Source organism: Myotis daubentonii, chromosome X (genome assembly GCF_963259705.1).
Source record: "Myotis daubentonii chromosome X, mMyoDau2.1, whole genome shotgun sequence".
Lineage (NCBI taxonomy): Eukaryota > Metazoa > Chordata > Mammalia > Chiroptera > Vespertilionidae > Myotis > Myotis daubentonii.
In genome coordinates, this window is record NC_081861.1 from 39,374,389 (window position 1) to 39,446,477 (window position 72,089).

General features: G+C 40.6%; 2 protein-coding genes across 5 annotated transcripts; one reads left to right on the top strand and one right to left on the bottom strand.

Annotated features, from left to right (window-relative positions):
* The first annotated feature begins 10,977 nt into the window (after window positions 1–10,977).
* On the top strand, window positions 10,978–15,868 carry C1GALT1C1 (C1GALT1 specific chaperone 1). 3 transcript variants are annotated; one of them, XM_059680043.1, is made up of 3 exons: window positions 10,978–11,181; window positions 11,421–11,460; window positions 13,217–15,868. In XM_059680043.1, the coding sequence occupies exons 2-3, from the start codon at window positions 11,439–11,441 to the stop codon at window positions 14,176–14,178; spliced, it is 984 nt and encodes a 327-aa protein (XP_059536026.1). In that variant the 5' UTR covers window positions 10,978–11,181; window positions 11,421–11,438; the 3' UTR covers window positions 14,179–15,868. The 3 variants fall into 3 exon arrangements, with proteins under 3 accessions (XP_059536026.1, XP_059536025.1, XP_059536027.1); XM_059680042.1 differs by having other exon boundaries at window positions 10,979–11,137; XM_059680044.1 differs by lacking the exon at window positions 11,421–11,460 and having other exon boundaries at window positions 10,979–11,137.
* A 20,511-nt stretch (window positions 15,869–36,379) lies between these two features.
* MCTS1 (MCTS1 re-initiation and release factor) lies at window positions 36,380–48,688 on the bottom strand. Of its 2 annotated transcripts, none has more exons than XM_059680046.1 (6): window positions 48,359–48,688; window positions 47,034–47,186; window positions 46,415–46,512; window positions 40,106–40,239; window positions 37,982–38,049; window positions 36,380–36,586 (listed from the first exon to the last, which is right to left on the bottom strand). In XM_059680046.1, exons 1-6 carry the CDS (start codon window positions 48,367–48,369, stop codon window positions 36,505–36,507), a joined length of 546 nt encoding a protein of 181 aa, XP_059536029.1. In that variant the 5' UTR covers window positions 48,370–48,688; the 3' UTR covers window positions 36,380–36,504. The 2 variants fall into 2 exon arrangements, with proteins under 2 accessions (XP_059536029.1, XP_059536028.1); XM_059680045.1 differs by lacking the exon at window positions 48,359–48,688 and adding an exon at window positions 47,753–47,948.
* Between the last annotated feature and the right edge of the window lie 23,401 nt (window positions 48,689–72,089).

Consider the following 72,089-nt stretch of genomic DNA (forward strand, 5'->3'; position numbering starts at 1 on the left):
AATCATCTGAGAGATGCAAATCAAAACAACAATGAGGTATCATCTCACACCTGTCAGAATGGCTATCATCAACAAATCAACAAAGGACAAGTGCTGGAGAGGATGTGGAGAAAAGGGAACACTCGTGCACTGCTGGTGGGAATGCAGACTGGTGTAGCCACTATGGAAGACAGTATGGAATTTCCTCAAAAAACTAAAAATGGAACTCTCATTTGACCCTGTGATCCCACTTCTAGGAATATATCCCAAGAAACCAGAAACGCCAATCAGAAAGGATATATGCACCCCTATGTTCATAGCAGCACAATTCACCATAGCTAAGATCTGGAAACAGCCTAAGTGCCCATCAGTAGATGAATGGATTAGAAAACTGTGGTACATCTACACGATGGAATACTATGCTGCTCTAAAAAGGAAGGAACTCTTACCATTTGCAACGTCATGGATGGAACTGGAGAGCATTATGCTAAGTGAAATAAGCCAGTCAATAAAGGAAAAATACCACATGATCTCACTCATTCATGGACAATAGACACCATTATAAACTTTTGAACAATAATAGATACAGAGGCAGAGCTGCCTCAAACAGATTGTCAAACTGCAGCGGGAAGGCCGGGGAGGGTTGGGGGGCAGGAGGTAGGCGGGTAAGAGATCAACTAAAGGACTTGTATGCATGCATATAAGCATAACCAATGGACATAAGACACTGGGGGATAGGGGAGGCTAGGGGACTGTCTAGGGCGGGGGGATAAAATGGACACATATGTAATACCCTTTGTAATACTTTAAGCAAAAAAATTAATTAATTAATTAATTAATTTAAAAAAATGAGCAAAGGATCTAAATAGACACCTTTCAAAGGAGGACATTCAGAAAGCCAAGAGACATATGAAAACATGCTCAAAGTCACTAATCATCTGAGAGATGCAAATCAAAACAACAATGAGGTATCATCTCACACCTGTCAGAATGGCTATCATCAACAAATCAACAAAGGACAAGTGCTGGAGAGGATGTGGAGAAAAAGGAACACTCGTGCACTGCTGGTGGGAATGCAGACTGGTGCAGCCACTATGGAAGACAGTATGGAGTTTCCTCAAAAAACTAAAAATGGAACTCCCATTTGACCCTGTGATCCCTCTTCTAGGAATATATCCCAAGAAACCAGAAACGCCAATCAGAAAGGATATATGCACCCCTATGTTCATAGCAGCACAATTCACCATAGCTAAGATTTGGAAACAGCCTAGGTGCCCATCAGCAGATGAGTGGATTAGAAAACTGTGGTACATATACACAATGGAATACTATGCTGCGGTAAAAAAAAAAAAAAAAAAAAAAGGAACTCTTGCCTTTTGCAACAGCATGGATGGAACTGGAGAGCATTATGCTAAGTGAAATAAGCCAGTCAGAGAAAGATAAATACCACATGATCCCACTCATTTGTGGATTATAGAGAACAACATAGACTGATGAAAAGGGACAGAACCAAAGACTGAGAAACAGCGATCAGGCTATCAATCCCCAGAAGGAAAGTAGGGGAGGGGGGGTGGTAAGGGGAAGAGATCAACCGAAGGACTTGTATACATGTATATAAGCCAAACCAATGGACATGGACAACAGGGGGATGGGAGCATGAGTTTGTGGGGGGGGGGGGGAGTTGGGAGTTAATGGGGGGGATGAGGACACATTTGTAATACCTTAACTAATAATAAAAAAATATAAAAAATTTTTTTAAAAGTATTTATTTTTTTAAAGAGTCTTAGGATAGGACCTAGTCCTTGATCTATTGTGTACTTCTTAATTTTTACACACAGCAAGAGCAAGTCACCACCCTAAACCCAAGATTCTCCAGATATAAAAAAAAAAAATGGATAGACCAGTCACTGGACAAATATGAGAGGCTATTCATTCAATAAATCGTTATTGTTATTTTTATTAATAATGTGAAAATATAACTTGACTGTTTAATGTAGGCTTTAAATTTTTTAATATTGGAAAATCATGAATTTGAAAGGTCACAATTCAAGAGTCTCATTAGATCTAATAGCTAGCTCCTAAGAATATCTACTGTGTATGGGCATTGTTCTAAATGCTCCACATACTCATTTGATCCTCAAAAAAATCTTATGAAATAGGTACTCTTAGTAGCCTTGTTTTACAGATGAGGAAGCTAAGGCTGGGAGAAGGAAACTAACTTGCCCCTGGTCACACAGCTAGTAAGCCTCTGAGCCAGAGCTCAAACTATATCCTTCCTATGCCAGAGCCTGACCTCTTAATCACTACATCAAACTTCCTCTTTAAAATATGCCTTGGTATTTGACAAAGGAGGCAAGAACATACAATGGAGCCAAGATAGTCTCTTCAATAAATGGTGTTGGGAAAATTAGACAGACATATGCAAGAAAATGAAACTAGACCACCAACTTACATCATACACAAAAATAAACTCAAAATGGATAAAGGACTTAAATGTACGACGGGAAACCATAAAAATTCTACAAGAATCCAAAGGCAGTAAAATCTCAGACATATGCCGGAGCAATTTCTTCACCGATACAGCTCCTAGGGCACTTGAAACTAAAGAGAAAATGAACAAATGGGACTACATCAAAATAAAAAGCTTCTGCACAGCAAAAGAAACCATCAACAAGAAAACCCACTGCATGGGAAAACATATTTGCCAATGACATATCTGATAAGGGCCTAATCTCCAAAATTTATAGGGAACTCATACAACTTAACAAAAGGAAGATAAACAATCCAATCAAAAAATGAGCAAAGGATCTAAATAGACACCTTTCAAAGGAGGACATTCAGAAAGCCAAGAGACATATGAAAACATGCTCAAAGTCACTAATCATCTGAGAGATGCAAATCAAAACAACAATGAGGTATCATCTCACACCTGTCAGAATGGCTATCATCAACAAATCAACAAAGGACAAGTGCTGGAGAGGATGTGGAGAAAAGGGAACACTCGTGCACTGCTGGTGGGAATGCAGACTGGTGTAGCCACTATGGAAGACAGTATGGAATTTCCTCAAAAAACTAAAAATGGAACTCTCATTTGACCCTGTGATCCCACTTCTAGGAATATATCCCAAGAAACCAGAAACGCCAATCAGAAAGGATATATGCACCCCTATGTTCATAGCAGCACAATTCACCATAGCTAAGATCTGGAAACAGCCTAAGTGCCCATCAGTAGATGAATGGATTAGAAAACTGTGGTACATCTACACGATGGAATACTATGCTGCTCTAAAAAGGAAGGAACTCTTACCATTTGCAACGTCATGGATGGAACTGGAGAGCATTATGCTAAGTGAAATAAGCCAGTCAATAAAGGAAAAATACCACATGATCTCACTCATTCATAGACAATAGACACCATTATAAACTTTTGAACAATAATAGATACAGAGGCAGAGCTGCCTCAAACAGATTGTCAAACTGCAGCGGGAAGGCCGGGGAGGGTTGGGGGGCAGGAGGTAGGCGGGTAAGAGATCAACTAAAGGACTTGTATGCATGCATATAAGCATAACCAATGGACATAAGACACTGGGGGATAGGGGAGGCTAGGGGACTGTCTAGGGCGGGGGGATAAAATGGACACATATGTAATACCCTTTGTAATACTTTAAGCAAAAAAATTAATTAATTAATTAATTAATTTAAAAAAATGAGCAAAGGATCTAAATAGACACCTTTCAAAGGAGGACATTCAGAAAGCCAAGAGACATATGAAAACATGCTCAAAGTCACTAATCATCTGAGAGATGCAAATCAAAACAACAATGAGGTATCATCTCACACCTGTCAGAATGGCTATCATCAACAAATCAACAAAGGACAAGTGCTGGAGAGGATGTGGAGAAAAGGGAACACTCGTGCACTGCTGGTGGGAATGCAGACTGGTGTAGCCACTATGGAAGACAGTATGGAGTTTCCTCAAAAAACTAAAAATGGAACTCCCATTTGACCCTGTGATCCCTCTTCTAGGAATATATCCCAAGAAACCAGAAACGCCAATCAGAAAGGATATATGCACCCCTATGTTCATAGCAGCACAATTCACCATAGCTAAGATCTGGAAACAGCCTAAGTGCCCATCAGTAGATGAATGGATTAGAAAACTGTGGTACATCTACACGATGGAATACTATGCCGCTATAAAAAAGAAGGAACTCTTACCATTTGCAACGGCATGGATGGAACTGGAGAGCATTATGCTAAGTGAAATAAGCCAGTCAATGAAGGAAAAATACCACATGATCTCACTCATTCATGGATAATAAAGACCATTATAAACTTATGAACAATAATAGATACAGAGACAGAGCTGCCTCAAACAGATTGTCAAACTGCAGCGGGAAGGCCGGGGAGGGTTGGGGGGGCAGGAAGGAGGGGGGTAAGAGATCAACCGAAGGACTTGTATGCATGCATATAAGCATAACCAATGGACATAAGACACTGGGGGATAGGGGAGGCCAGGGGATTTTCAAGGGCGGGGGGGAAAATAAGGACACATATGTAATACCCTTTGTAAAAAAAAAAGGGGCCTTAATGTTAAGTGGTGTCCTAACAAAAATAAAGCAAAAGCTAACCTCTCTCAACAGTTGCCAAATTCAAATGATCAAATCCCATGGATAACTGACAATAAAATTAATCATTTCCAATGTAAAAAAAAATAAAATAAAATATGCCTGGAAAATTAGATCACCATATTGCAACCCAAATAAATTATGAATCCAGGCATTAAGCATCAATGGCAGCTATCATCACAAAGAGAGATAGACACACCCTAGCCAGTTTGGCTCAGTGGATAGAGCGTCGGCCTGCGGATAGAAGGGTCCTGGGTTCACTGTTCTCAAAACTGCCTGGTACTGGCACAAGAATAGGCATATAGATCAATGGAATAGAATAGAGAGCCCAGAAATCGGCCCGAACCAATATGCTCAATTAATATTTGACAAAGGAGGCAAGAACATACAATGGAGCCAAGATAGTCTCTTCAATAAATGGTGTTGGGAAAATTGGACAGATATATGCAAGAAAATGAAACTAGACCACCAACTTACACCATACACAAAAATAAACTCAAAATGGATAAAGGACTTAAATGTATGACAGGATACCATAAAAATTCTATAAGAATCCAAAGGCAAGAAAATCTCAGACATATGCCGAAGCAATTTCTTCACTGATACAGCTCCTAGGGCACTTGAAACTAAAGAAAAAATGAACAAATGGGACTACATCAAAATAAAAAGCTTCTGCACAGCAAAAGAAACCATCAACAAAACAACGAGAAAACCCACTGTGTGGGAAAACATATTTGCCAATGACATATCTGATAAGGGCCTAATCTCCAAAATTTATAGGGAACTCATACAACTTAACAAAAGGAAGATAAACAATCCAATCAAAAAATGGGCAAAGGACCTAAATAGACACCTTTCAAAAGAGGACATTCAGAAAGCCAAGAGACATATGAAAACATGCTCAAAGTCACTAATCATCCGAGAGATGCAAATCAAAACAGCAATGAGGTACCATCTCACACCTGTCAGAATGGCTATCATCAACAAATCAACAAACGACAAGTGCTGGAGAGGATGTGGAGAAAAAGGAACAATCGTACACTGCTGGTGGGAATGCAGACTGGTGCAGCCACTATGGAAGACAGTATGGAGTTTCCTTAAAAAACTGAAAATGGAACTCCCATTTGACCCTGTGATCCCACTTCTAGGAATATATCCCAAGAAACTAGAAACACCAATCAGAAAGGATATATGCACCCCTATGTTCATAGCAGCACAATTCACCATAGCTAAGATCTGGAAACAGCCTAAGTGCCCATCAGTAGATGAATGGATTAGAAAACTGTGGTACATCTACACGATGGAATACTATGCTGCTGTAAAAAGGAAGGAACTCTTACCATTTGCAACAGCATGGATGGAACTGGAGAGCATTATGCTAAGTGAAATAAGCCAGTCAATGCAGGAAAAATACCACATGATCTCACTCATTCATGGACAATAGAGACCATTATAAACTTTTGAACAATAATAGATACAGAGGCAGAGCTGCCTCAAACAGATTGTCAAACTGCAGCGGGAAGGCCGGGGAGGGTTGGGGGGCAGGAGGTAGGGGGGTAAGAGGTCAACTAAAGGACTTGTATGCATGCATATAAGCATAACCAATGGACATAAGACACTGGGTGATAGGGGAGGCTAGGGGACTGTTTAGGGCGGGGGGATAAAATGGATACATATGTAATACCCTTTGTAATACTTTAAGCAATAAAAAAAAAAGAAGGGTCCTGGGTTCAATTCCGGTCAAGGGGTCAAGAGCACATACCTAGGTTTCAGGTTCCACCCCGGACCAGGCTCTGGTCAGGGCACATGCAGGAGGCAACCAATCGATGTGTTTCTCTCACATTGATATTTCTCCCTGTCTTTCCCCTCTCTTCCACTCTCTAAAAATCAATGGGAAAATACCCTCTGGTGAGGATTAAGAAAAAAGAGACAGATACTATTAGGGTTTACAATTGCCAGATAAAATTCACGATGCCCAGTTAAAATTGAATTTCAGATAAACAATAATTTTTTTAGTGTAAGCATGTCCCATGCAATATTTAGTGTGTCCTATGCATTATATTTGGGACATGCTTAGACTAAATGAGTATTTGTTGATTATCTGAAATTCAATTTTAACTGGGCAACCTGTATTTTTATTTGCTAAATCTGGCAACCCTACTTTTGATCCAACTACTTGCTTATACTAGTAAGGAACACAAAGAACAGCTAAACATATTAAAGAAACAGGATGAGGCTACCTGCACAGACTGTGGTTAACTGTACAAGACAAAAAATAGGTCTCTTCAACAAAAAAAATCAAGGCAGGGTGGAGAGAGTTTAGAGAGCGAGAGAACCTATAGACAAAAAAGAGACTTTTGAGACACAAAAACCAATCACAATGTGTAGACTATTTGGATTTTGATTAAAAATAAGAATGATATTTGTGATATTATTGGTAATTTGAATTGACTGGATGCTTGGTTATATTAAAGAACTATTCATTTTTAGTTGTCTAGTGGTATTGTGGGGGGGGGTTAAGAAGCCTTTATTTCTTATAGATACATTTTGAAATGTTTGTGGATGAAATTCTATGTCCTAAAGATGCTTCACAATAACCTGGGAGGGAAGTGGAAGTGATAGAGATGAACAATGAACAAGATTGGCTTTGAATTTATGTTAAAGCTTCCCAAAAAGAACATGTGGTTTCATTGTACTTTTCTCTCTATTTCTGTATATGTTTGAAATTTCCCATAATAAAGTTTTTGAAGGAAACAATACCTAGCACGGTGCCTGACCTACTGCAAACACATAATACATATTTGTTGGCAGGTAAACGGGTTTTTTTAAAAAAGGAAAGCTCTCAGACAGCCATCAAATGGAAAAACATTTTTTTAATATATTTTATTGATTTTCCACAGAGAGGAAGGGAGAGGGATAGGGAGTTAGAAACATCGATGAGAGAGAAACATCAATCAGCTGCCTTCTGCAAACCTCCTACTGGGGATGTGCCCGCAACCAAGGTACATGCCCTTGACCGGAATCGAACCTGAGACCCTTCAGTCCGCAGGCCGACGCTCTATCCATTGAGCCACACCAGCCAGGGCTGGAAAAACATTTTTGAAACAAGATTGTAAACATAACTATGTCTGAACACACAAATGAGATTCATTTAGGGACTAAACTATACTCAAATGGAAACAATAATGAATTTGCTCAGTCAAGGGAATTTGTTTATTGAAGATGAACAGTTGTGAAACTCTAGGCAGAATAGGTACATATACCACAGGTACTTAATGTTGGTAAATACAGAAGACATTTTTAACCCTCCAAAAAGATGTTATGTAGAAAACAACCTTAGATTTTCTTCAATATTTATTATTCTAATGAACTGTTTAGAAAACCATGTTCATTTCCCAAAGGCCTTCCCAGTGGTTTTGAAAATTTGAGGGCTCGTATGCAAGTGAATCGCCAATTACTAGATATTAATCACTTCTCATGCTGAATAATGCATGTACTTGGCAGGAGGGCTTTACCAAAAATGCAGTGTTGTCAGTTTTGAATGCAATTCTGCTTTACCTACTGGGTATATAAAGGCAACCAAACTCAAAAGTAACCCTCCCCCACAAAGTGCAGGTTAGTGTGTTTAGTGAAGTGTTTAATGCAGGTTACTGAAATAAGATGTTTATTTTATGCTTACTATTCCACTATATGGATGCACCATAATTAATTCAACCATTCTCTTATTGATGGATATTCCCTACTTTTGCTATTATAAATAACAATGCATTTGCCTTATACATTTAGCCTTACATTTTGGTGCTTTAATTTCTGGAGGAGAGATCACAAGAAGTGGGTTTGCTGGGCCAAAAAGTATAAACATTCTTAATTTTAACAGACATTAATTGCATGTTATTTTTCTGTCTTATATACAGTGCATAGACTGCTCATTAGGTTATTCCAAATTTTCTGTCCCCTGAATTACTTTTTTTCTAGTTAGTCTGTTGGTTTCTTCTTTTAATTTATTTTTTAAATTTTCCAATTAGTATACATTCAACATTATTCTGTATTAATTTCAGATGTAAAGTGGTTAGAAAATCATGTACTTTACAGAGTGGCTCTCCCACTACTTCAAGTACCCATTTGGCCCAATACATAGTTATCATGATATTACTGACTACAGTCCCTATGTTCTAATCTACATCTCTGTGGCTATTCTGTAACTACCAATTTGTACTGCTTAATTCCTTCACGTTTTTACCTAGGCCACCAACCCTCTCCCTCTGACAACTGTCAAGTCTGTTCCCTGTATCTATGAGTCTGTTCCTACTTTGTGTATTTTGTTCATTAGATTTCACATATAAGTGAAACCATATGGTATTGTTATTTTCTGTCTGACTTACTTCCCTTAGCATAATACCTTCCAGGTCCATCCATGCTGTCACAAAAGGTAAGATTTCATTCTTTAAAGGGTACTTTTACTGGTTTCTTTTCCTCTTAAACATTTTGTCCCTCTAATTTTAAAGATCCCTTTATTAGCTATTCTTCAAATTCAAAAATAGCAAATGCTTGTTATAACCAGTGGAACAACGCAATACGAGGATGTATAAAGACAAAAGTAATCACCCACACCTGGACTTCCTGATGTAATAAATAGTAACAGCCTGCTGAGGAGCCTTCCACAACTCTCCTTGCTCATACAAACAGATAAAAAATATGTGTACAGCCGAAACCGGTTTGGCTCAGTGGATAGAGCATCGGCCTGCGGACTGAAAGGTCCCAGGTTCGATTCCGGTCAAGGGCATGTACCTGGGTTGCGGGCACATCCCCAGTGGGGGATGTGCAGGAGGTGGCTGATCGATGTTTCTCTCTCATCAATGTTTCTGACTCTCTATCTCTCTCCCTTCCTCTCTGTAAAAAATCAATAAAATATATTTAAAAAAATATGTGTACATATATAAAATTTTGTTTGCTTTCACCAAAGTATATTCATACTATACGCATTATTCTGCAACTCATTTCACTTACCTATGTACATATGTACATATTTATATATATGATGTGAAAATAGACAATATATATTATTTAACAAAATATAGTGAAGATACTCTGCAAACTTTCCAGTACTAAAATTGGCTTTTGTATTCCTTTAAAGAACATAACACCATTATAATTGTTTGTAATAAATAATTTGTCTTTTTTTCCCTGCTACGCTGAGAGCTCCAAAGGGGGGGGGGTGCTAGTTTTGTTCACCACTATAACTCCAAAATTTAGGGTAGTGCTACCAGGATAGTAAATTCCTAAAATCTATTTGTCCATTGTTTCAGTGCTTCTTGAAACCTTCCATCTACACTGGATCATTGCCAATACTCAAGTATATTGTCTTTAGAAACTCAGACCTAAGTCACCATTCAATGTTATTTGGATAGAACCTACTAACAGTACATTTTAAATATTTGTAAGACTTTGTGCTTTTTAGAAGGAAAAAAAAAAACCTGTCTGCCACAAAAATTAATTCTAAAAGGCACATAACATGTTTAGCGGAGATTTCTGCACTTTTAATTAGGACCTGGGTTCTAGTCCCACCACTGCCTTTAATTTCTCTGTAACATTTAGGAAGTGCCTTATCCTGGTCCTGGTTCCTCTTCTGTAGCTCTAGAATTCATTAATTCCACAAATATGTACTGTCTACTGCTAGCACTAGGCTAACTACTAGTGATGCAGGGGTGAAAATAATAGCCAACATTTAACGAATGCTTACTTTATGCTTGGTCTTTTGCTGATGGTGTCATATGCACTATCTCATTTAATCTCCTATGAGATCGCACTACAGTGATATTTCCCGTACTTTACAAAGAAGGGGCGTGAGGCATAGCAAGGTGAAGTAACTTTCCCAGCATACCACAGGACGCAGTGAAGACAGGCTTGGATTCCAGACTGAGGCTTCGGATGCCATTCCAAAAACCATAGCGAATCCTTGCCCTCGTAATTTGATAACTATTTCTGTGCCTTGCATTTTCGTCCCAGCCCAGTAGTACCGGGTTGAGCACCTTCTGTTAATTAATGGGTGCAATGACGACGGCAAATGTTAGAGAAAACATTAACAAATCTGACACTAGAACGGCAAGAGCAACGCACTCGCTAGTTTTCCCGAGCTCTCGCAGCTTCCACGCAGGGAAAGTGAAGAGGTAGGCGTAAGCAGGTCAGACGCACGCAGTCTCTCGGGAGGTCCCATTGGATACAGACCAGCGTGCAGGTCACGCCAGCCGGACGCGCTTCTCTGACCTCGGCAGGGGGCGGGGAAAAGGGGCGTGCTGCGTGCGCGCCGCCCTTCCCACTTCTCCGCCGGCCTGCCGCTCCGCCGGGCCAAGGGTTCATTTGTCCCGCCCCGCTGCCCCGCCTTCCCGGCGTCCACTTCCTGGCCCTCCCCACTTTCAGCGAAACCAACGAGAAGACACCGCCTGCATCTAGAGCAGCCCAGCCAAGAGCGTAACCAAGGGGCACGCGAACGTGAGAGAAAAGCCTTGCGCGGCTGCGCTTTCTAGACGCGGGTGAGTGCCTGGGCATCATCCTGCACCCGGAGCGACCCTCAGAGGTGCCCGCCCCGTCCTTCTTTTCTGGGTGGCCTGGGTCCTAGCCTACTCCCAGCATGCTCTAGGCGGGGTTCCCCGGGCAGGTGCAGTGGGAGTAGTTGGGGATGGGGGGAGAGATACTTAGAGCCACCTTCTTGGAGGCCCTTCTTGGCCCTTCAGTAGGGCCTTAAGGTGACAATGACCTCCCTCTCACTTCTGGTCTCCATTTAATCCTCCTCCCTTTTCCGTATTCCACCCCCAGCTATCTTCACCTAAAAAGATGCATCTCAAAAACCACTCTGGTAAGATATGCTTCATTTGTGCCCTGCGCCGTTTTAAGTTTCCCTCTCCTCTGCACCAAATATCCCATCATGTTCATCTCCAGTGTAATTTTTTTCTGTCTCCCTTAATGGAAAAATATATATATCCCTTAGAATAATTGGTGCGGGTAATACATGAGTAGAATCCCCATTGGAAGAATTCTGAAGTACATATGCCCTTATCAAGCTGGGAGACGTGTGAATTATCACATACTGGCCAGAAGATGAAATGCCAAAATCTTATCTAAATTATAGAGTGCATCTAACAATTGTAATATTAGGTAGAACTTGTTTTCTGTCAATTCTATTTTCCTCCTTAGAGCTGTGTTTATTTAATAAGTGCCATGGGTGACACAAGAAACCGTCCTTCCTCTTTCCCCACCTCCCACCCCCACTAAGGAATTACATCTGCCAAGCTATCCCACACCTGTCCTTCTAGTAGAAGTCAAAGTCCATTTCCTCTGGAAGAAAATCAAGGGATGGTTTGCTTGTAGCAATATAGTAATGTGTGCGAAATGTCAACTGTGGCTAACAAATCCCACATTTTTTTCATTTGTAGGAAAACAAGGTTATTCTGTAACTTGTTTATTAAGTTATGGATAATATGGGTAGAAGCATTGCTGAGATCATTATTCTCTAATAGAAAAAAACATTAGACTGATGTCAAGAGATCTAATTTCAACTTCAGTCCTACCATTGACTAATTATGTGACTTTGGGTCAGTTACTTATACTCTTTTGATCCTCTGTTTCCCTATCTGTAAAATGAGAAATGACATTAAGCAGCTTCTAAGACCCCTTTCAACTTTAAGAGTCAAAGGGAAAAATCTCAGTAGCTAAATAGAACCATTTCTTGTGGAGATAGAGGGGAAATTGGGGAAAATCTCAATAGTTGTATTTAATGTTGGCTTTTCTTTTATTTCTAATTGAAATAAAAATGTAGAGCTCACCCCTTTTACTGCCCCCCAAAATAAGAAAATGCCTTGGGAGGAAATAAAAATGGTCATTAATGGTTCCTAGATATGCCTATATTGACTCAGTTCTTGTGCAAATAATTTATTTTCATTATGGGCTTTTATTGCATAAGCTAGTTGGGATACTTATTGGAAACCATTTAGTCTTAGGAACAAAAGGGTAAATATTAACATATATGGTGTCAATCTCAAGAAACTTGTTTTAAATATACTCAAAACATCTAAGGACAGCAACCATCAGTTAAATAAAGCACCAGGTTGAGAACAAAAAAATGCCAGCACAGATACCATTGGTGATTTGTCCGTTGTTGGTGGTATTATCTGTTCAATTGAAAGTTTTGATATAAAAGTCTATTTATTTATATCTGCAGAGGTATTTAAATAATATAATGCAAGCTTGTGAAACTAAATTCCTTTAAAGGGGATTATAAAAAGGTAAGCTATGAAACATTGGTTTCTCAGGTTAATGCTTTGATTTAGTACTTGGGTAATTAAATCCCCATAGATGAAGTACAAAAATAACCTCCCAGAAAAATTCTACTGAATAGAGGTGTTGCTGCAAAGTTCCAGTTTATACTGAACAGTATAAATTGGAAGCTCTTGATTTATAGACTCCTTGGTACTATATGCAACTAACTTATTTCAAACTTGGGAACCTTCTTTTAATGTTAAGAGCAAAAGGTATTTGTATAAGGAATACCAAATCAAATAAGTAGACTAATATTTTTCTGTTAAGTATCCTAAGAATTTTTTTCTTCTTTATAGGAAAAATGCTTTCTGAAAGCAGTTCATTTTTGAAGGGTATGATGCTGGGAAGCATTTTCTGTGCCTTAATCACTATGCTAGGACATATTAAGATTGGTTATGGAAATAAAATGTACCACCATGAGCATCATCACATACAAGCTCCTAAAAAAGAAGATATCTTGAAAATTTCAGAGAAGGAACGCATGGAGCTCAGTAAGAGCTTTCGGGTATACTGTATCATCCTTGTAAAACCTAAAGATGTGAGTCTTTGGGCTGCAGTGAAGGAGACCTGGACCAAACACTGTGACAAAGCAGAGTTCTTCAGTTCTGAAAAGGTTAAAGTGTTTGAGTCAATTAACATGGAAACAAATGACATGTGGTTAATGATGAGAAAAGCTTACAAATACGCCTTTGACAAATATAGAGACCATTACAACTGGTTCTTCCTTGCACGCCCCTCAACATTTGCTATTATTGAAAATTTAAAGTATTTTTTGTTAAAAAAGGATCCATCACACCCTTTCTATCTAGGCCACACTGTAAAATCTGGAGAACTTGATTATGTGACTATAGAAGGAGGAATTGTCTTAAGTATCGAATCAATGAAAAAACTTAACAGACTTTTCAAGTTCCCTGAAAAGTGTCCTGAACAGGGAGGGATGATTTGGAAGATATCTGAAGATAAGCAGCTAGCAGTCTGCCTGAAATATGCGGGGGTGTTTGCAGAAAATGCAGAAGATTCTGAAGGAAAAGATATATTTAATACCAAATCTGTTGGGCTTTTTATTAAAGAGGCAATGGCTAATCAACCTAACCAGGTAGTAGAAGGATGTTGTTCAGATATGGCTGTTACTTTCAATGGGCTGACTCCTAATCAAATGCATGTGATGATGTATGGAGTATACCGTCTTAGGGCATTTGGGCATATTTTCAATGATGCGTTGGTTTTCTTACCTCCAAATGTTTCTGACAATGACTGAAAAATAAAATAAGAGCATGTATATGATCACTGTATAGGACATGTGTTGTCATTATTTGTAGTAACAACTACATATCCAGTACAGCAGTATGTTTCTTTTTATTTCTCTTTTTCAGTTTGGTGACACTGGTTTAATCACACATTAAAATTTAAATAGGATGAGTTTTTTCCTTAAAACATATGAAAATGTCAAACATGTTGGAAAGAAGTGTTTTAAGAATAATTTTGCAAATCAAGCATATATTTATATATATATTTATGTAATAAATTCTAAATTATGAACATTAAAATCTGTGGCACATATTTTTGCTGACTGGTTAAAATTTTAACATGTCTTTTAAGCTTTCTAAGATATGTAAGTGAATCTCTAGTTCTTAATTTGTGATTAAAGTAAAACTTTTAGCTATGTTTTCATTACTTCTAATGTTGGTTTATGTTCTAAGTCTCTGCAAGTGCCAATGATTTTGCTTTCTCAAAATACACAAACAACAAAGGAAATGTTCCCAACCAATGTAACAGTGGAAGTTGACATCCATTCTTGAGAGAAAAATTGACAATTACAGAGTTTAATAATTTTCCTGGGAGCTAATCTAATGGCATTCCTTAGCATACACAATTTCAATGTAACTCTCTGTACTTCTCTATGCAAATACTGAAATTGGAGTGGTGACTACAGCACTGGTGACTTGTATCTCAGCTGTGTCTCAGATAAAACTATATCAATTAAAATTTATTTACTCTTGCTGGGCAAATGAGTTCTGTGGAAGTCTCCTTTGAAAAACTTTTGGCAATCGGGCAGTTTCATTTAACCTGAGTTGAGTCTTTCCTAGTTTTGTTTACCTGTTCAAATTTTGAAATTTTCCCCCATGTTCATGCTTGTACCATATTCCAACTGGTTTTGGTGTGGAAGCCTTAAACTCACCGTTCACCTTTGAGTACCATACCATTTGTCTAATTTAAGTGGCTACCCAGAAGTTTTATCCAGTGGTGAATACAGTAGCTCCTGTGCTTATAAATGTGTGAAATACTTGGAGCTGATTTGTCCTATAATTGGGCCTGCACATGCTCAATTAAATTAGATCCATAAAGGCCCCATAGTGTGTGAGACCATGATATTTTAGAGATCAGTATTTCCTGTAACTGAGCTCATGAAGTTAATGGTCTCCCACAGCATTTGCAAACCAGAAATTTCCCCAAGAGGGCCTTGGACTTAAAATTATTGATCATCAGAGTAGTGTGTAAAAAACCTTTTGTTTTAAATTATCTGATTTTCTGTATTGGAAATTTTTGTTAAAATGAAGGGTTATTTTGAAAAATAATAAAACCCCTTTATCAAGCAACTTAATATGTGGTCTCAGATGCAATTACTACAAATCAAATCATGTTCACTGTGAGTCCCATGATAAACGGTATCTCACTGATTATAACACCAGTTTATGAGGGCCACCTTGCCCCCAAAACCAATATATTAAGTGTCTATTATATTATGTTTGGTTACATTAGTGTATTGGCATATAGTTGTAATAAATATATCAGTGAATGCATTCCATTGTTCAATTTCCTAATGGGTGCTAAGGTAACAGTTGCTTTTACTAGTAAACCAAATTGATGCTCTTGATTATATTTTTATACATAGTATTTGTTTATAATGTAACTCTCTAATAACATTTATAAAATGTTGGTTGTCTTAACATGCTGTCTCTTCGAACTTATTTGTACCAGTTCTTATAGATAAAATCTGAATCTGTCACATAGAAAATAATACTGAGGTCATAGTTACCATGCATTCAGTAGCCAAAAACTGTAACTCTAACCCCACCATTATTTGGGGGGATAGTTGGGAAGAATGAAATGGAAGAGAAACTGATCATGATTGTGAATATCCTATATAATAAAAGCTAATATGCAAATCAACTGAACGGCAGAAGGACCGATCACTATGACATGCACTGACCACGAGGGAGCAGACGCTCAATGCAGGAGCTGCCTTCTGGTGGTCAGTGCACTCCACGGCAGCACTAAGGATGTCCGACTGCTGGCCATCAGTCAGACATCCCCCGAGGCCTCCCAGATTGCGAAAGGACACAGGCCAGGCTGAGGGACCACCTCCTTCCCCCTGAGTGCACCAATTTTGTGCACCAGGCCTCTAGTATTTTGCATATGGCTAGTGGCTACCATATTGGACAACATCTGTGTAACAAATTCCAGAATTGTGAGACCCATTGACTGAGATATGAATGAGAAAAACTTGAAACTTCTTCTAAAAGTTGTATTTATCTTTTCGGTTGTCTTGAATACAGTGAAAACTGCAACCTGACTTAGCAGGCCTCAGGCCATCTCCTTACACAAGTTCAATGACTAGATCTTCCTTCTCAAAATTGAAACATTGGATTTGGAGCAATTTACAGATTAGACCCCTTGACTTTTTTTAGCTAAAAGATTGCTTATGTGTCAAATCTGACTTATAATGCCCAGATTTTTCTGTAATACATTTATTTTTTAATAAAATTAAATACTTTTATTTTTAGAAGGTTTAAATTGTAGAATAGACACCAGATGGTCAAAGGCAGGGTACTCTGATAAAGAAGGACATGAGGATTGATACCTGAGATTCACCTGGCCTGGAATTGTCACAGGCTGTTTAAGTTAGAGCAGTGATTCAAACAGATTGCTGGGCCCCACTCAGGTCTCCAGTGTCCCATGTCTAACAATTTCCCGGGTGATGTTTATGCTTTTGGTCCAGAGACCACACTTTCAGAACCATTGCAGGTAGGGATAAAATTCCTTAAGAAAAATGTGCCACATTCTAAGATACTGTGAAGAATGGAGGTAGAGTAAACCCTTACCATGACTGTTATATATGGAATGTACACCTAACCCAAATCCATGGCCTTTGAGTAAATCACCAGGGGCACTTTGCACTAAGGTCAAAGTACAAGCTATAATAATAAAAGCATAATAAAAACTAATTAGACTGGACAGCTGAACAACCTTCCGGATGAAGCCACGGCAGCTGGGCCAAAGCAGAGGCGGTTAGGGGCGATCAGGCAGGCAGGTGAGTGGTTAGGGGTGATCAAGCAGGTAGGCGAGTGGTTAGGGGTGATCAGGCAGGCAGGCAAGTGGTTAAGGGTGATCAGGCAGGCAGGCAAGTGGTTAGAGCAGCAGTTCTCAACCTGTGGGTCACGACCCCTTTGGGGGTCGAACAACCCTTTCACAGGGGTCGCCTAAGATCATCAGAAAACACATATATAATTACATATTGTTTTTGTGATTAATCACTATGCTTTAATTATGTTCAATTTATAACAATGAAAATACATCCTGCATATCAGATATTTACATTACGATTCATAACAGTAGCAAAATTACAGTTATAAAGTAGCAACGAAAATAATTTTATGGTTGGGGGTCACCACAACATGAGGAACTGTATTAAAGGGTCATGGCATTAGGAAGGTTGAGAACCACTGGGTTAGAGGCAATCAGGCAGGCAGGCAGGCAGGCAAGTGGTTAGGGGTGATCAGGCAAGCAGGTGAGCAATTAGGAGCCAGCAGTCCGGGATTGCGAAAGGGATGTCCGACTGCCAGTTTACATCCCCCGAGGGTCCCAGATTGCGAGAGGGTGCAGGATGGGCTGAGGGAGACACACACGTGCGTGTGCACACACACACACACACACACACACACACTGTGCATGAATTTCATGCACCAGGCCTCTAGTACAAAAAAAAAAAAAGTATAATACAAACAGGGCCTGGGTCTATACCTAGTTACTAGATATGTATATGAAACTTTAGTAAACATCACCTCCTTACTGAGACAGGTTTGGACATGTAACTTTAAACCTCTCTGATGAACAGAAGTGAATCTATTTGTGATTATATAACTTTCTTATTTGAAATTATGACAGGTAGGCTTACAATAAAGTTAAAAACTATCCTATTCATCACAGCACTGGTGGCTTGCACAAAATGTTCACCTGAGCCTGTACCCAGAACAGTATACACCTACCACCTTGAGTGAGCTGTAAAATTCATCTAACACCAAGTTCATTGAACAAAGTCAGGTTACTGACGTATATAGTCTCTTGATTCAGGGCATCTCTGAAAGCCTCAAAATCGTGCATCCATTCCACTGCAGAGCTGTGATCAGTGATGTCAGTTTTATCCATGACCACAATGAAAGGTAGTTTGGCTTTGTACAAGATACTGTAGGCATAGAGCATATTGTACATGAATCTCTGGGATGGTACTTCTGTTTTGTTGTGGTTTTTTTTTGGGGGGGGGGAGATGGTACTTCTTGATGTGCCACCATTGTGCCCAAGTCCACATTATTTTGTGACTTCTTTATACTTCCAAGTGTCACAAATATCATTATTGGCAGGGAAGGGAACTTCATACACAGCTCTGCCTGGATTGATCACATACTAGTAAGACGGAGAGCGTCAGCTACACAGGTGTCCTGTGAGCCTCTCAAAGTAGTGCCATGAAAACAGGAATCTTGTCAACCTCATTTTCATTGTATCCCCAGTGCCTGTATTTGAGCCAAATTGATGACAATTACCAGTAAGCAAGATCTTAAATGCTCCTATAATGCATTTAAACAAACCCACCTATTTGGCCTTTTTAAAACAGGGCACATCTGTATTAGAAAAGTTACTGAAAACAGTCTGGTGATGATGTACCACTTATTTGTCCTACATTTGTTAAGAATATGATGTTCCTTTTAGGGCTAGGTGGATTGGATTAATGGTTAAATGCTTATCTGCGTTGTTACATGAAGAGCATGTTTGTAAAAGTTTAGCTTTCTTTTGGCATACAAAGAAATTCAGAAATGTTTGTCAACCTCCCAGCAAAGGAGTCCCCCAAGGTTTAATTCAAAAATAATCACTCAATATTTCCCATATCATCAAAGATAAGTATTTAAAGGGTAATGGGAACAATGAATTTTTTGGAAAGTATGAAATGATGAAATAATAGTATATATCTGGGGTCTCTATCAAAATAAAAGAAAGAGAAATCCACCTTTATTAGTATGGAGTCTATACACTATAATATTCCTTATATATATTGAGTATTGATGGGCTCAACGCTAGGCCTGGTATTCTGTGGAAAGCAAAAGAGCCCAAACTCATGATTCATACAGAGAGTCAAATAAATAATCACTTTGTGTAAGTTTTGCCTGAGTAGTAAAACAAGCCATAGTCTATTATTAGAATACCAGAGGCCTGGTGCATGAAATTTGTGCACTGGGGAGGGTGTCCCTCAGCCCAGCCTGCACCTTCTCCAATCTGGGACCACTCGGGGGATGTCCAACTGCCAGTTAAGGCCTGATCCTGGCAGTCGGACATCCCTCTCACAATCTGGGACTGCTGGCTCCCAACCACTCTCCTGCCTGCCTGCCTCCCTGATTGCCCCTAACTGCTTCTGCCTGCCAGCCTGATTGATGCCTAACTGCTCCCCTGCAGGCCCAATCGCCCCCAACTGCCCTCCCCTGCCAGCCCGGTTGCCCCCCAACTGCCCTCCCCTGCAGGGCCAGTCGCCCCCAACTGCCCTCCTCTGCTAGTCTAGATCGCCCCCAACTGCCCTTCCCTGCCACCTGATTGCCCCCAACTGCCCTCCCCTGCCGGCCTGGTTGCCCCCAACTGCCCTCCCCTGCTGGCCTGGTTGCCCCCAAGTGCCCTCCCCTGCTGGCCATCTTGTGGCAGCCATCTTGTGATGATATGGGGGTAGCTATCTTGTGACATGGGCATGGCCATCTTGTGACCACAGGGGGGCAGCCATCTTGTGCAAGGGCATGATGGTCAATTTGCATATTACCTCTTTATTATATAGTATGGTGGTCCTTTTGCCTTGAAAGTCTTCAATTTGGCCCTGACCTGTATGGCTTAGTTGGTTGGAGTGTCATCCTGTACACCAAAAGGTGGCCAGTTTGATTCCTGATCAGGGCACATACCCATGTTGTGAGTGCCATCCCTGGTGGGGGGGGGGGGGGGGAGGGCGTGTGAGAGGTAGCCATTTGATGTTTCTCTCTCCCTTCCTCTCTCTAAAATCAGTAAAGGTTGCCCTAGCCTGTTTGGTTCAGTGAATGGAGAGTCAGTCTGTGGACTGGGGGGTACCGGGTTTGATTCTGACCAAGGGCACATACCTCAGTTGCAGGCTCTATCCATAGCCTTGTTCAGGGCATGTGCAAGAGACAACCAATGGATTTTATTTATTTACTAGTGGCCCGGTGCACGAAATTTGTGCACGGGGGAGGGTGTGTTCCTCAGTCTGGCCTGCACCCTCTCCAATCTGGGACCCCTCGAAGGATGTCCTACTGCCAGTTTACAGGGATCGGGCCTAAACCAGCAGTCGGACATCCTTCTCGCAATCCAGGACTGCTGGCTCCTAACCGCTCACCTGCCTGCCTGCCTGCCTGCCTGATTGCCTCTAACCACTCTGCCTGCCGGCCTGCTTGCCCCCAAATGCCCCCCCGCCAGCCTGATCACCCCAAACTGCCCCCCCTGCTGGCCTGCTCACCCCTACCTTCCCTCCCCACTGGCCTGCTCATCCCCAACTGTCCCCCTGGTGGCCTGCTCACTCCAAACTGCCCCCCCCCGCTGTCCTGATCAGCTCCAACTGACCCCCACTGATGGCCTGCTTGTCCCCAACTGGCCCCCCTGCTGGTCTGCTTATCCCTAACGGCCCTGCCCCCCACCAGCCTGATCACCCACAACTGCCCTCCCCTCTTGGCCTCTAACCGCCTCTACCTTGGCCCCGCCACCATGGCTTTGTCCAGAAGAACATCTGGAAGGTCTCCCAGTCTAATTAGCATATTACCCTTTTATTAGTATAGATGAATTATTTTATAGAATGGGCATTTTATTACAGATGGTTTCCCATGGCACTTTTTCTAAAGAAGTAAAAATTACTTTAAAAAATGTTTCAGGAAGACTGAGAAATTTAAAGTATCTGCTTTTCTTCCAATAAAGTCACTTTTATGCCAGAGTGAGAATTATTTGTATGCTTTGTATGTCAGCATTGGGCCATTGTGACTGGGGGGCACTTAGCTTGACTTGAGGGTAATTATCTTGCTCACTGGCTGGGAGGGAGGGTGTGTGGCAGAGGAGATAAATACTCGGTTCTGGATTATCCATAGATTGCTGACTTTCTGGATTGATTGTGCAAGCCCCTCCTTTTATTGATGTCCACCTTCTGTTGACAGACATCTACCCTGGTAGAGAAATGAGATGAAACTCTCTTTCTTGTCATTGTAAAAAGCATTTGAATTCCTAAGGTGTGATAAGGCCTCCCAGCCATCCACAGTCAAGGTACACATTTTCATGGAGGATGTTCCCACTCTTGAATAAATAAAAACAATTTTTTCTTTTAATTTAAAGTTTCTTCTATAACTGTTTTCCTGTTACTTAAAAGCTAGTTTTTTTGAAACTACTTCCAAAGCTTTTCAAGCTGTATATGTCCTTGGAACGAATTTATAAATTAGAATTGAGCCCGGCGGGTGTGACTCAGTGGTTTAGCATTGGCCTATGAACCAGGAAGTCACAGTTTGATTCCAGGTCAGGCCACATGCCCGGGTTGTGGGCTTGATCCCCAGTACGGGGCGTGTAGGAGGCAGCTGATCAATGATTCTCTCTCATCATTGATGTTTCTTTCTTTTTTTTAAAAAAAAAATATATTATTTTTTTTACAGAGAGGAAGGGAGAGGGATAGAGAGTTAGAAACATCGATGAGAGAGAAACATCGATCAGCTGCCTCCTGCACGCCTCCTACTGGGGATGTGCCTGCAACCAAGGTACATGCCTTTGACCGGAATCGAACCTGGGACCCTTCAGTCCGCAGGCCGACGCTCCATCCACTGAGCCAAACTGGCCAGAGCTCATCCTTGATGCTTCTATCTCTCTCCCTCTCCCTTCCTCTCTGAATCAGTAAGAATATATTTGAGAGAGAGAGAGAGGAGTATATATGTTTGTAAATAACAAAACATGTATTTGATGCTCTTAGAAAGTCTTATTTTCTTTCATTAAAACTTGTGCAGTATAGGGAACTCCATAGAGTCTCTTAATTTGAAGAAAGTTAGAGGGAAAGGTACTAATTCAGAGTTCCTTGGGAAAATGTGTCACTTATATATTTTTTTATATTTATTTTTTTAAATAAAAAACTGAAATATTTTCTATTCAGAAAATATATTTGGATCTAAATATCTTCTATAATTTTAACCCTAAAATATCAATTTAAATATTTTTAAAATGGTTGGGATATTTGTTTTTTTTTAAATAAGTTAGGTTACTGAAGTTCTACATGTTGCTGGATCATCTGGGGTAATTTTCTGATTGAAAAACTAAGAATTATAGTCAGAGGGGAGAACATGAGAATTTTTAAAGAACATATTCAATTTACTTTAGAAGCCGAACCCATCTTATCATGTGACTTGTTTTGTGTGTTTGTTAAACTATATTCTCACATAAGCATTGCTGCTAATGGGACAAACAGTGACAGTTGATTCGGGTCATTTGAATGTCCACTGTCTGTTTTAATTTGTATGTTCGTTTTGACTCTGTAATATGCTCAAACTTCAGTGGAAGTCATGAGAACCTATTATTTTTGCCTGCTCCCTCCTTTACATTGGAAATACTCTTTTTTACTCAGAGGGACCTTAACTTTAATGTAAGGGATTGTTTCCATTGCCAACTGTTTTCTTCCTTGCCAAGTAAGACAGTTGTTGTGAAATCTTCAGAGATGCCTTCCCCAGGATATTTGCAGATGTGGTTGGGAAAGGTCATTTCATCCCCAACCTTTGCATGTCAGGTGCTGGGGTGCTGGGGGTGCCATGGCGATCACAGGAAAGCAGGCCAGCCGGCACCCCTGGCCCCAGGGGGTCCGGGATTGCCGGCTGGCCTGTGCACAGGCTCCCTCTCCCTCCGATCCACAATGCGATCACCTGCCACAAGCAGCCCTCATGCCCAGCCTGGGGTTGTTGCCTCGCCTGCTGCCAGGCTTTCCAATGGCAATCTTCTGCTAGAGGGCGGGCAAAGGTGGCCGGCAGGGCCGCCTTTGCCCGCCCCCCAGCTCTTGCCTGCCACCTGGGTTTCCGATCCCTTTCGCCTCCCATGATTGCACCTATGTATGCAAATTAACCGCCATCTTTGTTGGCAGTTAACTGCCATATTGGTTGGCAGTTAATTTGCATATCGCCCTGATTAGCCAATGGGAAGCGTGTCGGAGGTACGGTTAATTACCATGTTTGTCTATTATTAGATAGGACTAGAGGCCTGTTGCACGAAAAGATTCATGCAATAGACCTTCCCTTCCCCTAGCTGCCTGCAACGATTTTCTTTCAGCACTGGGGACCCAGGCCTTTGCTCCGGCCAGAGCCGCCTTCAAAGCCTTTGCTGCTCCAGCCGGACCTGCTTTGATCGCTGCTCCAGCTGGGGCCGGACCCGCTTTGATGGCTGCTCTGGCCGGAGCCGCCTTCAAAGCCTTCACTGCTCCAGCCAGATCTGCCTTCAGTCTTCGCTCTGCTGCTTCCCACTACATATGCAAATTAACCGCCATCTTTGTTCTCAGTTAACCGCCATCTTTGTTGGCAGTTAATTTGCATATCTCACTGATTAGCCAATGGGAAGCATAGCGGAGGTATGGTTAATTACCATGTTTATCTATTATTAGATTAGACTAGGGGCCCGGTGCACGAAATTCGTGCACTGGGTGTGTGTGTGGGGGGGGTGTCCCTCAGCCCAGCCTGCCCCCTCTCACATACTGGGAGCCCTCAGGCGTTGACCCCCATCACCCTCCAATCACAGGATTGGCCCCTTGCCCAGGCCTGACACCTCGGCCAGAGGCGTAGACCCCCATCACCCTCCGATCACCTGATTGGCCCCTTGCCCAGGCCTGACGCCTCCGCCAGAGGTGTCAGGCTTGGACAGGGGACCCTCATCTCCCCCCATCACTGGCTCTGACCCCTGCCCAGGCCTGAGGCCTCTGGCCCAGGAATCATGCCTGGGCAGGGGACCCCCATCTCCCTCTGATCGCTTGCTCCACCCCCCGCCCAAGCCTGACGCCTCTGACCCAGGCTTCAGGCCTGGGCAAGGGGACCATCATATCCCCCCAATCCCCGGCTCAGCCCCCCGCCCAGGCCTGATGCCTCTGGCCAGAGGAGTTGATCCTCATCACCCTCCGATCACCAATCACCGGATCGGCCCCTTGACCAGGCCTGAGGCCTCCGGCAGAGGTGTCAGGCCTGGGCAGGGGACCCCCAGCTCCCCGCGGTTGCAGGCTCCGCGCCTGCCCAGGCCTAACGCCTCTGGCCTAGGCGTCCGGCCCGGGCAGCAGGGACCCGCAGTGGCAGCAGGGGGCACCGCGATCGTGCAGGCTCCGCCCCTGCCCCTGCAGGACGCCTCTGGCTGAGGCATCCGGCTCGGGCAGCGGGGACCCGCAGCTGCAGTGGCCCCACAATCATGGGCTTTGCTTTAGGCCCAGGCAAGGGACCCCTAGCTCCCGGGACTGCCAGCTTCGACAGTGCCCAGCTCCCATCGCTGGCTCCACCCCTACTTCCTGCTATCACTGGCCAGGGCGGAAAAGGCACCTGATTCTCCGATCATGGCTGGGGGGCAGGGCAAAGGCGGCCCCAGGGCCGCCTTTGCCCTGCACCTCAGCTCTTAGCTCCCCCCTGGGTTTCCGATCACTGTCAGTGGCAGGGGGTTTCTTCCTGCTTTCCCTTTGGCCTCCCTGCATTGTGCCTACATATGCAAATTAACCGCCATCTTGTTGGCAGTTAACTGCCAATCTTAGTTGGCAGTTAATTTGCATATAGCCCTGATTAGCCAATGAAAAGGGTAGCGTCGTACGCCAATTACCATTTTTCTCTTTTATTAGTGTAGATTATTATTATTATTTTTAATCCTCACCCAAGGATATTTTTCATTGATTTTTAGACAGGTCCCAGGTTCAATTCCAGTAAAGGACACGTACTATAGTTGCAGGCTCCTCCCCAGCCTGGACCCTGGTTGGGGCTCATGCAGGAGGCAACCAATCGACGTGTTTCTCTCACATTAATATTTCTCTCAGTCTTTCCCTCTCTCTTCCACTCTCCCTAAAAATCAATGGAAAAATATCCTTGGGTGAGGATTAACAAAACAAAACAAAAAGTAAAAAGGCAGAGGTGAAATTATTTTCAGCATTATATTCTATTTAACGTAATATATCCAAAATATTGTCGTTTCAATGTGTAATCAAAAGAAAATATAGTTAACATTCTTTTTATTAAATTTTTGAAATCCATTATGTATCTTACAGTTACAGCACAGGTCTAAACAATTCCACAAATCCTGGCTGAGTAGCTCAGTTGGTTAGAGTGTCATCCTGATATGCCAAGGTTTCAGGTTACATCTCTAGTCAGAGCATATACAAGAAGCAACCAATAAATGCATAAATAAGTGGAACAACAAATAGATGTTTCTCTCTTTCCTCTCTCTAAAGAAATAAATTTTTAAAAAAGAACACAAACAATTCCACAAGTGCAAGGACCCTACCTCCACCTTTGAATGAGAGAAAACTTGGTTTCTTCTTCTTTTTTTTTTTTTTAATAGAATTTATTGGGAGACTTGATTTCTTCTAAAAGTCCTGTTTATTTTTCTGGTTGTCTTGAATGCTATGGAAATTGCAACCTCGCTTTTAGTAGGCTCCAGGCCATCTCCTTGCATGAGTTCAATCACTGGATCTTCTTTATCAAAATTAAATCATTAGATCAGAAGCAAAATAAAGATTAGGCTCCTCAGCTTTTTTTCTTAGGTTACAACTGAACCAAACTGCTCCTGTCATTAATTTTAATACTCACTAATCCTTCTCCCCATCTGTCTTTTAGATATATTGATAGTCACAAAGCAGCTGCTAGTACTGCCTTTGTATATTACACTCTACACTGTCACCTCCCCACTTCTTTATTTCTAATTACTAGTAAAAAAAAAAATCCATGTGACTAATAACAGAAAAGTTCAGACCTCAGGACTGAATCCAATTTCAAAAGTTATACCCTGCTGATTAAGAGGGAAACAGAAAAACAACCCCTCAAAAGCAAAGACAATATGTAAGCAACAACCCACTCTTATGCAATCACATCCCACCCATATTTCCCACTGTGGAACAGAGGTTTGGCAAATGATATTTCTCTCCAGTAACCCATAAACAAAGACGGTGATGGGACTGTGGGCTGAGGTTAACATTTAATAACAAATGAGGGGAGATTGTCTGCAAAACAGGCCCTGCAATCAGGGAGACCTAGGTTCAAATCCTAATTCTGCCATTTATTAGATGTGTATTTTCAGGAAAGTTATATAACCCCTCTCTGCCTTAGTATCTTCATTTGTAAAATGAGAATTAAAATCTACCTCATGGACTCATCATAAAAATTAAGCAAGAAAATTAAGTGCTCAGGGAATGTTATTTCCCTTTCCCTCTCACAAGTTTAACTAGCACTTTTACAGTTAAATGTGTACCAATCCTTTTTATTAAATATCTTTATGGTAAAATATTAAAATATTGATGTGAATAACAGCTGGTATTGAATATTCAAATTCACAAGAGAACTCCTTAATTAATAGTTTAAGATAACATCTGCACATTTAATCTGTGCCATGTAATAAAATAGCTCTTCCTCAAACATCTTTTTTATAAGGTAAATATTTTTAAGGTGAAATTCAGAAGTTACTTTTAAGAACATTAATTTAGAGCATGTTCCCCTTCCACAACAAATTAGACATCATTAGAGCAAAAATTGCCCAGATCAGTATGGTTTCTATCTCCTCACACTTTAATCAAGATGTTTCTCTTTATATTGGCAAAAACTATTGGTTAAGTGAGACTCCTGCATCCCTTACAAATGTATCTGGGCATTTAGTACTTAAGAGACCATTGGATTTGACAACACCCAGAAGCAAATGAGACCATGTGCCTTCTCTTGGACCTCTGCATTTGGAAGCAAGAAAGTGGACTCCGTTCTGGACTCCTTTTAAAACATTTTACAAAACATAAAATTTTTATCTTGTAAAACACAACATAAGTACAGTACTGTATAAGTATCCAAGTTTTTACTACATTTTAGCCCTACTATTGTTTTAAAATATATTTTTATTGACTTCAGAGAGGCAGAGAGAGGGTGACATAAAAACATCAATGATGAAAGAGAATCATTGGCTGCCTCCTGCACGCCCCACACTAGGAATCCAGCCCAAAGCCCTGCCATATGCTCTGACTGGGAATTCATAGGTCCACGCTCAACCACTGAGGGACATTGGCCCTGTGCCCCTACTATTTTTAAAACAGAACAAAGCATTGCAGTGAAAAATATTTCTCTAGTCACGTGCTTTTTGAAAGCTATTTAAGAGATAGATATTAATTTGATGGGTTAGAGATTGCTATTATTCCACTAAATGAAGCTGTTTCTATCTCTATATTCAAATACATTTCAGGTTGAACTTCTTAAATATAAAATGCTTACACAGCAAACATTAAAACAATCTTAGTCATGCAAAAGCATACTTTTTCCTAATCTTGGATAAATCAACTCTAAGAAAGCTGTCCAGAGCTACAGGGAAAAAGAACATCCCTCTCTTTCCCCCCAAGTCCTCCTCACCTTGCCCAATTTAGTCTAATGTTTAGGTAAACAGTAAATTTTGTCTTTAACACTGAATGGGGAAACATTAGAACTGATGAAAACAGTATCCAGACTAAGAAATACATATGAAATCTTTCAGAAAATTTGTTAAAATGTCAATATGCAGAAAAAATTTTTCAAGCCCTGTTGATAAGGAAGCAAAACTAGAAGAAAGTGTATGCTGCAACTTATAAAAGTTGTCTCAAATTTACGCTAATTCAAGGACTATTAATCATGTCAATCTAATGTGCAGTTTCATCACAAAATCATCTTATTGGTTTGCAAGTTCCCAAGCCTCACGGCTTCATCATGCATCAGCATAGAAGGACAACCCAGCATTAGGGACAAAGACAGAAAGTGTCCCCTTTTAAAACAGAAGTTGGTAAGAATAAAAATAGGTCACCTGACTGCAAAAGTCTCCCCAATATGGGAACTGAATTAGATTTGTTTTCAAGGCACATGTTTAGAGAAATGGCACTTTCTCCAAGTAAGTGCTTAGTTAAAACAACTGCTTAAAATACAGTCTTTTGCTCTTATGTTTATGAAAATCAGAAAAATTACTAATTTCACCATAGATTAAAGTTAATAGCTATAGTTGATAATCAAGTCTTATAAAAAATTAGAATAAAATAAGAAGGAAAGAAAAGTAAATCTTTGTACCTCTTAAATTTATGAATATGGTAAAGTTCTGATAACACAATGAACTTGAAAAGAATGGGGTAAAAGATTATGCCTTAAAAGTCCACTATATTCACATATTTTCTGAAATTAAAGTATTTTAGAATTGGCAAATGTAACAAGAAAAGCAACAAAATTATGATTTGGAAATTAAATTTGTTTTGCTTTTAAAATGCAATTTTTTTAAAATACATTTTATTGATTTTTTTACAGAGAGGAAGGGAGAGAGATAGAGAGTTAGAAACATCGATGAGAGAGAAATATCGATCAGCTGCCTCCTGCACATCTCCTACTGGGGATATGCCCGCAACCCAGGTACATGCCTTTGACCGGAATCGAACCTGGGACCTTTCAGTCCGCAGGCCGACGCTCTATCCACTGAGCCAAACCGGTTTCAGCTAAAATGCAATTTTTTAAGTGTATAAGACATCTAAATAACATTGCACAATAGTGAGATATGTAACAACTAGAGTTTTAAGTAGAAATTATTTCACAAACTGATTTTTTATTTCTCAAAGTGTTTAAGGATAAAATATGGTGTTTTTTAATTTTTCACTAATTTAAAGTGAACTAATTTAATAATATTAATTAGCTTATATTTTCTAATCAATGTTTCTTCCCTATGACCTGTTCTAATGAACATATTAAAAGAAATTCCAGTGAGTCATCTCCCATATTTCTTTCCATATGTAAATTATATTCTCCAAGAGGGCCAGCCTCTTCAACCAACCAACCAGCCTATCTAGTAGTCTCAGCAGATTTAAAAACTGGTTCTCAATTTTGTTCATTCATTCCTGTTCTAATGGAGTTAATAGTCCTTTACAAGTCATTAATTAGTTTAAATACAATAGCAAACAAATCATTGTTATGGTTCATTATATCTACTCACTCTTTTACCTGCCATAAAAAGTATAACAAAGTATACATACAAAGTGTAAAAACATATAATGCAAAGTATACATTTACATGTGTCAGTCTGCATGGTGACAGGTATTTCATTAGGAATTATTGTTGAGAGACTCAGATATTAAGAATACAATTTATTTAGTCTAATTTTTACTGCCTTAATACAATTACACACTAAACCAGTGATGGAGAACCTATGACACGCCTGTCAGAGGTGACACGCACACTCATTTTTTTGGTTGATTTTTGTTAAATGTCATTTAAATATATAAAATAAATATCAAAAATATACATCTTTATTTTACTATGGTTGCAAAGATCAAAAAATTTCTATATGTGACACGGCACCAGAGTTAAGTTAGGGTTTTTCAAAATGCTAACACGCCGAGCTCAAAAGGTTCGCCATCACTGCACTAAACATAAGTGTTCTGAAGGGTTTTCAAATATATTTTAACTAGAGGCCCAGTGCATAACATTCGTGCACTGGGGGGGGGGGGGGCGGTATCCCTCTGCCCGGCCTGCACCCTCTCACTGTCCGGGACCCCTCGGGGGATGTCCACCTTCTGGCTTAGGCCTGCTTCCCCTATGGGAGCACACTGACCACCAGGGGGCAGCTCCTGCATTAAGCATCTGTCCCCTAATAGTGCATGTCATAGCGACTGGTCATTCCACCGTTCAGTCTATTTTCATATTAGCCTTTTATTATATAGAATGACCTAATTCTTACAGGTTACTAAATAACTTAAATAAATTTCTGATTGCTGAGATCTCAGAAGTGATGGTTATATTGACATAGGATGCATACACATTTTCCCCTTTTGTTATAAATCAGTTTCAGTGGATACTCTTTTAGAAATTGGAACATTTAAATCCTCAACAAAATATTAGAAAACTGGATCCAACGAAACATTAAAAAGATCAAGTGGGATTTATTCCAGGGATGCATGGCTGGTACAATATCTGCAAATCAATAAACGTGATATACCACATAAACAAAATGAAGGATAAAAACACATGATCATATCAGTAGATGCAGAAATGGCATTTGATAAAATCCAGCACCCATTTATGATAAAACTCTCATCAGAGTGGGAATAGAGGGAACATTCCTCAATGTAATAAAGGCCATATATGACAAATCCTCAGCCAACATCATACCCCTTGGGCAAAAACTACAAGTGTTTCCCTTTAAATCAGGAACAAGACAGGGATGTTGCTTTCACCACTCGTATTCTACATAGTATTGGAAGTCCTAGCCACAGCAATCAGACAAGAAGAAATAAAATTCCTCCAAATTGGAAAGAAAGAAGTAAAACTCATTATTTGCAGATGACATGATACTGTGTACAGAGAACCCTAAAGTTTCCACCAAAGATTATTAAACTGAAAAATGAATTCAGTAAAGTAGCAGGATACAAATAAATACCCAGAAATCAGTTTCATTTTATACACCAATAATGACCAATCAGAAATGAAAACTAAGAAATCAATCCCATTAACAATTACTTCAAAAAGAATAAAATACCTAGGAATAAATTTAACCAAAGATGTAAAAGACCTGTAGTCAAAAAAATATGACACTGAAGAAAGAAATTGAAAAAATACAAATAAGTGGAAGTATATACCATCTTTATGAGCAGGAAGAATTAACATCATTAAAATGTCCATATTACCCAAAGCAATCTATAGATTGAATGCAATTCCTATCAAGATACCAATGGCATATTTCAGAGAACTAGAACAAATATTCCAAAAATTTATATTGAACCACAAGAGACCCCAAATAGCCACAGGAATGTTGAAGGAAAAAATAGTAATAGAGTTGACCCTAGCTGGTTTGGCTCAGTGGATAGAGCATCTGCTTGCGGACTGAAGGTTCCCAGGTTTGGTTCCGGTCAAGGGCATGTACCTGGGTTGCAGGCACATCCCCAGTAGGGGGCGTGCAAGAGGCAGCTGAAACGATGTTTCTCTCTCATAGATGTTTCTAACTCACTATCCCTCTCCCTCTCCCTTCCTCTCTGTAAAAAAAATCAATAAAATATATATATTTTTAAAAATCCTAGTAGAAAACATAGGCAGTAAAATTTTGGACATTTCTCCTAGCAATATTTTTTCTAATATATTGCCTTGGGTGAGAGAAACAAAAGAAAAATTAAACAATGGGATTATATCAAACTAAAAACTGTTTTCACAGCAAAGGAAACCATCAAAAAAATTAAAAGACTGTCCTAACTGGTTTGGCTCAGTGGATAGAGCATCTGCTTGCGGACTGAAGGTTCCCAGGTTCGATTCCGGTCAAGGGCATGTACCTTGGTTGCAGGCACATACCCAGTAGGGGGTGTGCAGGAGGCAGCTGGTTGATGTTTCTCTCTCATTGATGTTGCTAATTCTCTATACCTCTTCCTTACTCTCTGTAAAAAATCAATAAAATATATATTTAAAAAAATTAAAAGGCAACCTACTGAATGGTAGAACATATTCACCAATATTAACTCTGATAGGGGTTAATATCCAAAATTTATAAAGATCTTAATAAAAAACTCAACACTAAAAAAATCCAATTAAGAAATTAGCACAAAACCTAAATACTGTAGATACTTCTCCAAAGAGGACATAGAGATGACCAATAGACATATGAAAGATGCTCACCATCACTAATCATCAGAGAAACGCAAATTAAAACCACAATGAGATATCACCTCACACCTGTCAGAATGGCTGTCATCAATAAATCAAAATATAACAAGTGCTGATGAGGATGTGGAGAAAATGGATCGCTAGTGCACTGTTGGTTGGAATGCAGATTGGTGCAGTCACTGTGGAAGCAGTATGGAGTTACCTCAAAAATTAAAATTGGTGCTGACTTTATGACCCAGTGATTTCACTTCTGATAATTTATCCGAAGAAACCCAGAACACTAATTTGAAAGAATATATGTATCCATATGTTCATTGCAGCATATTTATAATAGCCAATATATGGAAGCAGCCCAACTGTCCATCAGTAGTTGAGTGAATAAAAAAGGTGTGATACATTTACAGAATGGAATACTGCTCGGTAGTAAAAAAAGAAGAAAAAAAGGAAACCTTACCCTTTGCAACAGCATGGATGGACCTGGAGGGCATTATGCTAAGTGAAATAAGTCAGAGAAAGACAAATATGTGACTTCACTCACATGTGGAATCTAATGAACAAAATGAACTAACAAGCAAAATAGAAACAGAGTCATAGAGAGCAGGCTGATAGCTGTTGGTGGGGGGGTGGCACTGGTTTGGGGCTGGGAGTGTGGAGGGATTGAGCAAAAAAGAAATAAAAGAGAGAAAACTCATGGACAGGAACAAGTGTGGTGATTGCTTGGGGGAGGGACATAGGAGAAGGTGGAGGAGGGCATAAGGGTGATAAATGGTGATAGACAGAGACTTGACTTGGGGTGGTGAACACACAATACAGTGTGCAGATGATGTGTTGTAGAATTGTGTACCTGAAACCTGTATAATTTCGTTAACCAGTGTCACCCCAATAAATTTAATATATAGGGGGAAAATTGGAACATTTTGAGTTTCCTGAAGAGCCTTGAAAGATATATTCTCAAAATTAAGGAACTTAGATTAAAAAAAAATTTTAAAACATTTACATTTTGTTTGGGCATACATTCATTTCATATTCCCGTTAAAATTTTTATGAACAACAGAAAAGTAAAATATTTATTAAATACTGCTGCAAATTTAGTTATTTGTCATTCTTATATAGTTTTTTGAAATACTATGCTTAGAAATACTATATCCTAAGTAGCTGATTTGTATACAGAGAGGGAAGTGGCTGGATATCATTATTATTTGACAAATGCCATATGACCTTCTGTTTGGGGACTATCAAATACCTTGAACTGAAATGTTCATGATTACCCCTGGGATAAATCCAGCTGCTTGTTTTGGATCCAGAACATTTTTTAAAAAGGAAAAGGAAAAAAGTAGCTGCCAACAGAAAACCACAAAACCAGTATAACAGTCTGCTAGAAAAGGGTTGATCAGGCCTTTGCATTACTGCAAAATGGGACAATTGGAATGCAGAACTGTCCAAACTCCAAGACATCTAGATTTTTTTAACCTTCTTACACTGGATACAATAGAAAGAATATTCTTATATTTGGTTCATGTGTAATTTGCAAATTTTGATGGCTGAAATTGGAAAAGCATTAGTAACTTCCTACTGGCCTGTCACCATTGGGCAGATTTTTTTCAAATTTAAATTTACTCACTAAACTGGAAGATCCTTAAGGGTAAGGGCCGCTTGTGTATTATTCAACTTTATGCCACATCACCTAGGACCTAGGAGATATTCAAAAATGTCCTTGAGCTGAACTGACCTTGCCTGAGTAAACGTGTCAGATATACATAAGTGTAGGTAACTTGACAGAAAATTAATTTTAAAACTTAAATTGCCTAAGAGAAAACAGAATCGTCCTGTATTTCTACTCTCAGGAATGTGGGTAAACTAGGTTCCCTTTAAGCATAGTGCCTAAAGAGGCTGACATGTGTTAGTTTAACCTCTTTGATTTGGGTTCCCTGCATGATCTAATGTTTAGAAAGTGATAAGGCTCCCCTGATTAACACCAATGACCTGAGGCCTCAGACCCAGAGGAAGCAGGAAACAATACATATTTAGTCCACATCACCAAGGCAACACAGTCAATGTACCTCAGCATAGTAGAAAAACAAGCACAGATGCTGATGTTGAATATTTAAAAAGTATTCCCTACACCCACCGTAACAGTGGTTAGAAAAAAAGGATAACTTATTTCAGAAACCAAGATATTACAAGGTTTTAATTTCTGTACTATGTGTGCTTTGTTTTTCATTACTAATACTCCATAGGCAATCTTGGTCAATTAACATTACCTTAGCACCAAAAGTAAAGGTTTCAAGTTTAGTATTTGTTTTGTTTTTACTGCTTTTCAAAGAAGGAAAAAAAGTATGCTTACTCTTTCATTTCAAAGTTTAGTTTTGACACTGACTCAGATACTCTCTTTTTAAGACTACTATAAGGAGCTATATAGGCCTCAAATAGGGTCCCTCCTTCCCCAGATGGGCAGGTATCTGAATTTGAAATTGGTAAGTCAGCATAAAATGAAACATCTTTGGAAGAAACCTACTCTGAAAGATGATTTATAAATGTGGTACTAATGACATCATTTACATTTTTATCCATCAGGAATAAACAATAAAATATAACAATATGGCATTCTGTAGAATATAACTATTATAACAAAGGAAAATATTCTATGTATAACTTAAAAAGGATACAGGAAGTAAAATATCAGGGTGCCTGTACAGGCTCGGAAACAAATATGGCAGACATAAGCCTTCTAATTAATGATGAAGCAGGAAAACCTCTCTAAGCCTTACCCCAGCCCAGATGAAATATTCCCCCAAATTATTAACCTTTCTTTGCTCTTAGTCATGTTCACCAAGAAACTTCCAGTTTACTAATTGTTTACCCTAAGCAAACTTACCACTCTAAATACATCTACACTCTAACCTAGGAATCTCAAAGTCCTACCAGTTTCATTAGTGGGAAATCATTTCTCAATCTGAGGGTCAGACCTGGATCTATTACCTTCACCTATGTTATATTTTGAGAGGCTCGGCTGTAACAGCCAGCCAAATGGTCTCTCTCTTTTTCTGTCCCTCACCTTTCTCGCCAATTTCTAACTGTAACACAGGCCACCACAAGCTTGTAAATGTCTGTATCCATATGAAAAGTAAAACCACGTCACATACTTGTAAACAACCAAATAAAGATGGCTGAGACACTAGAATAACAGCAAGGTTATTAGGAAGAAAGGCCTATCATCACTATATAAGTTCATAACAGCTCATGTAACTCCCAAAACTGCTTACTGATCTTACTGAAGTAGGTCCACTTATGATAGAAGATGCACATTGTTTGAGGAATACAGTGGAAACCCAAATCTGAAGTTCTGGCACCTATATAGTTTTACGAGAGGACACTAAGTAAATGGAACCTGAATCTACTCTTATCTGTTTACAGGCTAGACAGGGGGCATAAAAACAAGTTAAATTACTTTACAGCAATATAATCATCAAAAATCCAGAATGTGGGAAGAAACTCTGTAAGACAAAACAACTAAATTTCTTAAATAAAGAGGAAAAGAAAGAGGGGGAAGTTACAGATTGAAAGAGATTTCAATAAATAACAACCAAATGCAGTAAATGGACCTTGTCTGGTTTCTGTTTCAAGCAAACCAACAGTTTAAAAAAATTTAAAAAGAGAGGCAATCAAGTCAATTTGTCACATATTTGGACACTGTCTAGATATTTGATTGTATTAAGAAACAGTTACGTTTTTTAGGTGTGACAACTACATTGTGGTTATGTTTGTGTTTTTTTAAAAGAAAACCACTTATCTTTTAAAAGATCCATACTAAAGTAATTATGGATAAAATTATATATCTGAGATTTGCTTCAAAATAATCAGGGACTGGGGCGGGAAGGAATAAGTGAGATATAGATGAAATAAAACTGGTTATGAATTGAAGCTAGATGATGGATATAGCAAAGGTCCATTATACTATTCTCCCCATACTTTTGTATATGTATGGAATTTCCCATCGTGAAAAGTTTAAAAACAACAATGAACAAACAACACACAAAAAGAGGAGGGGCACTTCTAGGTGTCCTGGAATAATGGGATAAAATTCCCAATTAGTTTCCAGCCTCATGAAGTTGGCAGATTCTCGGGGGGGGGGGGGGGGTGGTCAACCGTATACTGGCAAGTTCATTTATCAAGTCCTGCCCTTCATCTTACAGTACATCATTAGCCTAAGAAAGGACATGAAGTTGTCTGAGTTTGGTTACTTACCAGATACCTTTTAATGTCCAAGTTTGTTCCTACCCAATTTTAACTGGAGTTTAAGAAAAACTAAAATAATTTTTGAAGCTAACAGAATTTTAGCATCTTTTGAATTTATTCAGCACAACTACAGAGGTATTGTCTTCATGCTGTCACACACAGACACAAACACAGATACAGCACAATATCCATATTTAGCCTAAGTGCATTCCTTCTGAGGCTCATTTATATGTCTTCATATGCCACAGCCCATCATTTAAATAATGGATATTTTCAATGCCAATTCCTTTGTTGACTTTCTCACTGTAGAAGGAAAAAAGCACATAAACATATCGTGCATTTTTGTAGGCTTAGTCATGGTAAATATAATTCAAAGTGCATTGCTATTTTGCAATTATTGAGTTACATGTAGGGAATTTATTTATATTACACTCACATTACTGTCTACATTAAACTACATTACCCTGGGGCAATTCATGTCTCACAGTGATTCTAGTGATCTATTGGGTGTATAGAAACAGAGTAGTAATGTGTCAACATATCAGGAGAAAATCAAAGTGTTACAAATTTTTTTAACATTAAAGAATAGCATAATTTTAATCACATTGATTAGGCAAACTAAAAGGAGATATATAATTCAGTTGGTATGAACTATGGGAATATTCACACAATACTAATTAAGTTTAAGAAGTTGTAGGTGTTCTGGAATATAGTTTAGAAATATGCATTAAAAATCCTAAACAATGCTAGTACTATGAACCAGAAATTTCAGATTTATGGATTTAAAGTAAGGCAGTAATAAGAAGAAATATGCAAAGATATTGAAAACTTAATAGCATTAATTACACAGTATACATATAGTTATATATTTAATACCCAGTAAGTTAATGAGGTTAATATTAATGGAAACAAAATAGGGAATCAAGACATGACTGCAGTCTCCCATTCAGAATGGAGATTTACATCTTTTTTTTACAACTAACCCTGAAATGAAATTAATAGCAATAATGTATTCTTCAATTGAGTTGCAAAGTTCTTAAATATCTACATTTTGACAATATATATTTAATATTTCCTTACTATTCTATACCACTAGGTCAAAATATAAGACAAATACTGTGTGGTGACAAACTATGTCACTGTTTTAAAAATTTGTAGCAAGCCCTAACTGGTTAGGCTCAATGATAGAGCATCAGCCTGTGGACTGAAGGGTCCCAGATTCGATTCTGGTCAAGGGCATGTACCTTGGTTGCGGGGGTTGTGCAGGAGGCAGCTGATCGAGGTTTCCCTCTCATCAATGTTTCTAACTCTCTATCCCTCTCCCTTCCTCTCTGTAAAAAAATCAATAAAATATATATTTTTAAAAAATTGTAGCAAAACATCTTTCCTTCCACCTAATTTAAATCATACTAAATTAAAAAATCCTAAAATGCCACATACATACATACATATATACGTACAAAACAGTTACATTGGCACATGGGTTCTTTTCAGAGTGCTTAAAAAAGAATGCAATCCCAGAGACAAAATATGTTTCATGGGCTTTCTAAGTGTTAGGAAAAATCAGAAATGAGGCTTCTGTGCTTACATATTTGTAAGATGTGGTATGAATGAGAGCAAATTTCCCCTGTCATTCTGATGCTTTTGAGATAGGTTACCCATATCTCAAAAGCTAAGGGGGCCTAACATGAGACTTACATATCTTCTGCAGACATCTTCATGACCCCAACACACAGAGCATGCTGTTTTCCTTCTGCCATGATGGCCTGGAAACACACAGCTAAGAAATATTTTTCAAAATGCCTTGGAGAGGTGGTGTCAAATAATGATCACATTACTAGTTAAGCCACATTGAACCATCTCATATCCTTGCCTACACTAATAACTCCTTCAGGGCAGGGACCTATCAGAGTCTCTGTGCACACTGTGAATAAATACTCAATAAATGCTATATTAATGAATCTAATAATCATTCTTGGTTTTTAAGTCAGATGTTAATACTATAACCTAATGCCAACAAAACCAGAATAAGTGATGCAAAAAAAGAAATTTTTGAACCTAAATATTAAAAACTGTGAAATAAGTAAATATCAATTGTTCTAATGTTTTAACCATTGAATGGTGGTTTTACGTAAAGGACACAGTAAAACAATAATTATATGTCTAGTCTATCTTTAAGAGCCCAATGTAAGCAAGTGTCAACCTAGAACAAACAGAGCATTTTTGGTTATCATTTGAAGCATCTAGAATGTTAAACGCTGCAGTACATATTTTTAAAAGTAATGGTTCAAGGATACACAGTACCCTTTGTACTAGCTTTGCAACTTTCTAAAAGCCTACAATTATTTCAAAATAAAAAATTATTTTAAAAATAAAGTCTAAGTATTAGGAAAATTTCCCATTTAAAGGAACTCCAAGCCCCAGCTTGTTTTTCTCAGTGATTAGAGTGTTGGCCGGAGGACTGAAGGGTCCAGGGATGGATTTTCCCAGTCAAACCTCGGTTGCAGGCTAGACCCTGGCCCTGGTTGGGGCACCTGCAAGAGGCAACCAATCCATGTATCTTTCTCATATCAATGTTTCCCTGTCTCTCCCCCTCCCTTCCACTCTCTCTAAAAATCAATGGAAAATAATATCCTTTGGTGAGGATTAACAACAACAAAAAAGGAACTCCACAACTCTAAACTTGCAACACTTAGAAAAATCATAAACATAAAAAGGTAACCTATTTTTACAGAATACTTTTCTCCACCGATTTTTAATTAATTCATTCAATGTTCCACAAATATTTAAGCACCTATTATGTGACCAGTATCTATGTCAATACAAACTATTCCTAAGATATAAACATACAACTTATACTACCCCTTAGATATAACTTCCACAACAGAGGACAGCCTCCTTTTGAATACAAGACACATTCTTAAACCCATTCCAATAGCCTTCCCACTCCACAGTGATTCCCCATTCCCACCATGTATGGTTCCTTCTCTCAACTTGAGGCAAATGGCCACTTTATCTATGACAAAGTTGGCAAAAACCTATTTAATTTAGAATATAGCTGACACAGCACCATATACCTAAATGGAAATAATGCAGAATTACTCAGCTCCGAGTTGAATAGATCCTTAAGGACTATCTGGGACCTTAACAGACTGGTTGGCAAAAACCTGTCCAGGCTAGTTGGCAAAAACCTATTTAATCTAGAATATAGCTGAAACAGCACCATATAAATGGAAATAATACAGAATTACTCAGTTATGAGTTGAATAGATCCTTAAGGATTATCTAGGACTTTAACGTTAATTTCTCTTTTAGAAGTCATATTCTGAGGCCCAAAAAAACAACTTAAATGAACTTTAAAAGTTGGGAATTGCCAGCATTTTCCACTACTCACTTTACCTACTTTTAGCACTCTACCTGTTACCTATGTTCTTTTCCCTTTGAGTCCTTTTATTCCAATGTCAAACATAAAAGTAGCAAGCTGATGTCCAAAGAAGTGGCCCAATCATATCAGATATATCCTCTCCATTAATAACCAAGAGTTTTATACTGTGTCCTGAATCTGATAACATTTGGGCCCTAACTAGGCTGAAATGCAGCTGGGACTCTTTTATTACCTGTTCTCTTTTAATTTCTAAATTGGGTCACAATTTAATCTCAAGAAATAGTGTTACTTCCCACATTTTCAAATGTAACCAGAAAGGCATGAGGTAATAGTAACAGTCACCTCCAAAAAGTACATCTAATGTTCCTTTGGATGATAGATCTTTCAGTAATGACATAAATATATGTTTTTCAACAGTTAGAGCCTGAGAAGGATACAACAATCGTATCTACTGCAGCAGGGTAAAGTTTAGCTCCAGGAGAAGTTAAGCCTGGACACATGATATTTGCTCCACTGAGTACAAATTTAATGGCTCCTTTATCAACCTGCTGGTGTGGCAAGATAAAGGGATCTAGAAGAAAATAAATACATTACATAAATTAATAAGAGTAATGACTCATCAGAAAAAAAGGCAAAGGACATAGACAAATATTTCCCAAAATTACAGTACTCTGACAGATGCAAAATAAAACTGAAATACCATCCTTCACTTAGCAAATTAGCAAATACTTTTATCAATATTTTTTAAATCTTTATTGTTGAAAGTATTACATATGTCCCCCTTTTTTCCTCTTTGACTCTTTCAGCCCACCCCCACCCGACCCCAGGCCTTCATCACCCTATTGTCTGTATTCATGGGTTATGCATATATGCATACAAGTTCATTGGTTGATCTCTTCCCACCCACCCACTCTTCCCTCAAGAATGGACCTGGAGAGCATTATGCTAAGTGAAAAAAGCCAGAGAAAGATAAATATCACATGATCTCACTCATATTTGGAATTTAATGAATAACATAAACTAATGAACAAAAATAGATTCAGAGAAATTAGTAAGTATTTTTAAGAAAAGTAATTTCCAGTACTAGCAAGAGTGTAGGAAAACTGGCATTCCCATATACTGCTAGAAGGCTTATAAATTACCACAACCTTTCTTTAGGACTACTTGGCAACATGTATCAACAGCCTTAAAAAGGTTCAAACTCTCTTGACTTGGTAATTCTACTTCTAAGATTTTATTCTAAGAAAAAATGAGAGATGTACAATATAGTTAGAAAGATATTCATTGCCACACTAATATTTATAATAGAAATAAACTGGAATCAACTTAAATGTCCAAAAATAAAATAAGCGATATATGACTTAAGGTGTATCTACAACATCTATATAATAGAGCCATGTTCTTGAAGAATACATAATACCCTGGAAAGTGTTCATAATATAATGTTAAAACAGAAAAGCAGAATGAAAAATTACCGAAAATATCAGTGGTTGCTAGGGGAGAGGCAGGAGAGAGGGATGAATAGGTGAAGCACAGAGGATGTTTAGGGAAGTGAAACTATTCTATATGATACTTTAACAGTGACCATTATTCATTTGGTAAAACCCACAGAATATACAAGACAAAAAATGAACCCTGATGTAAACTATGGATTTTGGTTATCAATAATGTATCAATATTGGTTCATCAATTGTAAAAACTGTATCACATCAATGCAACATATCAATAATAAGAGAAGGGTGGGTACTCTCTGCTTTCTGCTTAGTTTTCCTGTAAACCTAAAACTGTTTTAAAAAATAAGTCTATTAATTTAAAAAGAACTATATAACAGAGAGCCCAACTTAAAAAGGAAAAATTTACACATACATACAAACACACACACCATACAGGAAATAACTGGATGGAAGTATACCGCTATGTTAACAATGATTATCTCTAGGTCACGGGAATACAGGTAATTTTATTTCTATATTTTCCTGATATCTAGAATGAACACATATTCATTTTGTAGTCTTAAAAAAATATTTTTGTGTGTGTATCTACAAATAATTCATAACCTAACAATTAAAGGGTCCCTGGAGGATTTTAAACAATGCTTGGGGGGAAACTTTTTAGGCCTCTCAGGGCTCTCTAGGAATAACAACAATAATTGGTAAAATTTATTCACTTTAATGTTTTACCAGTAGCCATCACACTTATCAGATAATAACACTACAAATTAATTTAAACATGACTCCAAATTAATTTAAACAACTTACTGATAAAAAGGAACGTGAATGGCCCTGGCTGGCATGGCTCACTGGTTAAAGCGTTGGCCTGCGCGCCAGGCCTAAGCAACGAAAGGTCTTGGGTTCAATTCCAGTCAAGGGCACATACCTCGGTTGCAGGTTCGATTCCCTGGCCCCCAGGTCGGGCGCATGAGGGAGGCAACCAGTTGATGTGTTGCTCTCACATCGATGTTTCTCTCTCTACCTCTCTCCCCCTTTCCACTCTGTGAAAATCAATGGAAAAAACATTCTCATGTGAGGATTTAAAATTAAAAAAACACAGCCCAGCTGGCATGGCTCAGTGCTTGAGCGTTGACCTAAGAACCAGGAGGTTATGGTTCAATTCCGGATTGGAGCACACGCCTGGGTTGTGGGCTCAATTGCCAGTGTGGGGCGTGCAGGAGGCAGTCGATCAAAGATTCTCTCTCATCATTGATGTTTCCATCTCTCTCTCCCTCTCCCTTCCTCTCTGAAAATAAATAAAAAATATATTTTAAAAAATAATGCCTAGCTCCTAAGGCTTAAAAAAAAAGGAATGTGAGTGAATACATTTATTATTCATAAGCCATAATTTGTTTTCCAGATCTCCATCCTCTTTAACAGCTGGACAGCTACCCTTTAATAATGATGATGATGATGATGATGATGATAATTAGTGCTAGTGCACACTGTATAAACAATTACTAAATCATTATAATGGTTACCATTTATGAGCACTTACTACATTTTAGATGCTGTGTTAGCTACATTACATATACTATCTCATTTAATCCTCACAACCCATAATATATGTCCATATTAAAAACCACTGTGTCTGCCCTAACCGGTTTGGCTCAATGGATAGAGCATCAGCCTGCAGACTGAAGGGTCCCAGGTTTGATTCCAGTAAAGGGCATGTACCTTGGTTGCGGGCACATCCCCAGTAGGGGGTGTGCAGGAGACAGCTGATCAATGTTTCTCTCTCATTGATGTTTCTAACTCTCTATCCCTCTCCCTTCCTCTCTGTAAAATATCAGTAAAATATATATTTTTTTAAAAAAAACACTGTGTCCATTATCTACAATAAAGAGAAACATGCAAATTAGCCAGCCCTCAGCCCTCACCCAGGCTGGCCAGGTACCACAGCAGGGACCCCCACCCTGAAGCGGGTGTGGCCAGCCTGAAAACGGCCCTAAGCCCCTCACCCAGGCTGGCCAGGCCCCCCAGTGGGGACCCTCACTCACGGGGGCGTGACTGGCCTGCAAACTGCCCCAGCCCCTTGCCCAGGCCGGCACTGTCCCCAGTGGGGACCCCCATCCCAATGGGGGCATTGCCGGCCTGCAAACCACCACAGACCCTTTGCCCAGGCCACCCTGTCTCCCAAGGGAACCCCCACCCTGATCCGGGACACCCTTCAGGGCAAACCAGCTGGCCCCACCCATGCGCCAAGCCTCTATCTATACTAATAAAAGGGTAATATGCTAATTAGACTGGGAGACCTTCCAGGAGACCTTCTGGACAAAGCTATGGTGGTGGGGCCGAGGAAGAGGCAGTTAGGGGCCAAGAGGGGAGGGCAGTTGTGGGTGATCAGGCCAGGATGGGATGGCAGTTGTTGGTGATCAGGCCGGTGGGAGGAGCCATTGTGGGTGATCAGGCCAGCCAGGGGGGGTGGCAGTTGGAGGTTAGCAGGCCAGCGTGGCGGGGGGGGCACTTGGGGGCAAGCAGGACGGCAGGCAGAGTGGTTATTGGCAATCAGGCAGGCAGGCGAGCGGTTAGGAGCCAGCAGTCCCAGATTGCGAGAGGGATGTCCAACTGGGATCAGGCCTAAACCGGCAGTTGGACATCCTTCCAGGGGTCCCAGATTGGAGAGGGTGCAGGCCGGGCTGAGGGCCCACCACCAACTCCCCCCCCCCGCGCCCCCGTGCACGAGTTTTGTGCACCAGGCCACTAGTTAAAAAATAAAGAAACAAGATTTAGATAGGTTGAGTGACCTGACAAAAGAAATGCACTGGAAATTGAACCCAGGTCTGCCTAACTCCAAGTTCATGCTTTTAACCACCATAGTATCCTGCTTCTTGCACAAAAATAACTTTAAGATGCTCTAAAAGGTTGGCTCCCAGAAAAATACTGCTAAATAGGAACATCTTTTTCTCTATCTTATTAGGACTTTTCTTCAACATATGGAAAAACTGGAAGAATAGTCGAATGAACACCTGGACACTATCCACTTAGATTGAACAATTGGGTGCTCTCCCTCCAGGAAGCATGCCCATGCCATTCCATTCCCCCTCTACTAGCCTCACAGGCACATATCTCCTAGCCTCTACTGGACCCCATAAGACTTGCAACCAGGGGAGCAATGGGCAGCGGCAGCTCATCCCAGACTAACCCCCTGAACCTGTCTCCAAGGACCTCTTTTCTCTGACTTCCTAGTGAGCCAAAGCAGCCGAGCCTAGGCTCTCCTGTTGCTTCTTCTATGCCAGTGGTTCTCAACCTTCCTAATGCCATGACCCTTTAATACAGTTCCTCATATTGTGATGACCCCCAATTTCACTGTTACAAATTGAACATAATTAAAGCATAGTGATTAATCACAAAAACAATATGTAATTATATATGTGTTTTCCGATGGTCTTAGGCGACCCCTGTGAAAGGGTCATTCAACCCCCAAAGGGGTCGCGACCCACAGGTTGAGAACCGCTGTTCTATGCCCTTCCTTGTCTCACTGTCCTAAGTATAATTTTGCTGCTGTGGTCAATAAATTATTGTTTGCTTATCTAAAAGAAAAAAATTCAACAATTGTTCATTAACAAATGTTTGTTATATGTGCTTTATCTCTTTCTGTTTAAACAGACATCATATTTTTCCTCTATTTTAAACTTTAGACATAATGCTTCACCAAAATGAGCACACACCACCTAAGAATAAAGTCATTCTCTTACATAACCACACTATTATCACACCTGAAAATTTAACAACAGTTCTGCAATATCATCTTATAAACAAACCATATGCAAATTTCTCCCAATAGTCCCAAGAAAGTCTTTTATATCTTTTTTTGGAGGAGAAGGAGGACTTGAATTTGGTTTGTTTTTCAAACCAATCTAGATTCATGTACTATATTTGATTATTTTGTTTCTATTCTCTTTTAGTTGAGTAGGAATTAATATCATTAAAATGTCTTAATGTCACCAAAATATTTTTATTTTAAGCTTTTCCGCATTGCATCAGGACTCAATTTCTGTCCATTATAGTTTTTTAACTTGATGAAATCAATACTTAATCAAATAATTGTAAATATCCTTTTATAAATATTAAAATGCTTCATCTATAACCAATGAATGCATGGATGGGTGGAACAAATTGATGTTTTTCTTTCTCTCTCCCTTCCTCCTCCCCCTCCCCATCCCTCCATCTCTCTCTCCCTCTCTTTCAAATTAATAGCCTGGCCAGTGTTGCTCAGTGGTTGAGCATGGACCCATGGACCAAGAGGTCTCGGGTTTGATTCCTAGTCAGGGCACATGCCCAGGTTGTGGGTTTGATCCCCAGCAGGGGGGTATGCAGGAGGCAACTGATAGATGTTTCTTTCTCATCCATGTTTCTATCTCTCTATCCCTCTTTCTTCCTCTCTCTCTAAAAAAATCAATAAAAACGTATTTTTTAAAAAGTTAAAAATAAATTTAAAAAAATTAAAAATAAATTAAATTAAATTAAATGCTTCACCTTTTTAAAAACTTGCCTAACAGCTTTACTGCTCTGGACCTCTGCTTCACTAAGTAATGAGAAATTTATCTCCTCTTACCAAAAATCAAATTCATTAATTAAGTTACAAATACCACCTACAGACCCCTCCAGTCACTCCCTTCCTTTCTGCCTCTTGGCTAGGAGGCCAGATATGCATACTGGTTTGAAGAGCAGAAGTTTTACTTCACATTTAAAACTTCTTGGGCACTGGGATTGTATCTTCCTCTGGATTTTTTTGTAATATACTCAGTCTAATATGCAAAAGTGGGTAGGTTATAAACATTATTTTGTTTAATGACACCTGAACTTGGCACTCAACTAACAATAACTGACTCCAACAATTAGACAATGCTTTCCCTTATAGAGAATTATCTCTATGAGGCAAATTTAGGTATAAATTTAAAAGAAAATGCTCAGAGTACTTATCACAGTTTGTGAATATATACTTGTGTAATTATGTAATTGTTGTCTATTCTCCCATCTAGACTGTTAGTTTCATAGGGACAGGGACCAAGTCTGGCACACAGTAAGTTCAATAAATATTTGTTGAATGAATGAATGAATGTTCTTTCTTGGTCTTTCTGGAATGCATAATGAGAGAATCTGCATTTTTCAGATTTACCACAAGATGGGAATTCATTTTACTTTTATATTCCATATTACCTAGTACTAATAAATAAGTTAACACCAGAAGTCACTTTCAGCTCCTTTTGTGTCTTTCAATATCCCCAATAAGTCTTTTCTAATAAGACTTACATTTGTGAAGTAATCTTAGGGTTGGATAAAAAGGTCCTTCTCTTTGTCTAAAAAATAGTAACTCTCCATTTACTGTAAGGATTTCTATATGTTCATGGCTGTAAGACAAATGTCACAAAGTACAAGTTAGATATTTTCTTTCTAAAATTAATATGCCAAATAGCCTTTAAATAATGTATAATATGAAACATGTATATACAGAGATACAATAAACTTTTCAAATTTTTTTCAATAAAGATCCAGGCCAAAAAAATTGTTTATCTCTTTTACCTAGCATACCAGCCCATTGTAGAGAAAAAAATATGAGCTTCTACACTCAATTTTATTTCACATATTGTAAATTTCATTGTTAGGTAATTAAATAAAACAAATCTCTAAAGTACAAATGAAATAAATTAAATTGAACTCTAAACATTTAACTGATAAAACAATCAGTACATATTTTCATATAGAAAAACAACTGAAAATATAAATATTGCTTAGAGTTAGTATATTTATCTACTCCCATAATCTATCAATAATTAATGTGAAAATAATTCCATTTATTATGGGTGCAATCTAATCATAAATATTCAACTACTTAGGCCTGAGCTTTACATAGAGAAAAATAAAGACTTACCATCGCACTATTTTGACAGGATCTTTCTTAGGCATGATTTGATTAAGCCATGGTTCAATACCTGGAAATTGCTCTATCAATTGGTTCTTAATGCCCTTTATAACTGAGGTTTTCAACTGGATGCAATTGGACACATTTTCTTTTTCATCAAATCTTCCAAATGATTTTTGAAAGAAAAAAAGAAAAAGTAAACATATCAGAACATCTACTAGTAAAGGTAGTGTTTTAATTAGTCATATATTCCCAAGCAAGTATTTAGATGCCTAAAATAATAATGAAATAAGTTGATTTTAAAAATACTATTTACCTTTTATTCTGTCCAGCACAACCAACGTCTTATTACAATATTAAAATAAGCTGTCATACATACACAATTAGCTGGGGAGCGGGGGAGGATATGAGGCATATTTCACATTATAACCTGTAATCAGCTACACAAATGCCTGTTTTAGAAAATCTTACTGGTCTCTACCCAGGAAGAAACACAGATTTCCACCTATAACAAACCGGAGGGCGGGGGGGGGGGGGGGGGGAGCAAACCAAAACAAAAGAGCCCTCAAGCATTGAGATACGGAAGCCCAATGCAAGTATAACAGAAAAATCGGTCCCGGCTAAACTATGTAATCTACTGAGATTTTTTTAAAAATTCATGATGATAATGATGATGATTTCTAAGATCCCTGTTTATTTTTGCTCCAAATGTCATGAACAAAACCCACCTTCCTTGGCCCATGTTTCCCCTTGGCTTTTTGCGTCTACCGAAAAGGTAGGTTCCCAAGGAATTGTCTTCCTTACACTGAATAGCCTATGGGGCAATCACGCTGTTTTCAAGACAAGGTTAATCTGGCAGCTAAGCAATAGGCATGACAGCCCGCTTGCTTCCTGTCACCCAGACTCCTTCACTCCCATGACCCAGGAAGTCAAGCCTTCCCTTATTCAGTTCATAACTAATAAACAGACGGCGGTGAATGCATGGCTCTCCTCTTAGCTAAAGAGGATATACCCTTACATCACAGTGCAAGGATGTGACTGGAAGAACCTGGAAATGGAAATAGTATTGGGAGAGGGAGCAAAAGAGAAAGAGGGGTGGTAAGGATAAAGAAAATAAAGGTGGGAGGACCGAAACCCGACTGAGGATTAGGGATGGAAAGCTTAAAGAAGTGTTGTAAATTGCCAGTGAGAGCATAGTACTATAGAAAACCTTAGGGGGTAAGGATGGCAGGGGCGGGGGAGAGAGAAAGAGGATCTTTGCTCTCGCCCTCTTCCCCACCTCCCACCCCCACCACCTTTGTGAGCAGCGGACGGAGGCCACACCATGTCCTTACTTCTTGAACATGATCCAAGGTGAAGGGGGCGACGATGGGGAAGGGCCTGGAATGGGGGGAAAATTGAATTAGCTGGATCGGCAGATCCCTTACAGGAGGAAGGCCGGCACTGACAGGCGGAGCTGTATTCGTTCTCCGGAAAGGGAGACAGCCAGCAGCACTTTCCGGTTCTCAGCGAAATTTGACTACTTCCGCTCCTCTGAACACCTCGCCCACTTTTGCCGGCCCTTTTTGGGCAACTGATTGCTATCCAGAGCGGGTAGCTGAAAGGGCGGGACTTGAGAAGGAAGGAAAAATAGAGAAATCATTCTAGTAGATGGAAGAGAAGAATGGAGGGGGCGGGAAGCTCAATCAAATCAGCACTTACAGCACTTGCGTCCTTACGAGTTCCTCAAAGGATCAAAATTCTTCCGTGTCACCCTAACCAGTTTTGCTCAGTGGATAGAGCGTCGGCCGGGGCCGGCGTACTCAAGGGTCCCAGGTTCGATTCCGGTTAAGGGCATGTACCTTGGTTGCGGGCACATTCCCAGTAGGGGGCGTGCAGGAGGCAGCTGATCAATGTTTCTAGCTCATCGATGTTTCTAACTCTATATCCCTCTCCTTTGCTCTCTGTAAAAAATCAATAAACTATATATTTAAAAAATTGTTTAGGTTAACAGTAGGTTGCGCTGACACGGAAGAATTTTTTTTTTTAACTTGAAGCATGCATAGAATGACTTTTTAGTTTATTGAGAGATACTTTGTGCCCTGGATTCTTTTTTTATTATTATGAAAAGTAAAACAACGTCACATACTTGTAAACAACCAAATAAAGATGGCTGAGACACTAGAATAACAGCAAGGTTATTAGGAAGAAAGGCCTATCATCACTATATAAGTTCATAACAGCTCATGTAACTCCCAAAACTGCTTACTGATCTTACTGAAGTGGGTCCACTTATGATAGAAGATGCACATTGTTTGAGGAATACAGTGGAAACCCAAATCTGAAGTTCTGGCACCTATATAGTTTCAAGAGAGGACACTAAGTAAATGGAACCTGAATCTACTCTTATCTGTTTACAGGCTAGACAGGGGGCATAAAAACAAGTTAAATTACTTTACAGCAATATAATCATCAAAAATCCAGAATGTGGGAAGAAACTCTGTAAGACAAAACAACTAAATTTCTTAAATAAAGAGGAAAAGAAAGAGGGGGAAGTTACAGATTGAAAGAGATTTCAATAAATAACAACCAAATGCAATAAATGGACCTTGTCTGGTTTCTGTTTCAAGCAAACCAACAGTTTAAAAAAATTTAAAAAGAGAGGCAATCAAGTCAATTTGTCACATATTTGGACACTGTCCAGATATTTGATTGTATTAAGAAACAGTTACGTTTTTTAGGTGTGACAACTACATTGTGGTTATGTTTGTGTTTCTTTGTTTTTTTTCTTTCTTTTTTTTAGTTAAATCTTTATTGTTCAGATTATTACATTAGTTACTCTTTTTTCCCACCATAACTCCCCTCCACCCAGTTCCCACCCCACCCTCCGCCCTCACTCCCCACCCACTGTCCTCATCCATAGGTGCACGATTTTTGTCCAATCTCTTCCCTCACCCCACACCCTTCCCCCCCCAAGAATAGTCCATTCCCTTCCTATGTCCCTGATTCTATTACAATCGCCAGTTCATACTGTTCATCAGATTATTTATTCCCTTGATTTTTAGATTCTCTTGTTGATAGATGTGTATTTGTTATTCATAATTTGTATCTTTACCTTTTTCTTCTTCTTCCTCTTCTTAAAGTATACCTTTCAGCATTTCAATTTTTTACTAGGAAGGATTTTTGTTCCCTAAGACAACCGAATGGATTGGTGCTCACCGAAGAGCATAAATTTAAGCTAGCTTTATAGTCTCCTGTAGATGTATTCGTGGGCTTGCCAAGTTTAGCAAATAAAAATACAGGACACCAGTTAAATGTTAATTTTACATAAACAATGAATATTGTTTAAAGAATAAAATATACCTCATGTAATATTTGGGCATACTTAAGCTAAAAAATTTGTTATCTGAATTTAATTTGGCATCCCCTATTTTAATCTGGCAACCATTCTCACTGGCCAAAATGAAATGTCCCCATAGAATTATCCAGGAGGTTGCCATCCCCTGCCTCACCCCTATACAATGAGGTGAGCTATAAATCAAGAAAGGCAATTTACTTGAGTGATAAAATGGCCTGTAGGCAAGCAATAGAAGAGTAATCTGATGGAAGAGATAACAACTAAAGAAACACATTTTACTTATGTAATTTTAAAAAGTAGAGTGAATCCAAGGTTTTGATCAGCAAAGAAAGCATAGAAAAATACAAAATCTAAATAGGCACTAGCCCCAGGTACTGGGGTAAATGTACCCTGACCTGTAAAGCAAATACACCAGTCCCTCCAGGAAGTATATACTCAAGTCTCTATTGGAAAGATGGATGCTTGGAGTAATCATATGTATTTGAATTGTGCAACTAACTCCCTTTTTTAAAAAAATTAAATCTTTATTGTTCAGATTATTACCGTTGTTCCTCTTTTTCCCCCCCATAGCTCCCCTCCAGCCGGTTCCCCCCTGCCACCTTCCACCCTCACCCCCCCCCCACTGTCCTCATCCATAGGTGTACGATTTTTGTCCAGTCTCTTCCCACACCCCCCACACCCCTTCCCCCCGGAGAATTGTCAGTCCACTCCCTTTCTATGCCCCTGATTCTATTATATTCACCAGTTTATTCTGTTCATCAGATTTTTTTATTCACTTGATTCTTAGATTCACTTGTTGATAGATATGTAATTGTTGTTCATAGTTTTTATCTTTGCCTTTTTCTTATTCTTCCTCTTCTGAAAGAATACCTTTCAGCATTTCATATAATACTGGTTTGGTGGTGATGAACTCCTTTAGCTTTTTCTTATCACTGAAGCTCTTTATCTGACCTTCAATTCTGAATGATAGCTTTGATTGGTCAAGTAATCTTGATTAAGTGTGGTTTTGAACTCTATATCCAGTAGTTTGCTTTCCTCCATTTCTGTCTTTTGTGACATGTTTCTTTGTCTATGCATTTTGGCTGCTTCCCTGTGTTGATAGAGTGGCTTTCTGTGCTAGGTGTCCTATAGGGCCCAGTGGCTCAGCCTCCCCAATTACCTGAGGTGGACACTCTTGGTGCACCCCTTTGTGGGCTGTGTGCACAGTCTTCTTGTAGTTAAACTTTGATTGTTGTTGGTATCACTGGGAGGAATTGACCTCCAGGCCAATTGTCTGTGAGAATCAGCTGTGTCTACAGTGGGAGAACTTCTGTGCTGGAGACCCCCTTATGGGGCAAGACTTGCTTCAGTGGGGCTTTGGTGCTCACTGAGTCTGCCCCCTGAATGTGTCCCTTATGGATCTGAGGAGTTGTAATCTGGATGGTCCCACTCTGACCACTGGGTACACTGGCTCTTGGATCTCTAAGGAGGTGCTAATTTAGCCACTGCCTGAGGCTACCCAGCAGGAGCTATGGAGAGATCTGAAGATTCCTCTTCCTTGTTTGGGGTTTGGAGGTGCCCAGATGAGGCCCAGCTGTGAAGCAATGCAAGCTGCTGTGGAGCCTTGGACCTTCTTTTGGATGTTCTGGGTCTCTCTGACCCAGCTGCAGTTTGTTAGGTAATTTTAGATTGCAAAGGGCCAAGGCATTTATATGCAAAACCCTCTGCACACAGCTTGGGTGGGGCAGCATCTCAGGGAATCAACAGGGTGTAGCAAACAGCTATGGCTGATCCTCAGCCCTGCCCTAAGAGGTCCCGGGTCTCAGTGTGCCACGGTAATCGCTGCAAGCACCTCTGAGAGAAAGCTGCCCTTGAATTCCGCCTGATACCAGACAGTCCAGTTTCTCCCCATATGAGTCTGGGTCCCCAGAGACTCGCCTGGAACTGGAGTTCAGTTCAGTCGGGAGCGTGTGTCTCCCTCCCAATTAAAAAGACAACAGTGTCCTCAGTTGCCAGCCCTTTCCGTGTGTGCCTCTGTACCCCTGCACTTTACTTCCGCACCTCCTCTGAGTCTCAGTGTGCTTTTCTCTTTACTTCTAGTTGTAGACTTTCCACTCAGTCAGCCTTCCTGTGTTTCTGGATGATGTCCGTTTTGTCTTTTAGTTGTATTTTTGAAGTGGTTGTGCAAGGCAGCAATTTCCAGTGTTTACCTATTCCGCCATCTTGGTTTCTCCTCGCAACTAACTCCCTTTGCATTGATTCTATGGTACAACAATTTTCTGATTATAATTTAGCTTCCCACAAAGATCTGCCTGGAAACAATTTTCTATTTTTAAATCAAATCCCATGAACAATTGTTTGTCTTTGTAAATTAATAAATTGGCATTCTGGTTTACACATCAGGCTCTTGTGAACATCCTTATGACTTCGCATTCCCAGCATCAATCAATTTAAGACCTTTAGAATATTGAGTTTATGAACATGCAAAACTGAAGACCAGACCCCCAGCTGTGGTTAGAATTACAGTGTCAGGCTTGTTGCCAAACAGCTTCCCTTCCCTGGCAACTATCACATCATCCTGGGAGCCTGTCATGTAACAATATGCATTAAACAGCAATAAACAGTTACTATTAAGCAGTTTAAGAAAATAGATAATTTATATTTGATCTATACATAACACAATATAATCTACACCAATAAAAGGGAAACATGCAAATTGACTGTCCCTCTGCTACACCCACCAGCCAATCAGTATGAGTATGCAAAATAAGCCAACAAAGATGGCGGCGGTGGCCACAGAGCTGGAGCAAGCAGAAGGCTTGGGTTGCCCCTGGCGACAGAGGAAGCCAAGCTTCCCACCCGCCCTGGCCACCACTGAAGGAGTGGCTGGGGGCCTGCCAACACAAGCTTCCAGCCCTCCCTGTCCTCCACTCAAGGAGGGGCTAGGGAGCTTAGGTCGCTGGGGGACATGGCCAGCCTGAAAATGGCCCTCAGACCCTCACCCAGACTGGCCATGCCCCCATGAGGTGAGGGTCCCCACTGGGGGGCATGGACAGCCTGCAAACAGCCATCAGCCCCTCACCCAGGCTGGGCAGGCACCCCAGCGGGAACCCCCACCCTGAACAGGGTGTGGCCAGCTTGAAAACTGCCCTCAGACCCTCACTCAGGCTGGCCACGCCCCCCCAGTGGGGACCCTCGCCCCATGCGGCGTGGCCAACCTGTAAACCACCACAGGCCTCTTGCCCAGGCCGCCCCATGACCCAAGGCAACCCCCCCACCCTGATCTGGACACCCTTCAAGGCAAACCAGCCAGCCTCCACCTGTGCACCAGGCCTCTATACTAATAAAAGGGTAATACGCTAATTAGACTGAGAGACCTTTCAGGAGACCTTCTGGACGTTCTTCTGGACAAAACCATGGTGGCAGGGCTGAGGTAGAGGCGGTTAGAGGCCAAGAGGGGAGGGCAGTTGTGAGTGATCAGGCTGGTGGGAGGGCGCCGTTGGGGGTGAGCAGACCAGCAGGGGGGCCAGTTGGGGGTAAACAGGCCATCAGTGGGGGTAAGTTGGGGGAGATCAGGACTGTGGGGGGCAGTTTGGAGTGAGCAGGCCAGCAGGGGGGCAGTTGGGGGCGAGCAGGCCAGTGGGGAAGGAAGGTGAGGGTGAGCAGGCCAGCAGGGGGGGCAGTTGGGGTGAGCAGGCCATCAGGGGGGCAGTTGGGGGCAAGCACACTGGCACGGGGGGGCAGTTGGGGGTGATCAGGCTGGCAGGGGGCATTTGAGGGCAAGCAGTCCTGTGGCAGGGGCTAGTTCAGGGTGAGTAGGCCAGGATGCAGAGTGGTTAGGGGCAATCAGGCAGGAAGGCAGGCAGGTGAGCAGTTAGGAGCCAGCAGTCCTGGATTGAGAGAGGGATGTCCAACTGTCAGTTTAGGCCTGATCCCTGTAAACTGGCAGTAGGACATCCTTCCAGGAGTTCCAGATTGGAGAGGGTGCAGGCCAGGCTGAGGGACCCCCCCACCGCACTGCACGAATTTCGTGCATCAGGCTACTAGTATCTATATATTCCACTAGAAACAAAATTTAACTTGGTGGACCCCAAAATTAAAAATACCTAGATGGACTTCCTAATCTCTTGAACTGTTGTCTTGAGAAACCTACTAATTTTAGACCTACTAGAAAGTATTATGCTGAATATTTACAGTGTTAGAAATGATAGTTAACTTTTAATTCTATAAAAATGAGACACTATCTAAATTATGACAAATCCCTCATGCATGGGAATAGATATACAGCTACATATAAATATATATTTTTAATTTGTCAATTACAGTTTACATTCAATTATATATTAATTTCAGGTGGTGTACATATTTATTTTAATCCATTTTCATACACTCTGATAATCACAGAAACTGAATCTGAGTTATGACAAATGTCAAGTTAGATCATTAGTATTAATGAGGAATTGAGTTCTGTATGTGTGCATCAATACCTTCATTCATAACCCACCTATACAGATACATAAGCAGGGCCCACTTGTCACCTCAATGTGTTTTTGGTTTAGTGTTGTAAACAATATAATCATAAAGTGGATTCTGCTTTTCCAAGATTACAACTGGGGTTTGCTCCTGCCAAAGGACTCATCTTCAAATAAATCATCACTACAACAAACAATATGTCATAAAAGAAGAAATACCTCAAAATAAACCTCTTCAGAAATTAAAATAATGAAGTTCATTTATTCATGCAATAAATAGTTATAATGGACTTTTATGATGTATACATACACTAGTGACTTGGTGCATAAAATTCATGCACATTAAAAGGGAATTAATTAGAGGAAATATTTTAATATTGCTATTTGCCCTTTCTCTATAATAGAAGTGTCAGAGATGAAAGAAAATTAGTAAAATGTATATGAAAATCTTCCTCCTGTCAGAGTCTGGGGCATGCCATGGGAACCAGAGTCAAGTCCTCGCCCACCCACATGTGGCTCAAAATCACGCAAGACCCAGACCTGGCCAGCCCCACCCCCATTGTGCTAGATCCAGACCCGGCTGGCCCCACTCCCATTAAGCCCCGCTGGGTGGGGGGCATGGCCTCAGGTCCCCTGGCCCGGCTCCAGGGCAGGGATCATGGCCTGAGTTCCCCTGGCTCAGGCCGGGGGGGCCAACTTGAGGTCCCCTGGCCCGGGCCAGGGGGCACACCTTGAGGTCCCCATCAAGCCCCGCTGGGTGGGGGGGGGGCGCAGCCTGAGGTCCCCCAGCCCAGCGCCAAGGCTGGGTGTGCGGCCTGAGGTCCCCCGTCAATCCCCGCATGGCAGGGGTGCAGCCTCAGGTCCCCTAGCCTGGGCCGGGGAAGGGGGCATGCCTTGAATTCCCCTGTCAAGCCCCGCTGGGCAAGGGGCAGTGCCTCAGGTCCCCCAGCACGGTGCTGGGGTGAGAGGTGCCGCCTGAGGTCCTCCATCAAGCCCTCCCAGGTGGGGGGCATGGTCTGAGGTCCCCCAGCCTGGTTCCATGGCAGGGGGCACAGTCTGAGGTCCCCTATCAAGCCTTGCCAGGCAGGCAGCACAGCCTGAGGTCCCCCGTCAAGCCCTTCCAGGAGGGGTGCGGCCTAAGGTCCCCCAGCCTGGCACTGGGGTTGGTGGTGCAGCCTGATGTCCCCCTTCAATCCCCACCAGGCGGGGGGCACAGCCTCAGGTCCCCTGCCTCGGCCCAGCACCACACAGCCTAAGGTCCCTGCTGATTGCTTGTTAAGACTCATTATGGGAACTTGGCCTCCGCTGTGGGCACAACCTTCTTGTGTTACAGGATCCCCACCTCTGCTGTGGGCACAGCCATCTTGTGTTACAGGATCCTTGCTTCCACTGTGGGCGCAGCCATCTTGTTACAGCATGACGGTCAATTTGCATATTCCCTCTTTATTAGATAGGATGCTCTGTACTATAATTTGTGCATAAGTATTCTATGCACATTTAATTTAATTTATTTTACAAGGGTCCTCAATGTACACGCAGCACAGAACACAGAAAACCCAAGTCTATCAAACATTTTACTAAAATAAGTAACTTAGCTGTAACAAGCATTAAATACTTAATTATTGTGTTTGCTGTACAATTTGGAAATTATTTTATAGAATCATCTTGACATGAAGCTATAAAATTCGGCCCAAAGGAGTTTTACAGAAAGACCTCCTTTGCTTCTTCGTAAGCTTCCTTGAGCAATAAGCATGGCACCAAAACCCTTCAGGGTGTTCAGTAAAGAAACGTTTCTTTAGGAGCTGGGCCACAGCTTTGAACACTGAAAAAACTGCTTTTGCTACAAGAAAGAATTGGGCCACTGACAGAATCCTGCTGGGCCTCACATCTCTAAGAATCTGCAGCTGTGAAGCCTTCCATTAGGGTCACTTTTCCCACAAACTGCCTCTCAGCCTCACACCTTAGAGCCCCCTGCAACTGGCTTTATATCCCCCACAAGAGCAAGACATACCTAAGAATTACAGCACTATCCCCACTGGTGAGAAAATATATTGGCCCATCCCCTGCCTGGAAACTTGTCCATACTGAGCAATATAAGGAACACCAACAAAACAGCAGCTCCTGCCTCCAGTCCCAAATAGAACTAAATTTTGAGATACCTAAAAGCCCCCTATTTATTAAAAGATTGTCAGGACTAACCACCTTGCCAAACTTGTGATAAGCCAAACCTACATCCGTTTTCCTTTGTCATTACCCAATATGTAAGCACCCAGTTCAACTTATTTGCTATGTGATCTTGGGCAAGTCAATTAATTCTGTGACTGTCTTCCAACTAAAATAAAAGATTTGCTTTATGAGGGTATGAGAATTTAATGACACAACATATGCAAACATTACTGAGTTATTATTGTTATTATAAAATTACTATTATTTTTGTTGTGGTTATTGCTGTACTCTAACATCATCCCCATATTTCTCTGTACTTCTCCACCCTACCTGACTTCTCATTTCTACCTTAACTTCCAGGTGCTTCTGGCGTGCCTCCTGGACACCATGATTAACAAGCTCTCCTCCCATCCTCCAACTCATCTCTGAATATCCACTGATATTCCAGCTTTCCTATGAGGAAGGAGTTTCCCTTAAAACCTTTTCAAGTGAAAGTGATTCATAGCAACACACTGTAGAGTCAAGAGGTGAGGTGAGCATCTTCCTTCAGTAACATTACAACTTCCAGACAATCCTTCTTTCCCCTTCAGATGAGAAAAAAGCCAAAACCTGATTCTAGAGACACTTCTCTAAAGAGGACATACAGATGACCAATAGGCATATGAAAAGATGTGCAACATCACTAATGATCAGAGAAATTCAAATCAAAATGACAATGAGGTACCATCTCACACTTGTCAGAATGGCTATCATCAACAAATCAACAAACAACAACTGCTGGGGAGGATGTGGAGAAAAGGGAACCTCGTGCACTGCTGGTGGGAATGCAGGCTGGTGCAGCCACTAAGGAAGACAGTATGGAATTACCTCAAAAAAGAAAAAAAAACCTGATTCTTCTACCTCTGAGTTTAAAATCTTTGTTTACACCTCCACTCCCTCTTTGCTGTCCTCTACTCATTAATTGAAGAACTGGCATCTAGTTCACAGCCTTTCATCCCCACCTTTGACTCGTTAAACACTGCAAGAGAAAAGTCACACAGTTGAATAAATTGGTATCACTCTGAATTCATGGTTGCCAACCTCAAGTGGACTTCCCTTATTCCTGGGAATACTTACATGTTTTCAGCTCACTCTCTCATTCTCCCTAATTACTCTTTCAAGTTTCTCATTCTCCTCAAAACTCACTTCTTTACTTAATTTTTTTTTATTTTTCAATTACAGTTGACAATCAATATTATATTGGTTTCAGGCATACAGCATAGTGGTTAGACATTTATATAACTTATGTAGTAATCCCACTGAAAATTCTAGTATCCATGTAATACCATACATAGTTATTACAATATTATTGACTATATTCCCTATGCTGTGCTTTACATCCCCATAACTATTTTGTAACTGCCAATTTGTACTTAATTTCTTAATAATCCTTCACATAGGAAACCAACTTCCTACTGTCTACTACTACTAAACTAGGGAATATATTTACAACCATCCTTCTAATGTTAAAATGAGAGATAGCCCTCTTCTAATCTAGGTCTAGTTCCAAATCCCATTTAAGTATAGGTACTCAATAACTTTACTCAATCTATTATTACCTCCACCCTATATCTCCTACCTCTCCCTCTCTACTGGCTCCTTCCTCTCAGATTTTTCAAAGGAAATTCATGAATATGCCTACATCATCTAACACTAAACATTGCAGAAGTATATATGTAAAAGCCTAAGTGACCATTTGACCAGTAGCTATGACATACGCTGACCACCAGGGGGCAGACGCTCAACACACAGGCATGGAAACATGGAATAGACTAATGAATCTCAGAGGGGAGTGGGTAGGGGGGAGGGAGGGAAGAGATTAACCAAAGATTCCCAAATCCTGTGGGGATCGGGCAGAAACCATGCACCACGCCTCTGACATCCCTGGAGGGGTCCCAGATTGTGAGAGGGCACAGGCCAGGCCAAGGGACCACACCGATGCACCAGGCCTCTAGTATGTATATAAGATCTTTATTTAATCTCTTCCCGCCCCCACCTCTCTTCTCTCTGGGAATCATCAGTCTGTTCCATTTCCATGCCTCTGATTCTATTTTATTCACCAGTTTATTCTGTTCATTAGATTTCTTAGTCCTTTATTTTGATTTTAGATTCAATTGTTGAAAGGTATGTATTTGTTGCCATTTTGTTGTTCATTTTCCTCCCCTCCTCCCCTTCCTCCTCCTCCTCCTCCTCCTCTTCCTCCTCCTCCTCCTCCTCCTTCTTCTTCTTCTTCTTCCTCCTCCTCCTCCTCGTCCTCTTTTTAAAAGAATACCCTTCAACATTTCATATAATACTGGTTTGATGGTGATGAACTCCTTTAGCTTTTTCTTGTGACAATAATAATAGCATCAATTGAATATTTACCCTAAGCCAGGCACTGTTGCAAATGCTTTCATATATTAATGCATTGAATTCTCAGAATGACTTTGTGAGGTAAATACTATTATTATTTCCATTTTATGGATGAAGAAACTGTGGAATAAAGGAGGTTAAGTAACTTGCCCAAGATTACCAAGCTATGAAGTACTAGAATCTGGATTTGAACCCAAGTAGTCAAACTCTGCTCTCTAAATCACAACACTTAAAGACCCCCTTCTGTGCTCTGCCCCATCCTCCCCTCTTCAGCTCTTCCCTCCATTCCTTCCCCATCCTATCTAATAATAGACAAACAGGTAATTGATTGTACCTTCCCTATGCCTCCCATTGGCTAATCAGCACAATATGCAAATTAACCACCAACAAAGATGGTGGCTAATTTGCATAATGCAGGCAGGGCGGGACAGCGCAGCCGCCAGCACGAGCTGCCATCCCTGCCGCAGGCCGGCCCCAGAAGCCCCAGAAGCTGCCCAGAAGCCGGTGATGGGGGGAGATGGGGGTCCCATGCCCAGGCCTGAAGCCTGGGCCAGAGGCGTCAGGCCTGGGCAGTGGGCGGAGTCGGCGATCGGAGGGGTCTGGGGGTCCCCTGCCCAGGCCTGATGCCTCTGGCTGAGGTGTCAGGCCTGGGCGGGGGGCGAAGCCTGTGATCAGAGAGGTCTGGAGGTTCCCTGCCCAGGCCTGATGCCTCAGGCCAAGGTGTCAGGCCTGAGAGAGGGGCTGATCTGGCGATTGGAGGGTGATGGGGGTCGACGCCTCTGGCCAAGGCGTCAGGCCTGGGCGAGGGGCCGATATGGCAATTGGAGGGAGATGGGGGTCCCCTGCCCAGGCCTGACGCCTCTGGCTGAGGCATCAGGCCTGGACAAGGAGCCGATCCAGTGATCGAAGGGTGATGGGGGTCGACGCCTCTGGCTGAGGTGTCAGTCCTGGGTGAGGGCGGAGCCGGTGACTGGGGGGAGATGTGGGTCCCCTTCCCAGGCATCAGGCCTGGGTGAGGGGCCGATCCAGTGATTGAAGGGTGATGGGGGTCGATGCCTCTGGCCGAGGCATCAGGCCTGGGCCAGGGCGGAGCCAGAAATGGGAGGGAGATCGGGGTCCCCTGCCCAGGCCTGATGCCTCTGAGGCATCAGGCCTGGGGTGGGGGTGGGGGTCCAAGCTGGCGATTGGTGTGAACTACAGAGGAAACACCTTTTCTGACCGCTCATTGGCTAAGCTCCCTGTATGCCACTGGTAATATTCTTAGTAACTTGGGTAATAAGAATCCAAAAAGGTGATCTAGGGTTTTTCACCAACTCTTGGCGAAAAAAACTAAGGTCCGCTGCTGGAGGGCTAAGAAATGTCATATCCTGCCCTAGCCTCTTTGGCTCAGTGGATAATGCCTTGGCCTGCCGATGGCAGGGTCTGAGTTCAATTCTGACCAAGGGCATGTACCTAGGTTGCAGGCTCCTCCCTGGCTCGGGCCTAGGTCAGGGTTCATGCAGGAGGCAACCAATCAAAGTGTTCCTCTCATTTTGATGTTTCTCTCTGTCTTTCCCTTTCTCTTCCACATTCTCTAAAAATCAATGGAAACATATCCTCAGGTGAGGATAAAAAAAATAATAAAGAAATTATTATTATATGAAAGACACATCTTGAAAATGCCTAAAGAAAGTTGTCATTTTTTCATGGTGAAGGAACTGGAGTCCGTGTTGATGAAAAAACCTTGCTGGCTGCGGTGACTGGCAGTGGCTGCAGCAGCAGGCTGATGGGGCTGGTGCCTTCCCCTGATCATTCTGGTCACCTCCCACAAAGGGAGGCCAGACTGTGGCTTAGGCCCTATCCCCAAGGGGAGCAGGGAGCGGGCCTAAGCCATCACTAGGACATCCCCTGAGGGCTCCCAGTATGTGAGAGGGGGCAGGCTGGGCTGAGGGACACACATACCCCCAGTGCACGAATTTCGTGCACCGGGCCCCTAGTAGTTAATAACTGGTAATAGTTTTGTGTGTATCCTTCCAGAAATTTTATTGGCATATTTACATATATATTGTACATATGCATAAGAAATATAAATGGAATCATACTGCATATGCTATTTTGCTTTTTCACTTTATGGGTGAAAAATATGCTGGAGATTTTTCCATGTCAGATAATATAGACAGACTAACTTCACTGCTTTTGATGGCTATAGGGAATTTTATAGTATGTATATACCATAATTTATTTAACTAGTCCTCTTCTGATAGTCATTTACGCACCTACAAGAAGATTGAATGGTAGGATGAGTCACAGAACCCCAATGTTCCTCAGACCTTCTACTGGCCTGCCACTATCAGGGATCAGGGCCCTATGCTCTAACACCTATCTTAACCTTAAAAGTCCACAACTGCATCAATGGGAGGTCAATAGGGACCCCATACACAGGCTTGTCCTGGCAGAAATCAAGAATAAACTTATACACTGGGACTAAAACCACACCATCCTCAAGGTTTTTACCCACTTTCAACAATGATCAAGAGGGGCCCAGGCATATCCTGTCCTTCTCTTTGTCCACACTCCCTCCCTTGATACCTAGTCTCAAAGCTTTGAATATGCCAATGATACCCACATTTATATTTCCAGCCTAGATTTCTCCTTTGAACTCCAGACTCTATATCCAACTGCCTACTTGACTTCTCTGCTTGGATATCTAAAGGATATTTCAATTCATGTTCAAAACTGTACTTCTAGATTCTCTCCATTTCAGACCCTGCCCAACACATCAAGTCCCCAAACCTATTTTACCCAGTCTTCAGTTATTGACAACTCCATCCTTTCATGTTTTCAGACCCAAAATTGTGGGAACTGTCTTAATTCCTCTCTTTCATATTCCACACTCAAGGCATTGGCAAATCCTATTGACTCTTCAAAATATATAAAAAAAATTTGACCACTTCTAATGACCTTCACAGCTACCTTCCTGGTTCAAGTCATCATCATCTCTCTTTTTTTAAAATTTAAATTCTTTATTGTTTAAAGTATTACATATGTCTCCTTTTCCCCCCATTGACCTCTCCCTGGCTTCTCCCATCCCCAGCACATGCCCTCACCCCCCTACTGTCTGTGTCCATTGGTTATGCTTATATGCATGCATGCAAGTCCTTTAGTTGATCTCTTACCCACCTCCCCTCCTCCTCTGCCTTCCCTCTGAGGTTTGACAGGCTGTTTGATGCTTCTATGTCTCCGGCTCTATTTTTGTTCATCAGTTTATGTTGTTCGTTGGTATATTCCACAAAAGAGTGAGATCATGGAGTATTTATCTTTCACTGACTGGCTTATTTCGCTTAGCATAATGCTCTCTGGGTCTATCCATGCTGTTGCAAATGTTGAGTTCTTTGTTTTTTTACAGCAGTGTAGTATTCCATTGTGTAGACGTAGTCATCATCATCTCTTGCCTGGATTATTTTAATAGCCTCCAAACTGGTCTTTTACTTCTTCCTTCCACCACAATTTATTCTTGACACATGCCAGGTTTTCCTATTAAAAATGAAAGGCAAATTAAAGTATCTTCTCTGCTCAAACCATTCCAATGGCTCCCCATCTCAACCAGAGTAAAACCATTATCTGTAAAATAGCTTATATGGTTTTTAATTGGATTCCTATTATCTCTTTGACTCCCCCTCCTCTTCCTTCTCCTCCTCCTTCTCCCCTTCCTTGCCTTTTCTTAGTCTCCTCCAGTCACAGTGACCTCCTTGCTCTTTTTCTAACACCTTGGGCATACACATACCTTAGGATCATTACATTGGTTGTTCCTTCTTCTTGGAAAGCTCTACCCTAAATCTCCACATGACTACTTCCCTCACCTCCTTCAGGCCTTTGTTCAAATGGTACATTTTCAATAAGGTATGTCTCTACTCTCCTTATTGAAAAATGCCAACTCCCCCCATGCCTTTACTCAATTCAAAATTTCCACAGCATACTATAAAATTTGTTTAGAAAGACAAATGTATGTATTAGAGAGGATGTGAGACACTGGAACCCTCATACTTGCTGGATGGAAAATAAAATGGTACAACCTCTTTGAAAAACAGTTTGGTACTTCTACATAATGTCAAACATAGAGTTACCGTATGATCCAGCAATTCCACTCCTCAGTATATACTCAAGAGAAATGAAAATATATGCTCATGAATGTTCATAACAGCATTATTCATAATTGCTAAAAAGTAAAAATGACCCAAATATCCTTAAACTGGTGAATTGATAAACAAATGTAGCATATCCATACAATGGAATATTATTTGGCCATAAAATAATTAAATACTAACACATGTTACAACATGGGTGAGCCTTGAAAATATTAGGTAAAGTAAAGCAGCCACACACACAAAAAAAAACCCATATTGAGTGGGTCTATTTATATGGAATTTCCAGAATGGGTAAACATATAGAGACAGAAAGTAGATTGGTGATTTCCAGGGTACAGGGAAAGGAGAGTACGGGATATGACAGCTAAGGAATAAAGTGTCTCTTTTGTGGATGATAAAAATGTTCTAAAATTAGAAAGAGGCAATGGTTGCACAACTCTGTGAATGTACTAAAACCATTGTACTGTATGCTTTCAAAGGGTGAATTTCACAGTATGCAAATTACTATCTGAAGAAAATAATTTATGTAAATTATATCTGAAGAAGCTGTTATCTAAAGGAATTTAACCGGGAAAAAAATATTGTGTTGATATTTTTGGCAGAGAAGCCAAGCCTCGCTGTGGCTGGACCAAAAGCCTGGGTCCCGGGTGCCAGAGGAAAACCGGTGCCGGCAGCCAGGGGAAGGAAGAAGGAAGGCCTAATGTGCAAATCTTGGTGCAACGGGCTTCTAGTCATATATAATCAACCTTATTAAGTAGTGTATGTGTTATGAACTTTTCTACATCCTTACGTATTCACCTAATCTGTTGATTTATGAGAGAAATATTTTACGTCGAATATGCCCAAAAGTCTACCAGCAATCTTAATATCTATCTCTTGTCAAGTCTTTCTGAATTGTTTCAAACCTTTCCCACTTTCCCAAACTTCCACCACCCTCTCCTGTTCCATCACATCCTACTTTATACATAAAACAGAAGAAAAGATAGGATTGCTCTTATCTGCCTGCTAACAAACATACAACTTAAAAAAGTCTACCCCATCCCATTCCATTTAACTTTTCTTATTTGTATAGCTCTCCCTTTTTCTGAGACTAATCTCTCCACCTTACCTTTTTTTAAAATCCTCACCTGAGGATATGCTTTTTAAATTGATTTTAGAGCAGAAGGGAGAGGGAGAGAGAAACACTAATGTAAGAGAGAAATGTCTATTGGTTACCTCCCATACTCACCCCACCAAGGGATCCAACCTACAACCTGGGCATGTGCCTACACCAGGAATCAAACCCGCAACTTTTCCATGCATGGGATGAGCACACTGGCCAGGGCACTCCACCTGACTTTTGAATTCCATACCTTTCCACTTTCTCAGAAGCCTGGCCTTACTAATTTTCCCTTTTCTCTCAACTTAGTTCTCTCTCCTCTCTTTCTCTCTCTCTCCCCCCTCACCTCTCCCCAATCCTCCCCTTCTCTATCTATATGTCTCTCAAGAGGTGAAGTTTAATTCCCCTCTCCTTGACACTGGGCTGGTCTTAGTGCCTTGCAGCTTCCACCTGGGCCTCTTGGAACACTCACTCTTGGACTCTTGAGATGCCATGTAACAAGTCTGCCTACCCAAAGTCTATCTTTCTGTGAGAAGACCCAAGCTAGCCAGGTGGAGATACTATCTAGAGAGAAAGATGCCCAACTATTCTAGTTCCTAGGCATTCAGGTAACCCCAACTGAGGGCCCAGACATCATGAAGCATAAATGAGCTGTCCTTGATATTCCTTATCTGAATTTCTGACCCAAATTACCATGAGACATGATGATGATGATGATGATGATGATGATGACGACGATGACGACAACGACGACGGTTTTAAGTCACTAAATTTTGGGATTGTGTGTTATACAGAAATAAATAATTGGAAGTTAAAAATGGCTTCATGTTGCTAAATGTAATAGACATGTTTGCACCCCTATGTATTTGACCTGTTAGCAGCTCTTGACACAATTAATCATTCTCTCTTCTTTTAATATGTTTTTTAAAATTGATTTCAGAGAGAGGATGGGAGAGGGATAAAAATATCAATGATGACAGAGAATTATTGATTGGCTGCCTCCTGCATGTGCCCTACTGGGGATTGAGTCTGCAACCTGAGCATGTGCCCTGACTGGAATGGAAGTGAGACCTCCTGGTTTATAGGTCGACACTCTAACCACACTGGCCAGGGCTGGGGATGTTTCATTTGCTCAGGGAACCTTCCTTGACCACTCCTACAGAGTACTCATTACAGTTGTAATTTTTGTGTATTTAAGTAAATATTTGAATATTTGTCTCCCTGATTAGACTATAAGCTTCAGGCTGCAGACATCAAGGTTGGTTTGCTTGTTACTATGCTCACAGTACCTAACTCAATGTGTGGCACATATTAGGTGCTAAACATATATTTTTGGAGGAAAGTAGGGAAGGAGGAAGGAAAGGGAGGAGAGAAGGATGGAAGAGAAAAGGGGAAATAGGAGGGGGGACTCTCCCTCTCCCATGATAGGTTACTTGTAAATTTTTACTCTCCTTGTATTTCTAATAGACTTTGCTTTATATATCTCTAATTCATGTTGTTATGTGCATAAAGGTCCATGATTGTCATATATTCTTAGTCGAGTGCACCTTTTTTTAAAATATATTTTATTGATTTTTCACAGAGAGGAAGGGAGAGAGATAGAAAGCTAGAAACATCGATGAGAGAGAAACATCGATCAGCTGCCTCAGCTGCCTCCTGCACATCTCCCACTGGGGATGTGCCCGCAACCCAGGTACATGCCCTTGACCGGAATCAAACCTGGGACCTTTCAGTCCGCAGGCCGATGCTCTATCCACTGAGCCAAACCGGTTTCGGCTGTCGAGTGCACCTTTTATCAATATTAAATATCCCTTTGTCTCTTTTAATATTTTAGCTCTGAATTCTATCTTTGTTTGATTCAAATGGTGCTCTTTTTTTGCTAGCATTTAGACAACTCAGAATTTTACTGTTTCTTTGCTCACACTATTTCTTATATTCTACATGTTCTTCTTTTCAAGATTCATTTTTTTATTTTGCTGTAAAACCTACCTGAGTAATTCACAATGGTTCTGAATATATCTGCAATGTGCTCTGAATATGTAGAAAAATTAGAGTCTAAAAATCAGAGTTTTGTTCTGTGTATTATTTCCAACTCAGGGCCAATTACTCTATTTATTCATTTTGGTTCTTTTCTTTTATGTTGTAGATTTTCTCCAAATATTTCTGCTGATCCTTTGATGTCTATGCATGTTAGTGAATAAGGGACAAACACATCTGCAAAGATAGCTTTTCCTGAGTTTACTCTGCAGTTATGTGTTCCTAGATGGCCCATCTCCTGAGCTGGAGGGCCTTGTGTAAGTAGGTTGCATGTGTTGACTTGTCAGCTTCACTTTGAAGTGGGTATGAAGGAGACAGAGACTGTTCCCCCTACTTCCTGCAAATTGCCAAAACAATTTTACTATGGCAATGGAGGACTCCAGTGTATTTCTTCCTGGCCAATTCTTCAATCGATCAGAGGGGGGTTCCCACTACACCCGCTCTTTGTATTTATTCATTCTGAGATTTGATTTTCTCTAGTAATTTTCTCCTGCAGGCCTTGGACTTTACTACTCTTCCTCTCTTATCAATATGATCATATCTGATTTCTATCCTCAAGGAATTCATCTCAATTTCTGAACTACTGATGGTACATTTTCCTTTAAAACTATTCTTGGTTTTTTGTTTTTTCCACTCTGATGCTTTAAGGAACTTGGGGAAGAGAAGATGGGAACAAAGTTACAAGCATTTATGTCGTCATCTTGATCTAATCTGACCAAAGTCATTTGCTTATGTCAATTTGCCTGAGGCAAGGAGAGTGGCCAGGGCTCACTCTGAGAGGCAAGAGAAAAGGGCTCCTTCTGGTGATAGCTTCTGATCACCCAGGACTTCCAATAGAGGCCCATTTGGATTTAGAAATCTAGTATTTGCATAGCAATTCTTCTGAGAGAGCCAAGGCACCAACTAGCAGGCACCATCCTAGAGCAGAAAAATTGTGAAAGAAAAAGTACCCCCTTGAGGTGAATTAATTAGAAAAAGGCACCCCTTTGGGTAGTCCAAGTATAAAAATTCTAGCTTTCCTCTGCTGACAGTAGCATCCTGTCATTAGCGATCAAGGCTTGTTGACTAGCAGAATACAGACTAGATTTAATCCTACCTCCAACACAAACACAAACACACACACACACACAGGTTTCACTTTGAAGTGGGTATGAAGGAGACAGAGACTGTTCCCCCTGCTCCCTGCAAGTTGCCAAATATTCTACAGAACCATATATAGTAAACAATAGCCTCTGTCAGTGCCAATTATAATGTCCAGAGATAAGACCTCCATACTCTGGGTCTTCTCCCAATTCCACACAAGCCTGAGAGGTCAGGTTCAAGCTCAGAAAAACTTTCCTTAAGTGAGTCCTCAATAAAAGCAGCTTTTTCTCCCTGCTATCTACCACCCCAAGAAATAGGCCTCTGACCTCCCTGAGCCCTTGCACAGCCAACATTACAGAGCAGCCCAGAAAACTCTGATTTTACAAACTAGGCCCTCCTTACTTCTAGTAGAGCCATTCTCAGCACCAAGAGGAAAGGTCTTTAATGTAAATGCCACCGATAGGCTGCTCAGAGACCATTAAACACCACCAGGTCTCTCCAAGAGTTGTGCTTAGAAACTAGGGACAAGGACTCTACCAACCTTCCTCTCCTGCCCCCACAATCTACCCCCACTCACCCAACCTGGGCCATCAGCATATCTACCAGAAGTAATTCTCTTGGCAAATCTACAGGAGATGATACATATAGATATACATATACATATATAGATGTAGATGTAGAAATATATGTGCCCTTCTCTAATACCATCTCCCAGAAATTAGCTCTATCAATGGTTTGCTGCATTGTTTTCTTGACTTGTTGCTAGGCTTACTATGAAATGTCAGAGGGAAAAGGACAAAAACCATATGATTTCACTCATACCCAGAATATAAAACAAAAAAGTAACAAATAAACAAATGTAACAAAACAAAAACAAGCTCATAGATACAAACAGAATGGTGGTTACCAGAGGGAAGGGGGGGACAGTGAAATGTATAAAGGGGATCAAATTTATATTAATGGATAGATTTTTGTTGGTAAGCAAACAATAGAGCATATAGGTACTGAGTTATAATGTGGTATACCTGAAATTTGTTATTAACTAATGTTACCTCAATAAAAAAAATCATTAATTAATAAAACCAGCAGCCATTCCTTATAAAAACTCAATGGAATAAAAGAGGACTTTCTCTCCTCTGCTCCCAGCGGCCAGAACCCAGGGGTAGAGTAGCCCTTGGCGGCCCGGGGGGCAGGCGGCCTTGCCCATCCAGGTGCCGCACGAGGCACAGACAAAAAAAAAAAAGAAAAAGAAGAGAACTTTCTAAAGAGTATCAAAAAGCCATGAGCAAGCATCATAATCAAGTCGCTTCCCATGAAATTCACAAATAAGACACGGATGTCCTCCATAGTGTTCTGAAGGTTCTAAAATATAATGAACCAAGAAAATGAAATAAGCTGTATAAATCTAAACGGAAGAAAGACAAAAAGAGGGGGGAAAAGGCTAATTGTTTGCAGATGGTATGATTATTTGCATTGAGAATCCAAGAAATGCAATGTAAAAACTATTAAAACTGAGAAGTCTATGTAGTGGACATCTACTGTTTTGGTTTGCCCAGCATTCCTTTCTCCCAGCTTCTGATAATAGCACTCTTCTTCCTTTGGAGGTCTACTCCTCACTCACTGTCCTGGTAGGATGGCCTATGAGATTGCCCTACTCCATTCCTTGTATACACACGTGCCTGGCTGGGCCCCTAACCCTGGATGAGTTAGCCATAAAATCAAATTCTGCTGGACACAGTGGCAGCTCCAAGGGGAAGGCATGTGACCCAGGCCAGAGATATAAGATCTTTCTTAGAATATTCCAAATCAGAGGTAAAGAAGTAGCTTTCTCTTTTCTTTGGATCTTGAATCCTAAGAACAGTTGGTAGGCCTGTCTCTACTATTTGGAAGAATCTTAGAGAATGAGGCAATGCAAAAACGAGAGAATCTGAGAATAGAAATGAAGAGATGCGTGAGAGCTAATACCATTTGAGTCTCTGGATCCTGGCCTGAGATTTGCCCTGTCCTTCCCAGTTAAAAAAAATGAATGACCTCCATTTTCTTCTTAAGCTTATTCAAGTTGGTTTTCTGTCACCTGCAAACAAGAGTCTGAACTGATACAAGCTGGATGTAAGATAAATATACCAAATCCCATAGCTTTTTTTTAAGTATTATAAAGGAGCTCCATTTTGTTTTATTATTTTCCAACTTTTATTATAATAATTTTCAGACAGAAAAGTCTAAAGAATTTTACCATGAACACCAATATACCCACCACTTAGATTTTACAATTAACATTTTGTTATTATATACCAATAGCTTTCTTTTATTTTAGCTATAACAGAAATAGAAACAGGAAAAATATGTATCCCATTCACAATAGTGGAAAAAGATATGTGTGAAACACTAACCAGCACAGACAACTAAAGCTCTCATAAAATTCTGCTCTCGCTAGACAAAGGATCAGGAAAGGAGCAACCTAGAAAGACAGAAATTTTTAGATAACTGATTTACTCTAATCAACCACAATGGGAAAAATGTAGCCCCAGCTTCACCCACGCCAGGAATAGCCAAGTGGGAAGCCTAGACTCCAACCTTGGCAGGCTCTCATCCGCACCCCCATCCCCCAGTTCCCTCTGCCCTCCCCCCTCTGTGGAGACTAGGTGGGGAGTCTGAAACCCCGCCCCCTCCCCATTGGTGTGGTATCACAAAGGCAGGAGGGAGTCCCCAGCGGTGTCAGGTAAGAATTGGGCCAGTCTTTGTACAGAATAACCCAGACTTGGGGAAATGTATCTATTTCAGATCATTTGCAGTTTTTTGTTTGTTTGTTTCTTTTGTTTTTTCCTTTTAATGCCAACCAGGCCGCAGCTGGGCTAGTGGGGTTTCCCCTGAAGGGATTGGTCAAAGCTGCTGTCAATCATCCTTGAAATAATTAAATATACGTAGAATCCATGGGTAGAACTTCAGGTGAAGAAACGTCACAAACGTTGCTATGGTGATTGCTGTTAACTAAAACTCTTCTTAGCCCTCGGGTTTCAGATCCGACTAGATACAGAACAGGACAACAACATATCCTACTGATTCTCCTGGGACGGTGAGTTAACCCCCCATTGGAGATGGTAAAATGCAGGGAGGGTATTCTTTAGGAACTTTTTACCTGCTTTTGGCCAAGAGTCTAAGTGATGTCACATCTTTGGGCAATTTTAAATTACTCTTTATGTTATACTTCCTTTCATTATACCCAAAAATGTAGAATTCGCATATTAGAAGTAACTAATATGCTATTAGCCTTTACTCACCTGTGATATGGAGAATTTAGAGAAAAACATATTAGAGCCATAGTTATCTCACCACAGGAGGACCCTCAACAGCCACAGCACTATAGCCTGATGAAAAGACCAAAATAAAAGATAATGAGAGACTTGATTCAGATCACAAGTAAGATTATACTGGAGGACACTTTGAAGGGAGATTATTTCTTTTTTATTTTATTTCTTAGCATTCAAGCCAGCAGGGGCTTAAGCCATCATAATATTGAAAAGGACATGTTATACTTCCAGTTAAGATGTTAGTCTGAACAAATGTGCTTTTCTCCCCAAATTAGCTTTAAATGAAAGGAGAAAAATATAAAAATAGAGCCTTAACCACAAGGGATAATAGAGAAGGGTGTGATTAACAGGCCAGAATTGTCGGGATTTTCTTGAAGGTATGAAACAAATAGGATAAAATTGATTGAGAAACCAGAGTCAATGAATCTGTGACATCATAATGATATGGGAGAGGGCTACTGTAAAAGTGAATTCTCTGTTTTCTAACATAGCGTCCCAAAGATAGACAATGTCACAGTCACCTGGATCAGAGGATGAGAATGATGATGAGGCCATCTTAGAAGATAATGGTGAGTCAATGAACTAATAAAACTTAGAGTTAAGAGCACATTCCCTCCCCCAACGCAGCACATCCCTCACATAGCACATCCCTCACATAGCATGTCCCCCACATAGCACGTAAAATAAAATTTAAAAACAAAAAAAGAACAAAAAACCCAAAAAAACTTAGAGTTAAGTTCAAATAATTTTTAAGAATATGTCTAGGAAGCTTGAGTTAATTATTAAGAAGTTATTCCTAAGAAGATAAAGCATAATGAAGCCATCAATAGAAAATTAATAGCAAGGTGGAAATAAATTTCCCAAGAGAGATTATTATTAGGTAATGGTGGTCAAGAGGGCACTTCTGCTTTTGCTTTCCTGTGGTTGTTCTATAGTGAGAATGAATTTGTGTAATATTTTGGCAAAAAAAAAAAACACTTTAAAGTTTGGTAGTATTAAGTGTTGCTAATGGTGGGTGCAATCAGCAGTCATTCTGAAAGTGGGAGTGTATGCACAACATTTCTGAAGA

Bases quoted from the DNA above. Each gene is read 5' to 3' on its own strand.
- MCTS1 (XM_059680045.1), bottom strand. The intron at 40,240-46,414 runs GTAAGTCTTATT...ATTTTCTTCTAG, and splicing joins CCTAAGATTACTTCACAAAT to ATCCCTTTATCTTGCCACAC. The intron at 38,050-40,105 runs GTATCCTTCTCA...GTGTGTTTCCAG, and splicing joins CTGCAGTAGATACGATTGTT to GCCATCATGGCAGAAGGAAA.
- C1GALT1C1 (XM_059680043.1), top strand. From the start codon at position 11,439: ATGCATCTCAAAAACCACTCTG. The intron at 11,461-13,216 runs GTAAGATATGCT...TCTTCTTTATAG, and splicing joins GCATCTCAAAAACCACTCTG to GAAAAATGCTTTCTGAAAGC.